The following is a 57,854-nucleotide window of genomic DNA, read 5'->3' on the forward strand; positions in this document are numbered from 1 at the left end:
AATTTGAGAGAAGAATCAAATTGTGTAATTCTCTTATAGGGGTTGGGATCTCTTAGGCAAAATTTGTGTAAGTGTTGGGCCACTTAGAGAACAGTTTTGTACTCTTGTAATTGTTGAGTAATACAAGCTGGGATGGATCAAGAATTTTGTTGGGTTGCCTATATTACGTTGCTTTTGCTATGGCTTTCAAGAAGGTTGGCTAAAGTTGGTTCCTTAACATTGCATACTTAGAACTCATGTTGAATGAACTCTAAAATAGCTCACTGTGATTGCCAAAGGAGAACTAGTGAAGTTTGTTAAACCATAGGAAACGAACTAAAACAACTTTAGACCCAACGACCTTAACCCTGTCAAAAACTCCATAGCTCAGTTGTTGAGGTGGAGTGAAAAAATAATTAATTATTAAACACTAAAAAAAAAAAAGGGAACAATAATGAAGCCGGTTCTCATATCAAGCGTATAATCATTTTCAATACATTCCTAGTTCTTTTTAATTGTATTTGTCTAACCTACATAGGTGTATTGACCAGACACTCAAATTGACCACAGGAAGAACAAAGAAAAAAAATATATAAAATAAATACACCCTAATATTTTCTCCAACCCTACCTTTTGCAATTTTATTTCTCATTCATATAAAAGCCCTTCAACAAAAGCATAACACACCTTCAGCTTCCAGTCTTCAAACCTCTTCAGCATGTATTTTAGATTAGGCAACCAAACATGAACCACAGACCAAACTCTCGGCTCCAGATCATGAGATAAAGGAGAAGGCTGTGAGGGTGATCGTCTCCAAGCCTGTCAAGTTACGATATGCTGTAAAATCCAAGACACAGCTAATTGAAGTAATTTAAGGTATGATTATTCCAGACATGGACATCCAAACCCAGTAATTGCACCCATACAATATCAGGCCTTAATTAACTGCATACATCCGAAAAAAAATTTAAAATTTCTTTCAACAATCTCTTGATTGCCTCAATTAAAAGCAGATTGATAAATGCTGGATTTCCAAGTCCTATATGTTTTAGCAACAAGACAGAACCCTGCAGTTTGGTGTAGAAACAATGGGCTAATTCTTTCCTTTCATTTGCAAATGGTTGGAGGAATCGGACCTGTTGGTTGTCATTCCTACTGGTGCATGGAAGTTTGAACACCAGAATTCAATCAAGATAGGGAATTGAGGCACGCCATCAAGGCGTCTGTGTGTTCAGGCTTCCCAACAGAGACACGAACATATCCCTTCAATTCTTTGTTACTGTAGTGACGGATCATCACGCCCTTTTTTGCAAGATCATCCTACATTAAATATCAATTGTCAAAATGGATCATCATAACATATAGAGAATTAGTCTGTATGTAAAAAGTTAAGTATGTGTTTCGGTTGTAACAGGAAGGGTATACAAATGAACATTTCATGAGAAGCTTCATCCTCTGGGCTCAGGTCTAGATTATTTCTTATGAGTGGCACACTTTTAGCCAACACTCAGGAAATTTTAAAAACATGCAGAGAACATTAAATAATTACATTACTGCCCATCTTTTTAGAATTATGAGATTTTGATTCTACATGACCAGTACAAAATGTTCATGGAGAAAACAATTGCACCATGCAATTTTATTTTTGCACTAGTTTTGGAGGCTTCCTAGACGCCTCTAACCTTGGAGTCTCTTAAAGACAAGGGCTTCCTACTTCCCAGCACAAGCTCGCTTCAGTAGCAATTTCTGCTTCAGTCTTAAAAAATTTATGTTAAAGAGGTACATAACATGGTTTTCTACATTTTAACAGAAATTCGGGACTCAATGTTTATAGGCCAGTAAAGATGAATGCCAAATAATAATTATTCATTTTATAATGACATGTGGCAAGGAATCTCTTGGTTTCTCTGATAAAAGATAAACATCATTTTAACAAAGACATGTATCTGTCCTATAAATAGGTTTTTGCCATCCAAGAGAGGAATTCTGAAATTTTAGCAAGACTCTAGCAAAGATGTTTCACAAAATGAAAGCTCTAGAGCCTTTACAAAGAAAATTACAAGGGGATCCAAAGCCAGTTCCATGAAAATAAATATTAGAAAAAAGGTGTCCAAAACTTTTTCTGACTCTTCACAATAGGGATATGAGATACTTGGATAATGTTCCCGATAGCTCTTCATGATGTTTGAAATCAAAGCTACATAAGACTTGAAACATAGTTCAGGTAGCTTCTCTTACCCTATCACTACAGCCACCCTCAAGCATGCTCCCTAGTTCCCTCCCTCCTCCCTGAAGCTGAGGACCTCTTGTTCTCCTGTCACCTCAGCACTCATCTCAGTATTGACAATCTACACCAACTTCCTATCTAAAACATTAGAATTGAGAAGTGAGCTCCATGGGGAAGCTTCAGATATAGTGCTATAGCTTGTTATCCTACAAATGGTTGCATAGAATAAAAATGGATCTTCAACAACTAAGGGATTTTGGTAGAGCTCCGTTTGCCTATGTTGCTATTCACCTATTCATTTGGGCCTCATATTTCAATGGCACTGTCAAATAAGACTCTTAACATCTAGTCCTCAAGTATTCAGAAAAGAAATGAAATGAAGCTAATCCGCAACAACCATCTATTACAGTATCCTATACCAACACAACAAACCTGGTATGTTTGGACAAAGGAAACATAGCATCTTCCACTTGTCTCCATAACCTAGGTCGCTCTAAGTAGCCCGGAATTGTAAATCAACTATGGGGAAACAAAAAATTTATATAAATAATTAAAATTAGAAGAAGAAGAAATGTCTGAAATGTAGTTCTTTGGCATTGGTTCAGTATAAAGACTGACAGGTACACATTATAGGATTGAACCCTTCAGAAATATGTTCTTAATCCATGCATAATAAGTAACAAGATATAGGATCTATGGACCACCATCTTCATTATCATTATTCTATGCCAGCCTATACGATCTATTGTGCAACAAACATACACACACACATCCACACATCATACAGTTGGCATATATCCCAATTACAATGTGTGATTGGTGAACCCTTTACTGCCAAAAATTCTTTCACAAAATAATCCATCTTTTTCCAGTTAATTAATTTTGTAATGAAAAGTAAAGGGTCATTGGCAAAGAGCAAAGAAATAGATTCACCATTCCATTCCAATCAATTCACAGAGAGAAAGAACTAATGCCCCCTTCAAGTATCTTGATTGAAATACCTATAAATGGTATTTATCCAATGCAAACCATTACTATGTTAAACTAGATCAGTAGAAGAATAATCATGAACTGATTCTCTAATTATAACACGTGCAATTCATGAATTCCTTCCAGATCCCAATTCTAACAATTACTATATTAGACTACAGCCTAATCATGAACTCTGGGAGCAAAAAGTTAATTTACCTTTAGCTTCTTAGCATCCATACCAGATGTAACTTCACAAAGAATGAAATTAGAATAGCTTGGAAATGGGTTGAGAAATGGCACTTCTTTCAGAAGCTTATACAGCCTACCCCGCTCTTGTACCAAAGCTTCTTTCACCTTCTGGAAGATACAGTGAACTAGCATTAGAAATGATGTTCAAGATAAAGGGATACCGATTTATCCCTTATCTTGAAATTTTTCGGAACTAGTACTAGAAGTGGCATTCAAGATAAACGGATACTCATTATCCCCTATTTTGAAATGTTTGGTCCTATAAATGCAAGGGATAAAACCAGATACAACAAAAATAATACTAAAATAAAAGAAAAAAAGTACCTCCAAATAGGCGGGATTCTGCAATGCTGCACATGCAGAAACTTCAGCAGCAACAGAAACATTATATGGTTGCTTTGCTCTCCAAAGATACTCAATAATGCTCAAAGGAAATGCTCCATACCCCACACGGAGTCCAGCTAATCCTGCATCAGTGTTCATTTGAAATGTAAGAAGCTATTTAACATGAAAGGAAAGCTAACAAAAGAAGTTGTTTCCAAAAGTGGAATATAAAATTAATATGAGAGATGAACTATAAGACCAACATCTTCCATCTTCATGACCTCCAACTAGGCATGAATCATTAGACCTCAATCCATTTATTTACAATTAGGAAAGATCATATTTTAACTTTGAAGGACAAAAGCCCTTTCATCATGTTACTGCCATTATATTTATAGCCATCCAAGTCCTATATTTCCAAAGACAAATATTTGGGTCACAAGTTTCAAGGTTATTCTCCTACAGGTGACTACTTAGCAGGCCAATAGATCAATTAGTTGGAAGGCACATATGGGACCAGTGACAAGGATGACATGATTCAGGAAGCAAAACAAATGCACATCAGAAGAAAATGTCAAATTTTGTTGTTCACATGAAAAAATCTACATCCAGTCTACTCATGAAAATTGAGACACTAAAGATACTAGTCTTCAGAAATAATCTTCAGCTACATGCAACAAAGAAAAACAAATTTAGGGGAATTGTTAGAAGTCTGCCATTGAACCATGGGAGCTCGAATTATATATCAGCATAGATGAATTTTAATTGAATACCTTACAGAGATCCATGAATATAGGCTTTATAATTGCAGAAATTAAAATTATTATTTGCATATAATTTTTCTTTAATATATTCGGTTTCACAAAAAATAACTAAGTAGAAAAGGGAAAGGATTCGTCCAATATCAGTGAATGACCAAATTACAATACCCACTATTCATAAACATCCATCTCATATTTGCATCTCAAACTTTACTGTTAAATTAAGGTTTGGTTAATCTTGATTTTGATAAAATGATTTATTCTAAGAGTGTTTAGACAAGAAGATTTTCAAAGTGACAATTACAAAAATAAATCAAGCCAAAGGAAAATTAAGAAGAAAGAGAAAACCTTAAAGAGAAGATCAATCAAGACCATTTCTCTAGGATCTCTTTGTAAGGTTGTTGCATTAGAATCATTCATGTCATTTTTTACTTAAGCACCTAAAATCATCCAAGTGCCTAAATCAGTTTTATTTTTTTATAGATTAGATGAATAATCATTTTAAATAAAACCCATCTTTGTTTAATGCTATTATAGTTAAAAAGATTTTCACAATGCCAAGAAGTTATTTAGCCGAGTTTCCTTAAGGATCTTATGTTAAAGATGCAAAAATTGCAAAAACTATAAAGTTCATTTATGCATCTTTCAAGAATTTTTATAAAATTTGAGATTGATTGTTTCAAGGATAAAAACCAAATGTTTTGACATGCATCTAACAATCCAAGTCGTTGAAGGTTATTTGTGCATCATCTTCTCCCTTTTAAGCTTGTTTGACCAATGGTTGATCAATAGGTCGACCAATTGAACCAATAGGTTGGCTAGTCAAACCAAGAGGTCGATCAAGTCAACCAAGAGGTCAAACAGGTGGACCAAGAAGTCAACTAGTTGAACCAAGTAGCCAACCGACTCAAGAAAAGTTTCAAAGTGGCAAAAGCTTGTCTCAACCAGTTAAGGTGTAACCTTGACCAGTTGAGGACCGGTCGAATCGATGATCAACTAGTCGAGCTCCTATGACTTAATGGTCACTTTGTGTATCTTCTACCATCCAACGACTAGTAGCTGATTCGGCTGGTTGGTCAACTGATCAACCAATCAAACCTAAACTATGTTTAACAAATAGTTTGAGCTTTCAACTCCTATTTAAAGGCTCCAATCCAAACTTCTTGTATTGATGGGGGAAGAAATCTAAATCATTCTTAAATATTACTTTAAGTCTTAGGGGAGTGTTTTTAGAGCGCACTTGCTTTTAAACTTGCATTTCATCTTAATGCACCGTTCAACCCTAATTTCCTTGTATTCCATTGTGTCAAATTGTAAACTAGGAGTTTTATTCTTATCAAATATTTTCTTGTATACCTTGTAAGGTGGGTTAAGTATGGGGTATCACTTAAAGGAAAAATCTAAGTGTGAGATATCACTTAGGGTTTTCTATTTGCCAAATGTGAGATATCACTTAGGGTTTGCTAAGTGTGGGATATTACTTGGAGTTCAAGCGTGAGGCATCTCTTAAGGAAAATTACAAGTGTCCATTAGAGCCGATTAGTCTAAGTGTAAAGCTAGAAAGCTTGGTTTGAAAGTCTTGGTATAGTGGAACCTCAAGCTTGAGATTGAAGCTAGAGAAGAGTGGATACAAGTCAAGATTTTTTCGAACCATCATAAATCTTGAGTTTGCATCTCTCTCTTTCCTACTCTATTTATCTACAATTGCTTTTATATAGATTTTTATCATATTATTGCTTATAATATTACTTGAATTCTATAATTGTTAAATTTCTAAAAAGCAACCATCACCTTATTTGCCCCCCTTGTAGGATGATTAATTTAGATTGGTATAGCTAGAATCCTAACAATTGGTATCAGAGTTTAACCACTAGTTTAGGACTTAACCAACTTAGAGGTATTACTATCCAATCTTGCTTAACACTCATGGAAGGGTTTTCCATCTATAGACCCTCATTCATTATGGGTGAGAATTATTCCTATTGGAAAACAAAAAATGACTTAATTTTTGAAGTCCATTAATTATGGTTTGTGGGAAGCCATTCAAAATGGTTATCATGTTCCTGCAAAATTTGAAAATGGAATGACTTTTCCAAAGCCAAACTATGAGTGGGATGGGCTAGAAAAGAGAAATGCACAACTAAATGTTAATGTTATATGTTATCTTCATTGTGCATTAGACAAAAATGAATAAAATAAGATCTCTCAATGTGAAACAACAAAAGATATTTGGAGACTCCTAAAGATAACCCATGAAAGCACTAATCAAGTAAAAGAATCTAAGATAAACATTCTTATATATAATTTTTTATAAGTAAAGAAGAGTATTTATATTAAAAAGAGGCGCTAAAATAATGGTCCGTGATATAGAAAAAAGATACACTCACCCCCTTCCAACTGAAACAAAAAACTATCCAAAATGATATACAAGAAACAACCTCTCCCTCAATGGGAGCCCACCCAATCAATGAAATCAATTAATGTCGAAGGACCATCTTTTATAAACATCTTAGTCTCCAACCAAAGTAAGTACACAAAAGAACCTTTTAGCCTTTGGATGGACAACATGTTGTCTTTAAAGGCAATTTTGTTCCTTGCTTTCCAAACTGTCCAAAAAATGCATTAGGGGCCCACTCTCCAAACTTTCTTATGCTTTTTACCCACAAAAGACTCATTCCAACTCAAAAGGGTTTCCTTAACCGAAGAAGGAAACACCCATGAAACTCCAAAAAGAGTAAAAACATCTCCTACAAACCCCTTGTCTTTACACAATGGAGAAGTGATCTATGGATTCTTCATTCATTTGACAAAGACAACACCTATTTGCTAAAGCCCATCCCCTCTTTTGAGTTGGTCCAAAGTCAAAGTTTTTCCCCATGAGATTTCTCATCCTTCTTTGCTAACTCCTTTTTCTATATATGATAGCATTCTTGTTTCTTGTAAAAAAATTTCAACATTGGGGTTAATTTACGGACAAAAAATACTATATACATGTAAATGCACATGTTAGCATATATATATGGCTCATTGGTATAAGAAAAATAATGTATGAAACACACCAACTCTTTTTCTAAACACCCCAAGGACAATTGGGGTACATTTGAGAATGTTTTCAAAAACATTTCTCTAATATTTTTTAAAACAAAAGTTTGTTTGGGAACTTAGAATATTCTCAACTTGCTTTTGTATTTCCAAATATTTCATAAAAATAACTTTTAGCTATAATGTTTTATCTTCAATCATTCTTCATATTTGTACAATTAATTCTTAAAACAATTCCCATAAAACAAGAGAAAACAACTTAAAAATAAAATAAAATATGTTCTCAAAAAACACTGCTTTCATAACAATCCCCAAAAACCTGTCTTGGGAACAACCAACAACCAAACACGTTTTTATGTTTTTTTGTTCTCAAAAACAAAAAAAAAAAAAAAGTTCCCAAACATAGCCTTAAACTCTTAAACTTTTCCACCCATCCTATTCTATACATACATTTCCACATACAATTGCCTCATTAGTGTAAGAGAAAGATTATGAACATACCAGCTCTTTTGCTAAATGTCCTCAGGACAATTAAATTCTCAAACTTCTTCACCCATCCCATCCTAGACTTAATTCCTGAAAATTCAATGTATGCTTCATCCAGCACGACCAAAATAGGCAGTTCAAGGATCTTCAAGAGAATTTCATCATTGATAATACTGCAAAGTAAGAAGCAAGATGGCAATAAAATATTTCAGGACAGAATCTGAAGAAAGTTTGCAAAACAATGGCATAGAGTGTTAAACATGATATGTTCAAAGCATGTAGTTTGTTGACTCCCTGGATCAGCATAACCACAATATAATTATAGTAACAATCTAAATTTGAACTATTGATCAGTTATATTATTCCAGAGGGTTTTGACCTTTTGGGTTGGGAATTCATGAGATGTAAGTTGAAGAAGTTAGCTAAAATTGGTGAGGTCTCTAAGAGTGGAACAGAGGCTTCTCGGCCATTGGGAGGAGGGCATGGACGGCATGGACTTTCTCTTGTTAGACCTGATTTAAGCTATGTGAATGCAACTAAGAGATTGGCAACAGGGGAAAGAAACAGGAGTGAAGAAGTGTGGATTGAAGTTGGAAATGAGGCCTACACCTCGAAGCTGAAAGATCTCAACCGTTTTTTGGTGGGAAGATGGGATGCGGAGGATGAGAAGGGACCCGACTTAAGGGTGGTGGAGATTTGGGCTAACACCCAGTGGAGCTTCTGTGGTAAAGTGAGGGTAGCTGCATTAAGAGATGCATTGTTCCTTTTTGAATTTTCCAATAGGGGTGATGCTCAAAGAGTCGCCTGCTCAAGGGGGTTCGCTTATCCCTAGACTGGTGGGCTCCAACTATGGGGTGTTCAAGAGTGGAGTTTCAGAGGGATGTTTCCTGGGTGAGAATCCCAGGGCTACCTCTTCAGTTTTGGTGCATGGAGTTCTTCAGAAGAGTGGGGGATGCCTGTGGGGGTTTTGTTGATGTGGATGAGGAGACCAAAAAGTCTCGCTACAGAAGGGGAGCTAGAATTTTAGTTAAAAACAATGGGAAGGAGGTGCCTGGAAGATTAGAGGTGATAGCTGGACTCGCCTCATTCTCTATTCCGTTGTGGTGGGAGGACTCGGTATGGTTCTCAGCACTTCAGGTTGCAGATGAACCAGTGAGCAAGACGAGTAACGATCCATCTGAACAGGGAGAAGGAGGGTGTGACCCATGTTCTAAGAAGCGAGTGAAAGAGATGCACTATGGAGGAGGAAATCCCGCTGCAGGTGTTGGCGATAGAGTGACAGGCTGGGAGATCCAGATTCCCGAGGATAAAGCTAGGAAAAAAGACGGGGGAGGTCTTGTTTCCCTGCAAGAGGTGATCGGGCTGGTGAAGGAGACGCCTGACGCAGCAAAAGGTGGGGCGGCTGAAGTGATAAGGAAGGACAAAATGAAGCTTTTTGAAAAAGGTAGATCTGTTGAGGCAGGAAAGGCTGGAAAGGATGGGCCAAGCTCCAAGCGGGCTGAATTGGAGAACCAGCTAGGAGGGCCTGCCTGCTCTAGGATGCCCAGCTCCCACAGGACCAAAAATCCTTTGAAGAAAGTGGTCTTGGGCCGCCTTAAAAGGGAGGGGAGATGGGCTGGGTCATTTAAGCCCAATAGTTCTTGGGAGCCCAGCACCCACAAGGCCCAAAGTCTTTTTAAGAGAATGGGTATGGGCTGCTTTAAAAAGGAGGGGAGATGGGTTGGGTCAACTAGGCCCAATAGATTAAAAGAAGGTATAAAAGGGTCAGCCCATGTATCAGTCCTAGGGCTCCCTTTCTCTGCTGCTGGGGAGAACAAGGAGGAGCTCCAGACGCCGCCAAGGTGTACCAGGGATTTCTCGATGCAGGAGGCGCCGGCGCTGGGTCAAGATCGAAACGCCCCGCCGTGGAAGAGTTGTACATCAGGTATGTACCCCATCTCGACTATTCTTGGGGGGGTCTCAGGGGAATCGTCTGGCCCTTCTTCTTCTTCTTCTTCTCTTCCCGGGATGGGGGATTCCATGGGGATCTCGCAGTCAAGGCAGCTTGAGGAGACGATTGAAGACCCCCTGGAGACCGAACTGCCGCTTTGCATGGTCCTCAAGGATGGACGTTCCTTCTCTCTGCCAGGTAATGAAGGGGCCAGTTGCCAAGAGGGAGGGATAGGGGCCGTATCCCTTCGGTCTCGAGAAGGTGAGGTCCAGACGCCACATCTTCAGATTATTGGAGTAGGAGAAAAGGAAAACAATAAATCCCCTTGGATAAATAAGAAATTCCTAGGCTTCTGCAAGTCGGTGGGGGTCTCGATTGAAGGTTTTGAGGAGGATATTTTGAGAATTCTCAAGAAGATTGAGAATAGGAGATGCTTCATCAGGAAGTCTAATGAGAAAAAAAGAGGCACATTGTCGGGTTCAAGGAAGGAAAGAGAGTTGAAGAAGCTCGTCAGCACCATTAACTATGATGGAGTGGCTGGAAGAGAGACAGAGGAAGGGGAGCTAGGAAGGCAAATGATCGTGGTTCCTTATGAATGGTGGCAGTCTTACATTTTTAGGGGGAGTCCAAGCTTTGTGATAGCAAAGAAGCTTCAGGATCTGAAACACGACCTGAAGTTGTGGAATAAAGAATCCCTTGGCGATGTTTCAGTTAAGAAGAATGCAGCCTGGGAGAAGTTAAAATATTGGGACAATTTAGAAAGTCTTGGCTCTCTCTCTGAGGAAGATAGGAGGAGTCAAGGGACAGCCAGAGATGAATTTAATCATTGTGCCATCCTCGAAGAAATCTCTTGGAGGTAGAAGTCAAGGGCCCTTTGGCTGAAGGAGGGAGATAACAACACCAAGTTTTTCCATCGGATGGCTAATGCTAGGAGAAGGGGAAACTTTATCAGTAGCCTAACAGTTAGGGGTATTAGGCTGAGTAAAGAGGAGGAGCTTAAAGAAGGGATTGGGTCTTACTTTAAGTCTATGTTTGAGGACCCCATAGTGAGAAGACCAGAAGTGGAGTCTGGTCTATTTAATACTCTTGATTCCTTGGATAATGATATTTTGGAGAGGCAATTCTCGAACGAGGAGGTGCTCAGAGCTCTCTCTGATCTGGGGGGAGACAAGGCGCTAGGGTCGGATGGCTTTACGCTGGCTTTCTGGAAGACCTGCTGGCCTATTGTTGGGGGGGAAGTGATACAGGTCTTTGAGGAGCTCCACTCGCAGAATGTGATCTTTCGAAGCCATAATGCAACCTTCTTAGTGTTGATCCCGAAGAAAGAGGGGGCTAGTGATGTGCAGGATTATAGACCAATCAGTCTAGTGGGGAGTCTTTATAAAATTATTGCTAAAGTTCTAGCAAATAGATTGAAAGGAGTAATGGGAAAATTGGTTTCGAATAGTCAGAATGCTTTTGTAGAAGGGAGGCAGATTTTGGACGCTGTTTTGGTGGCTAATGAGGCGATAGACTCAAGGAAGAGAAGTGTTGGGACAGGCTTAGTGTGCAAATTGGACATTGAGAAGGCTTATGACCACGTAAACTGGAGGTTCCTCATGTCAGTCTTGGAGAAGATGGGTTTTGGTCCAAAATGGCGTAAATGGATTTTTTGTTGCATATCGACTGTGAGAATGGCAGTGTTAGTGAATGGTACTCCCACAGATTTCTTCTCAACGTTTAGGGGCCTAAGGCAAGGTGATCCACTCTCACCTTATTTGTTTGTGTTGATCATGGAAGCGCTCAGTAGTTTAATTTCAAGAGCTGAAGAGAATGGTTTTATTAGGGGCTTCAAGGCAACGGGAAGACGGGGAGAAGGGGTGTCAGTCTCCCACCTATTGTTTGCTGATGATACTCTCCTTTTTTGTGAGGATGATAGGGATCAACTGATTTTTTGGAAGTGGGTTGTTATCTGCTTTGAAGTAGTTTCAGGTCTAAAAATTAATTTGCAGAAAAGCGAAATTATTCCAATTGGGGGAGTGGAAGAGGTGGATAGAGCTGCTGCAGTTTTCGGGTGTAAAGTGGGGAATCTCCCTACGAATTATCTAGGCCTACCTCTTGGAGCATCCCACAAGTCGTGTAGAGTTTGGGATGGGGTAGAAGAAAGATTCAAGAGAAAGTTGGCTATGTGGAAAAAACAATATCTCTCTAAGGGAGGTCGTCTTACCCTCATAAAGAGCACACTCTCAAATCTCCCTATCTACTTCATGTCTCTTTTTGTCATCCCAAGGAAAGTGAGACTTAGATTGGAAAAAATTCAAAGGGAGTTCTTGTGGGGAGATATGGAGGAAAGAAGGAAGATCCACTTGGTGAGATGGGAGGTTATTTGTAAAGATATGAGGCATGGAGGGTTGGGGTTAAGGTACTTGAAGGATTTCAATCATGCTTTGCTCGGGAAATGACTATGGAGATTTCCTATAGAAAGGGAGAGTTTTTGGAGAAGAGTCATTGTTGGTAAATTTGGGGAGGTACAAGGTGGGTGGACCACTAGAGAGGTGAGAGAGTCTTACGGGACGGGCCTTTGGAAAGACATTAGGAAGGGTTGGGAGGAATTCTTTCTCAGAACTAGGATTCATATTGGAAATGGGAGACGAACCAGATTTTGGTGGGACATGTGGGTAGGAGATTCTAAGCTAAAGGATCTCTTCCCTTTGCTGTTTAGAATTGCAGCTAATAATTCTGCAATAGTGGCTGATCTGTGGGGAAGACAAGAAGGTGGAGGTGGGGGTTGGGAGGTGCACTTTAGAAGACCCTTTCAAGATTGGGAGTTAGAGGAGGTGAACCGCTTTTTGGGTTACATTTCTACAGTAAGGGTGCAAGAAGGGGAGGATTTTTTGGTTTGGAAAATTGAGAGAAAAGGAACGTTTAAGGTAAACTCTTATTATAGGTCTTTGAAGGAAGACAATAGCCCTTTATTTCCAGAAAAGGAGGTTTGGGGTTCGTATGCCCCTTTAAGAACTCGTTTTTTTGCTTGGGAAGCAGTTTGGGGTAAAATTTCCACTATAGATATGCTAATGAGGAGGGGTTGGTCTATGGCTAATAGATGCAACCTGTGCAAAGAAAATGAGAAAACGGCAAACCACATCCTAATTCATTGTGGTAAGACAAGGGATCTTTGGAACTTATTGTTTTCTTCGTTTGGGTTGGGGTGGTGTGGGTGCTCCCGGATTCCGTGAGAAATTTGCTTCTTGAGTGGAAAATGAAAGGCATGGGGAAGAAAAGGAGTGTAGTTTGGAAAATGGCGCCTATTTGTCTGTTTTGGTGTATTTGGGGAGAGCGAAATCGAAGAACCTTCCTAGAGGAAGAGATGACAAATACGAGCTTGAGGAAACTTTTTCTTCGATCCCTGCTTGAATGGTCTCAACAATTTGTGGACTTGGACTTGGACTATCTATCTTTTCGGAATTTGATGGGTGATAGGGTTGTTGCTTAGCTTATCCTTTTTAGACTTTATTTTTCTCTTGTTGCCTTGTTTTGGGCCTTCTTTGTATACAGCTTGTGTACTTAGGGAGTGCCCCCTGTTTTCTGGCCTTTTTTTTAATCTAATGGTTCTCTTTGTCTATCAAAAAAAATAAACAAGAAGAAAATATGTCACCATTTTGGTACTTTGTATCCTAAAAAATAACGTTTGTGAAACAGTAACAATTGAGAATTACCTTCCATCTGGGTTGTTGGGAGAAGTTAGGAATATGCATTTTGGTTTCTCCTTCTCAACAACATCAGCAATGGCCTCTAAATTCAGACTGAAGTCTGAATTCCTCGGTACTGCAGTGTCATATGAAAATTTATGACATCATAAATGTCTGACATGATTTGACAAAGAAAAATAAGGCAACTAAAGAACATAAATGGCAGATTTTTAGCAAATAAATGTAGATGACAACTAACAGGTTAGGAAACCATGTTTAAGAAGAGGGACCATAAAGTAGAAATCTTCAAAATAGAAAGAATTATAATATTTAAAGCAAGAAAGTGTAAACTTTACCTTTGAGAACAAGTGCCCCATTAACAGCAGCATCAAATTCATACATTGTGAAAGTTGGCGGACAATCCACAATCTTGTCACCAGGATCCAGTACACATCTGTAATAGAGGTCAATGCAATAATAAACAAAATAAACAATTGGGAATTGGTAGAATTAAATAGAAACTACAAACCAAAGATCAATATAATTTTAAAGCTCAAGTAAACACAAAATCTTCCATTTCTAACCGCATAATCAAATCAATGAGCTCATCTGCACCACATCCGGCAAGAATATAATCAGACTCAATGCCTGAATCTTCTGCAAGTGCACCTCGTAATCGACGGCTTTCAGGGTCAGGATAAACATATGGGAATTTCAATGACCCCAAAGCTTCAAATACCTAATAACATTTGGAAAGCAATACATAATTGTATACTTCACAGTCAAAAGTGCCTAACAGCTTCAAAAATTAAGTCTTGAAACTCATTTAAAAGGTTATGAAGTCCGGAACATCTTTGGTACCAAAACTAAGTTTTCAATCATGTGTCTCACTTGCCTCTGGGGGTGGACCGTAAGGGTTTTCATTTGCATCTAGCTTGACAATATCTTCAGGCTTCCTGCCAAGACGTGATGACAAAACCTGTATTAATAATAAACACATTTCATTCAATTTGAAAGCTGAATTATTAATTAACATGACTATTTATTCAAGTGCCTCATTAACCATGCATAATTACTAAGTGCCCTATACCCCACTCATCCAAAACTTGAAAATCTGTAGGAAACTTCAATATTACCATAAGAACCCATCAAACACAAACGGCACACCTGAAAGAATATGAATAATGAACAAATACTCCAATGTATTATTTATACATTCAATCCATTTAAAAACCCAAAGTAGTAAACAAAACATTTCTATCAAAACAAATATACAAAACATCCAAAAACCCAAAGTAGTAAAGACATTTCTATCAAGCCAAGGCCAACATCAAAAAAAAATTATTGTATGCCAGCATTGTTCATCCAAAAATAAAAATAAAAATAATAATGATCATCAGCAAGCATGAACTTTTGGACTGATATATGACTAGCAACTGACCAAGATTATGCAACCAAAGTTTGAATTACCCAACAGAATCAGCAATAAAAATAAATAAACAAATAAACGTCAAATGGATTAATTTTAATTACCTCAAAAGGCAAAATGGGTTGATAAGGTGACAAATTCTTGAGATGGGGTCGGATGAATGAGTCTCCAGTTAGGCGTTCCTGGACCTCGCTGGCCTGTTTTACAGGCATGGCGGAGGTCATACAAGTAACCCCCTTGCGCCTTCCCTCAAATGAACAAATGGGTGCTCGGGGTTCCAATAAGTGAATATCAGTATTGTGTTTGACCACACAAAGAGAGGAAATATCGTAGATATTAATCACACCCATCAAAATCTGCACATTTTTAACTCAAAAGACTCAGGAAATTTTTAACATTATTTAGCAATACCCAAACACAAATTTCACATATTAAAAGAGTGCTCTTTCAACCTATACAAATGGGAATTCAAAGAAAAGTAACAAATAGAAACAGAACTGGTGTGCGTGTGAAGACCTACTCAATGGGTGGTGGCAGCAAGAGAGCAGTGAGAAATGAAAATCGTATAAACCCTAGTGATTAGATATTATCTCTTTTTCCTTTCTGGAATTACCCTCCATAAATGATGTCTGAAAACCCTAATCTAACAATTTTCATTCTGGGTCAAATTTGGAGGCTTGTTCGGGCTAAAGGTCAACCCCAGTCCAACCCGATTCCAAGACCATCCAACAGAAGCCCACCTACCCAACGAGTTCGGCCCCAGCTCAATTTTCTAAACGTGGGTTTACAACTTTTTTTCTTGGGAACCAAGCAGTTGCCGAGTTGTTTAATTTTCAGATTCCGCCTTGACCTTCTTGACCATTTCCTTTAATCTATAACTATAACAAAGTGGGATAGGCCCAAACTTTTGTTTCTTCCCCTTTTTCTTCATTTCTCGACAACCAAACGGGACCCAAATCCTTGGATTTTTGGGAATAAACCCACGCCTTTGCTCACGTCCTTCAGTGTAAATTTGTACAGACTTGAACGTATTTTATTCCTGCCCTTACCCAACAAAGCTATTTGAAGAGTACACTTCTATTTTCATTGGTTCTTTTAATATGTTTGGTTTCCAAAATTATTATAAAAAATACATGTTAAATTAAATAATTTTTTTGTTTGATTTATTAAAATATTAAAAAAAAAGTTAAAATTAATTAAAAAATTTATGTAATTTTTAATTATTTAAGTTTTATATTAAAAAAAATAAGGTTTTATTTTATATCATTTTTTAAAATAGTTCTGAAAAATAATTTTTTGAAATTGTTTTTTGATGTTTTGTAAAATAAATATCTATTTTGGAATTGAAATGTTTTTAACATATTTTCTAATTTTTACTTATATTTTAAAAATAACTTTTATATATAATGTTTTATATTTAATTATTATTCATGTTTATATATGATTATTTTTTAAAGTAGTACTTTGAAAATAATTGAAATTTAAAAATAAAAAATAAAAAAATAAAAAAAGTCCTCTAAAACACTCAATTTTTCATTTTTAAGAATAGAAAAAAAAAAATTCTTCTAATTAGTAAACGTGTTTTTCTGTTGTTTCTTTCTAAATAACAAAAAATTGTTTTTCAAAAATATAAAATTAATTAATTAACTTTCAATTATTATTTTTTCTTTTTTTTCTTTTTTTTCTTTTTTTTGTCTGCATCTTTCCTCAAAATTTTCAAGAATTTCATCCTTCTTTAAAAATCCACCCTCACCCTCCTACCCCATTCATCATCGGTTTGTTAACAAACACGCTGTATATTCAAAAAAAAATTTGCAAAGTCCCTCAAATATTTTCTAATTTCTATCATATGACCGGCTAATTTTGCAACATATGTCGAGTGAAGCTTCAAAAGAAAGTCATTCACATTGACTTTTACCGGTTTTAGATTGATTTATACCCATAAAATCATATTTTAATAAATTTTACAAATTTGACCTTAGCTGCTTTTTGTTACAATTGATTTTTTCTAATACAATTAAAAGTAAATTTGTAAATAAATAAATATGTAAGTAAAGAAGCTAAAATTCTTCAAGAAAAAATGAAGATTTTATTCCACCATCTTTTAGATATAGAGATGGATTTTTTGCAATTTTATTATAGATTTAGAGAGTGATCTCGTTGATTTAGGTGTATTAGAATTATACGAAAGATCTAAGTCATGAATTTCATGCAATTAAATAAAATGTTCACCATTTGTTTATAAACTTAGGCAATGCATTTGAAGTTGTAGTATACTACCTCTTGGTCAAAGGGATGATTTATCTTAGTTATCAGAATGAGTTTCCATGGTGAGTGTTATTAATGTGTATGGTTACACATTGAATAAGACTTATGGTGAGTTATAAACATTAGCTATTAGGTAGTCATGACTTCTCCAAGCTACTATGTAGAACGAGTTCTTCTCACCTTGAGAGGATACTAAGTTTGTGTTAAAGTTTTTAATGACTTTGACCTAAGTGAGATCCTAAGTTAGTCATATATCCCATATGAACTGAGTCACTATTTATTGAGGTTAGTAACATATAAGTATTTTCAAAATAGACATCATAATATCTCATTAGTAGAGACAACATGACCCTTGTGTGATTTTTGTTCCGATAAAGCCCTTAAAAACATGACATGATGTAAAGAATTTAGAATGCATTATTTATTTAATAATATTCTAGTTTCACTTTTATCTATCATATTTCATAATGGTACTTTATGAACATTTTTGTCTAGTATCTCTTGCATTATACATAACTTAGGTGCATTAAGAATTGCATGAAAGATTCAAGTTATGGGTTTCTTGCAAGTAAATGACTTGTTCACGGTTTGGTTTGGAGGGATGGTTTATCTTGACAATTGGAATGGGATTCCCATGGTGAATGCACTAGTATGTATAGTTGTGCATTGGACAAAACCTACGGTGAGTCATGACTTAAAATTATCAAGTAGTCATGATTTCACCAAGTTGCTTCATTGTGTGTCTTTCAACCTTGAAAGAATATTGAGTTTGTGTTAAAGTTAGCAATGACTTTGATCTATGGATAAGATCCTAAGCTGATATAGATTCAGTCACTATTAATAGAAGTCGATAATAATAGAAACTTTCAATAAAGACACTATGATATCTCATAAGATTGAGACATAGTGTCTTCTTGAGTGATCCTTAAGAGGTACATTCATATAAATTATGGTCATAATAGTTCTTTAAGTAGAATTCGACATAAGTTTTTTGTAAGTTAAGATATGTTAGTTGAATACATAATAAGAGAATTTATAACTTAAGGATAATAAAGGTAATCTTGAAAGGCTGGTAGTTTTCACATTGTTAGACTATGGACACTAGTTCAAGGGGAGACTAAACCTAATAGATAAGTAGGTCATAAACCCGAGTACATAGTGTCTCATTGTTATTTACATAAGGTATTGCAATACAATTAATTCTCTTTAGTGAGATGTTAAATCAACTTCAGAATTAAATTCTGAGGGAGCTAATACTCCTATTGATCCCAGTGGTCCCCGCTATAAAATCATATACCATGATGGCATGGGTAATGAGGATTGGATTGACTCTAGATTTATTTTTATACATAAGAACATTTTGATAATTATACAAAGTTGTATAAGGGTTTGTGAACATAGTCTCTAAATTGAGCTAATTGATTAATTAGTAGGCTTTGTTGGGTTAATTAATCAATTATAATATATTTTGGACTAAATTAAGTGACCCAAGCTATTGGTAGGCTTGAGTTACTTAAGCCTAATGAGAACCTTATAAATACTTCCCTTAAGGGTTAGGGTTTTGAGAGCCATTTTAGAAAGTTGTCTTGCACCTTTAGAGAGAAAGAGAGTCATATTCGCTCATTGATTGTCATTTGTAAATAATTGACTAATAATATGTTGACATGTGTTGGATGGGTCTCACAAAAAAAAACTTATAAATTAAAAAGATGATAAATCAATTAATTGTAACAATGCAAATAAATATTATAATTATCATAATAAATGAGATAATTACATCTAGAAAATCAAGATAAAATATTAAAAGTAAAATTTCTAACCTTATAAATAGAAGGTTTTTTTTCATTTCAAAGCACACTTTGAAGACCAAAAAAAATTTTAAGAGCTCTTGAATTCCTTGAAGATTCAAGATTTCTTGAAGAGATAAGAATATTCCAAGATTTTTCGATAAAATTGAAGACTTGAAGATTGATTTTCTCATTGGAAGACTTCATTGACCCAAAATTAAGCATTAAATTGTTTAAAAGGTGGGTTTTGTTTTTTAAGAAGAATAAGAGGGAATATTATAAATCATCCCCTCAAATTATAAATAAATTAAATTTACAATTTTATCCACAATTTTCTTATTTAAGAATTTTTGTGTGTATAGTGTCTTCTATATATCGTCCATAAACCTAAATCATGTTCAATTTACTTGGTCAGGTAGAATATTTATATAAACAATATTCAATTAAATTAAACATCTATAAATATATGTGCAAAATAAATCTAATTAATATAATTAATGATATTATTTGTTTCAAAAGTTCTACTTTCTAGGACTAACTCTTACAAAGGAAGCCTTATACCCTGACGCTCCGGTCAGCTTTCTTAGATTCACCTATCTTACTCTTAGAACTATCGTATACCCATCTTAGTGATAAACCAGTATATCTTTGATGAACACGGAATTAGCCTTAGAAAATCAAGTTATTTTGAGAAAAATAAATAAAATCAATTATTTTGTTCAATTTGTTTTATACACATTTTATGAACGTTTAATTATTTTGAGTATCACTTTTATAAGCCTTTAATCTAATTATGCACATTGTATACGGTTTTGTTTTATGTGGATATACAAATAACACAAACCATGAGATCTTTGTGACTTGATAAATCAATTTACAATTGTTCATAAATTTCAACAATTCAACAAAAGTTATAGTGCATCACCTTCTGTGAAAAAGGATGGCTTATATTAGTCATTAAAATAAGTTTTTGTGGTGGTGCTAGTGTGCATATGTTCCACATTGAACAAGACCTATTGAGATGTATGGCATGAAAATTATCAATTGGATATGGGTTATCTCCAAGATACCATCTTATATGTGTTATCAATCTTGAGAAGTTACCAAACTAATGTTTAGATTGGTGATTACCTTGAGTTATATATGAGTGAGATCTTAAAATAATGATATATCCTTGTTGACATGAGTAATTATTTAATTCAGTATATAGCAAGATGGATGTTTAATACAGACAACATAATATCTCTTATGAAATTGTTATATCCTTTTAAGTAATTATAACATTAATGATCAAATTTAACCCATGACTATAATAATTCCATTGATTTGAATTTAACATTTATCCCTAGGGATAAAAACATTTCAGTTGATTATGGAAAAAGATAGGTTTATAACTCAAAGAAACTAAGATATAATTTGATTGGTCAATAGCAAAATTTTGATTGAATTATGAATACAAGTTCATAAGAAACATTATGCAATGGCATGATACGTCATGGATACAACAACTGGTATTTAATTGCTTCAATTTAATTTTCATAGAATGTTAAGAGTGCAATTAATCTTTTTTAGTGGAGTGAATATTAATTATGGAATTATATAAAATCAATTCTATAGGAACTAGTTATTTTATGAGTTCTAGTGGTCCCTACTCAAAACTACTTACTATGTGTATGCATTTATTTTATTGAGCAATTGAAAAAATGAGGCACACCATGTGGTCTTGGATGAACAATCAAGGTTAAGGCAAGGCTTAAGTAAGATGGTCATTTTATCCTTACCCTAAGATTATATAAAGCACTCTTATCCCTAGTAACGTCCCTTCCTCATATCTTTCACGGCCTTACTCAACATGGTTGCCTATGCCACTACCCTCTCATTGTCTTTCTTGCCCTTGCTCAAGATGGTAGACCACACTATAGGGATTATCCAAACTACTTATAGGAATACCTAAATATCATATCTCATGTTATAACCTATTCAAGATCTCATATTAATAGTTCAATTACAACAAGATCAAGTTATAACCTAAAATCAGGATCATGTGTTTCAACCCAAAATCAAGATCATGTTAAATTATCAAGAAAAATAAATTGAAAGCGTACTTAGATCCATTATGATGCAGTGAAATGAAGTTTTAGTTTTCCACGTCTAAACTTTTCTTCTCTGGAGAGAAAAAACCTCATTGCACTCAACGATGGGATATGAGTAAAATCTCTCATTTGTTTAGACTGGGGACCTCAACTTATTTATATTATTTTATTTTATTTTTGGTCCATCATAAAAATAAAATAAAATCAAGTGATCTCTACCAATGATTAAAATATCCTTTTTCAATGGATCTCGACACGACCAGCCAAAACGTTCACCAAGCCACTAAACCAGCCACTAAACCAACCACTAAAGCAAGCTTGCCCCTAGTTGTATGTTTGGCACTAAATATATATATGTATATATATACTAAAACTCATTATATAAATATAATATTAAAAGAATATTTTAAAGAATAAATTAATTATAATTATTTCATAATTAAATAAAAAAATTTCATTTAATTAATTACCAAAAATTTAAAATTTATTGTGATAATTTTCTTCATAGTGTTTTTAGTATAATTAATGTATTAATTAAATATTAAAAATTATACATATATCATTATTTATTTTATATCATTTAATACAAATGAATTAAATGGATTATAAATTTAATTTTAATATTAAATATATTTTTTAATTAAACATATTATAATCGAATATCACAATATTATGTCAAATAATATTTGACATAATTTAATAATAAATGTACACTTATAAAATACATATTTTTTATTCGTGTATATAATATTATTATCTAATATGATAAATTATATCATACATGTATAAATTTATTGAACAAAACAATTTTAAAATATCTATTATACTTTTAATTTTATTTTTAAGAGTTTTTTCTTACATTTTTATAAGTTCTGATCAATTTTAGGTTCATCGACATTTTGTGTTAAAATATATGTCGATATATCCATAAAATGGAAGTACCAATATATCTATAATTATCAATATTTTTATTCTTGATCTCTACACATTAAAGTTCACAATGTCCAAACCTAACAAATAAATAAAAACTTATCTGATCACTTGAATGGACAAATAAAAAAAAAAGAAGAAGATAATAATTTACAATTAATCAACACATATGGACCACTTTAATAATTTCCCAACACACACAACCCAATATACACGAGAGTAGAATCGTGGTGGAAGACAACTTGGTTTTTGAAGCACATCCCATCATCAAATAAAAAAAAAGGGTGTGATTTTTGAAACCTATGATCTATGGGTTGTATGATATACTTCTATTTAGCTATGTATATTATTAAGGTAGATTTGTAATACCACCAATTTTACTATTGCTCTACAAATCATTTGGTACAAAATAAAAAATGTGTGAAAGTTATGTTTAAAGAATGTTTTATCAAAGAAATAATGAGTTGATTAATTAGCAAATCTTCATTTATAAGTGTCCCTTCATATAAGGTATCCTGTCATCATTTAAAAAATAATAGTCGAATCACGACAAACAAGTAATTATAAGTTTACAATTAATAAATATCACTTATTTGTTATTTTTAGAACAATCCTAACTTTTTTTTCATTAAATTTCAATATTTTTGGCATGGGTATCCTAACTTTGTATCCTTATATGATGAAATATAGACCAACAAAGTTGAATATTATCAATTTCATTGTATATTCCAAAACCATAGCAATTAAATTGATTTATTAATAAGTAATAAAAATAGTTACATTTTTAGTTTTTATGGTTTTGAAGTATATACGGTTAATAAACTTATATGGATCATGTAAGTAAAGAATAAAAAATGTAGTCCAAAATAAATACCGCAACAGTTTCTAATGGTTAATAACTTTTTTCTTCAAAGAAATTGCTAAAGTTTCTTATTCTAGGTGTAGATGGACACTAGAAAGAACTTGATAGGGAGAAAATAAAATAGAGATAGAGAAACTCAAACCTTACGAAAAAATTAAAGATTGTTAGACTCACTAATGGGCCTATTATTTATAGGCAACCTTATTGGTGAAAGATAAGGATTTCAAACTAAATGAATAATTATTTTCATTATGTTTTTAACCAATTTAATTCAAAAACAAATTTTGAATTTCTTATAATCGTATCTACTTATTTATCCTCATTTTTATTTAACCCCCAGGTGAATTATGAGGATACTTAATTTCTAATGGATCATAATTGTATTATTTTGGTACAATTAACTTATCGAATCAAACATGCTAAATAGATTAAAGAGGTTGAACTTTCAAATTCAAATACAACTCATTTATCAAATACATCATATAAAAAACAATTTATAACTATTCTCGAATCTCCCTCAATCTCTAGCCTCTAGGTTTAAGAACTTATTGCTCCTAACAACTAATATGTCATCTATTAAACCATACATTCTATAATAATTATTGTAATGTTACCTATATACCTACTTGCAAAAAATTTCATTCATGTACATCGTTATTTACATCGTGATAACATATCCTATACACATAAATTTTTACATAGTTACATATTGGATGATATCAAACTAACAAAGGGAAATTAAAAATAATAGCAACTTCCCTGCTAATATTTACAAAAAAAACTAAAAAATATAATCCTATGTCACTCCAATTCCAATCAAATTGCTTGATATTCATAATTTTGTACAAAATTAAAATAAAATACAATTGAAGCTAATGGATGAAATCAAAAGAAAATCATTTTTTATACAAAATTTATGATTTAAAACATCACGGTGAAATTGCAAGAGCATTCTTGCATGGCTGGAGTCAGCCCAAATTTGACAAAATATGGGAGAAATTAATCAAATTTAAATCCATAAAGATTTCAATAGGAGAGTTTGTTCGAAATTACTAGTATAAAAAATAATATATAAATAAATTAATTAAAGAAAAAGAAAAAGAGAGAGAGAGAGAAAATGGGGGGTGGGTGTGGGTGTGGGTGTGGGTGTGGGGGAAGAATTACTGTAGTCACAAAGCATGGGCCTTACGGGTAGAATGAGAATTATGGAGCTGGAAGAGCTTCCTCAACATCTTCACAAGCACCAGCAAACTTGCAGCCCTCCTAGCAGCCACCACTGCGCCGCCAGTTCTCGGTGCCGCCACCCCCTGAACGCACCCCACTTTCACCATCTCCTCAGAACCCGACCTCGGACCACACCTGTTATGCAGTTCTTCATTGAAGTCCTCCCACAACATGTCCATCCTATCCTCCTCATCGTCCTCAATCTCATCCCCTCCACCCGCCATCCTCCCGCCTCTCTCTACACACGAAAAGCTCTTCCGTCGGGGGTGATCGACTGGCTTTGATGTTGATGCAAAACAACCACCTTCTTCATCATCTTCTTGTTGCCCACTTGTGTTGCTGGTGGTTGGTCCTTCATGGCAAAGGGTTGCGGAAGAAGCGTGCCAGAGAGGGGGCGAGTCGATAAAGCGAGGGAAGGCGTCGGAGACAATCGGAAAACTGAAGTCTTCAGTGGCCATGGGTTGGGGAGGAGGAATGAGAATGGTGGGGTGTTGGCGTTGAGAAGGTTGGGGGGTAGTTGTCCTCGAAAATTTTAGTTCAACTGCTCCTACTCTAGTTTACAATTTTTCTTGCTTATGAGAAGAAGCTAGACTGGGGTCCCACCGGGTTACGACTTCACTCCTAGACTTGGCCAGGTACGCACTTCATATACAAAAATTCTTCTCCATTTTGTAATTACGTCTTAATTGGGCATGTGTATAACAATGTATGAAAAGTTCTCTCATTCCCACCCTCTATCTTAATTGAATTTTCAATGCTCCAACTCATTGCGTGCTGGTTAAATTTGGACCATTGTATGACTATACTATATACAACAAAAACGAAGAAATAAGAATATCATAAAAACAAATTTAGATATAACCGTATCTTTATTTATTTTTTTTTTAATTAATTGTCAGATCTTTGGTATGACATCAAAAAGTGGATTTTTTTTTGTAACATTTTATAAAAAAAAAAATCTCCATGTGACATACACTTTTCCTTTTGATAGTGAGAACCACATGTATGAAATATAAATGACGAAGTTTGATAATCATAAAGGAAAATAATGAATTTCTACACATTTATGTAAAAGTAATTATAAAAGAACAATCTTTTAAAAATAATTCAAATTTCATGTACTCATTTCTAAAAAATAATACTTAAAATAATTAAAAGTAATATCTATATTATTAAAATATAACATCTAAAATAATATATATATATATATATATATATATATTAATTATTTGTAAATAATTATTTAAAATTTATATTTTATAAACTTAAATTTTTATTTTTATAATTTTTTTCATATAAGTATATGGGAGGCACTTCCCTTTTTAAGATTAAAATATAAAAGTAGCTCAAAGTGACAGCATATATAAATGTTGTGTCAAATGTATTTCAATATTTTTCTTCACCAACCTTTTACAATTAAGAACAGCAAAATTATATCTTTTTCTTTGATCCAAAATTAAATGCACGAACCAGACGGAGTATAAGAAAATGCAGGGAGTGCTAAAGAAATGGGGATGAAAACAAATGGAGTATTAAGATATTGAAAACAATTGGTTGGTTGGTTGGTTGGTTGGTTGGTTTTTGGCGTCAACACCAGTCATGAGAAAAGTTAAAAAAAGGTTTGGGAGGGTAACTCATCAACCGCCGGATTGAACGGGGGAGAAACGTGTGTTGTTACCTCCAAATTGAAAGGGAGAGGCAGGGCGGGCTCTTTCGGTATCTGTGCGTAGAAAGAGACCGGCATACAAATGCATTTAATGTAAGTCACCCGCATCAACACTCTCTCTCATGTTTCCTCAACCAAACTCATGAACACAAGAAAGAAAAAGGAAAGAAAAGCCTTCAAAGGCTGCTTGGATGTGATGTGGATGCATCCAGCATTAAGATTTTTCCAGAGTTGAGATTAGGCCACCGACAGTCTTGGCTCCCCAAATTCTAGACCTTAAAACATCTCTCTGCAATTAAGATACATCACCCATGTTAGCTTTTTCCTTTCCCCCTTCCTTCAGCCATACCAAATTACCTCTTTCTCAATTTCATAGCCTGTAACGGGCAAGCACCTACATTTCTGGGAAAATTTGAATGTGAAAGAAAGAAAAGACAGAAAGAAGAAAGAATACATGGTTTTCTGAAGATGGATGGAGTATACATGACAGCAGCTAAAGCAAAATTTAATTTCTTTTCGTTCTGATCCAATACAAGAACTCATTCTATCTTGAGTGATTATAGTTGGCTGTTGGCGGTTGGCTCGATATGTTGATAAAATACAGGTTGGCTGCAATGTCCCTCCCCCAAAATGGTATGCAAGTATGTGAACAATGGCAGACGAATGAATCAAAGAATAGGTTTATGGCAATCACAAAGAATCTTGACACTGGAAAGGGATATCTTCTTCAAGCTCAAATCCATCCTCATCTGTGTGCTTGGGGAGCCGCACAGCAAAAGACGGTGAGGAACCTGCAAACATATGACAAATGTCCTAAGAATTGGATCAACAATGATACAGCATGTGATAGTACAGCGATGTAAAAACACACCCTCAACCATGTCCTTTGTTTTGTGAAGAAGAAAAGTCCCAGAAAGGATTGTCACAAATCCACACATCTCTGTCACAATTTGAGTTGGATTTTGCCTATCCCAATCCTGTATAGAAATAACAAGTTATTCATTTAATTCCAAATCAATTCATGAAACTCTAAATGAGTTGGTGAATCTAGATTAACATATAGCTGGGAAAAAGAAATGAAATTATATGAACAAAAATGTAGTTATGAAAATTGTTCAGATTGGAATTCACTCTTTCTTGGCATGACAGGTCAATGGAGACCCATTCTAACTACACGAGTTAGAATACAACATTTTTTCATCAGTAGCAGTAAATTTGTATTGCCAATTTAGATTAATAATAATAATAATAATAGCTATTCCCATAGAATTTTCAAAACCTAACCATGTCCAACCAAAGACACTCACCTTGTCTCCTTACCTTACCAATCAATCATCGATCGCTAAGAATGTAGTCTAGAAAAAGAAGGAAAAGATCAAGTGAAAAACTAATGCCATGTATGGTTTCAAGAAACTACTAAGGAAAGAAAAAAAATGTTAAGGAAAATGATTTTCTCATGTTTGGTTTTACAATAGAAGACACAAAAGAAAATCAAGTATAACTAAAATCAGTTAGAAACTTATATAATTTCAAATTATTTAATCTTAATATAGAAGTGATAAAATAAGATAAATGAGTTTGAAGTACCATATAAAAATAATTTATTTTTAAATCATTTTTTAATTTTCCTTCACATTTTCCCTTCAATTTTCTAGGAGCTAAACATGTCCTATGAATGTAGCTCAAAAGTCCCACGACGTTACTCAATTATTAAGGATATTTTGGTTACGTCATAGACATAGCTTACATCACTTAAAAAGGTTGGCAATCAGTTGAGGCTGTTTCTCATACTAATTTTTTTAGGTGAAAACATAAAAAAGACAAGTCACCATAGTACACAGGACGCATATAATGAGCATCAAAAGGCACATCTAAAAAGAAAGAAAACAAAAAACAACCCCCTTTTACCAAAAACCCGACCAATCAAAAAAATCATTTAAAGACATAGAACCTATATCGTAGGTACATCTTCACCCACAAAAAAAGATTTCTAAGAAAAGAACTTTTCAAGGCTTGATCTGATTGCTCCTCATTGTCAAAAGACCTTCAATTCCTTTCTTTCCATATGGTCCAAAAGATGGACAATGGAGCCAGTCTCCAAGCCTTCATGTGTTTTTTACCCACAAACAATCCATGCCACCCTAAGAGAGTCTTTTTAACCATGGCAGCTTGCACCCAATGAACACCAAACAGATAAAAAAGCAACTACCAAATGACCCTTGTCTTGGTACAATGAAGAAAGACATGATCTATGGAGTCTTCTTTCAACTTCACAGAGAAAATATCTATTGACCAAAAACCACCCTCTCCTCTGAAGCTTATCTAGGGTCAGCACCTTTCCCGACTAACTTCCTATGTGTAAAAACTCACTTTAGAAGGCACCATGAATTCCAAATCATGCTCTTTGAAAAAGAAATCGATCCCCTCGATTCTAAGGTAGTGTATAAAGACTTAATTGAGAACATATCATTTCTTCAATCCATCCACACAACCTTGTCCTCCCCCTCACTATCTACGGCCACTCCTTGCAACCTTGAAAAGAATTCCTCTACATTGTCCAACTTTCAATCATTCAGAAATCTAGAAAACTAAGGGTTTCAATGACCCCTCTCACCTATCTAATCCCATAAATCCACTACCCTAATCTCTTTTGAAATGGTTAAGACATAAAGAAGGGAAAAATACACACAAAGATTCATCTCCTCACTATTTATTCTTCCAAAACTTTACCCTCCCTCCATTACCTACCATTAAGGAAGATCTACTACAAAAGGTGTCCTAATCCTTCCAAATGGTTTTCCATAGCCCAACTCCATACCCGTCTCTCACTTAACAAAACAACCAACCTTCACTTCCTCCCTATATTTGCCACTAATGACCTATTCCCAAAATGCTCCTCTTTTCAATTGCGTATTGCCAACTCCACTTACACGAAAGCACCTTATTAAGCTAAGAAAGGTGTTTAATGCCCAACCCCTCTTTACTCTTCTCCAAACACACTATTGGCCACTTCACAAGATGCCTCTTTTTGTTTATCGCCTCACCTCCCAAAAGGAAATTCCTTTGAATTTTCTCTAGTCTCAATCTAACTTTCCTCGAAATACTAAACAACAACACAACTCATTTTCTTCACTAACAGCTAAAATTTTCATTATCACAAAAAAGAAACCCCCACAAACAAGGTATACACACAAAAACAAAGACAAAGGAATCCAATTTACAAGCAACCAAAAGATCTCCAAAAAGGACATGATCTAAGGCCCTTGGAGGCTCCCCAACCCAAAACCTTTCCAGGCTATAATCAAGTTCACAATAAAATTTTAACATCAAAAAGGTTTCTTCTTCCAGTAATTTTTTTCCCTGCTAGTCCTCAAAATTACAAACAAAACTACCTTGCAAAGCACTTTCAATTATTACTTATCTCCAGACTTGATCAACCAATCCAACATCAAGCAAGAGCACACATAATGGATCTCAAAATGACAAGACAGAAACCAAAAAGCATCAAAACCACTCTACAATTTAGCTTCCTAAATGTTGTTGCCAGTGGTTTTCACTCCATCTTTAGCTTCCCACGGTTCCAAACATGAGAAAATTTATGAATACATGGGAGGAGCGCACGCATAATAAGTAGAGCATGATCAAATGCCACCCAAGATTAAAATAACACATACTAGAAACAGCCCAATTTCCAGGATTAACTGGTTGAATCATGTGATCTAACCTGTCAGAAACATAAAGAAATAGAGCATGATCAAGTAACCCACAGATTAAAACAACCCACATTAGAAACAGCTGAATTTCCTGGATTAACTAGCCTAATGAGATATTGACCATTGGTTCAATCAATAAGAAATAGAAAAAGCCTCCACTTGTCTGAAACATCATAATTTCAAAACCTTGGTTGATTTGTTCAACCATTCAAGTGAATTATACAGAAAAGAAAAAAGGAAAAAAAATTATATATATAACATAATGTTTATATCAATTTGTGAACTTAAAGAAGGGGTACATGCTAAAGAAAAAATCAGAACAGATGCTGAAAGAGCAACCCAAGAACCTTCCATGGTCCATAAACCTCTGCATCCAATGATTTGGTTACATCCAAAACCCTCTATGACCAATAGTCAACTAAGACAAAACTATCACCAATTGCCCCTCCACCAATTAATTGGTTACATCCAACCCTAAAATTTGAGATCCTTAAGTGAAGCAAGTAATCCATCAAAATTAAGTTTCAGTCTTTCGGAATATCAAAATTAAGTTCAAGTCTTTCTGAATACAAATTGCCATATGGCCAATAGAACTCCTCAATAACCAACATTCAATGGGAAGTGAGCAAGCAAATGTTTTCTCACGATTCAGGCATGGACTGCTTCCAACCCTCAAAGATCCTACATTCATCTCTAGCCTTGGCCTCAACCTCTTCTTTGAGACATCTTCGAATTCTGTGTAAGATTTGTTTTCGGATTCTTTTTTCAGGACTACAACCAGGGTCTGACTCCAAGATTCCTACCACAGCCCCAAAAAGAAATAATCATCATATCATGAACACCTTGAGAAGCTGCCCAGCGTGAAACCCAATATGGCTTGAGTTAAATATTATGGGGCATCCTAAAGCAATGGAGAGGGAAGGGGTGGGGAAAGATTGAGTGTGGATGTGATAATGTTGTCATTTAGTTCAAAATTCTTCCATGAAATGTGAGGGGGCTTCATTATGTGGTCTAATATACAGTAGTTAGATCCCTACAAGAAGCCAAGATGAATATAAACCAAGGAAGTTGTGAGTAGCCCTGGAGAAGTAAACAGTCATAAATTGAAAAAAAGGGGTGGTGTCTCTCATTTTGGGTGATCAGAAGGTTCTGGACATACTGCAACTGCAAGTGGAGGCTTTTTCTATTTCTTATTGAGTGAAAAATAATAGATAACCACATGTTCTCATCAGAGGTTTCAGAGGAGGCTCTACTTTCAGCTGAACCTAGCTTCTTACTGTTTCAGAAAAACAGCCTAAAATAAAAAATACTTCAAGCAAGAGTAGAATGGGATCAAGTATCAGATATCGGCATTACTTGTCATGATATGCAAATTAAATAGCAACTACTCAAAGGAAAAAAGTATCTCAAGGTCAGCTGAAGTATTACCTTAAACATGATTACACTAGCCAAAATGGTTAATGATGTAAACATCGCGTAGTATATAGGTGATACAACAGCTGTGTTGAATGTATCGAGAGCCTGCAATTGGAAACCAGCACATTTCAAAGTAGACAATAATCAACAACCAGGACATCAAAATAAAAGAAAAGGTTTGAAGTAGAAAATACTCAACAATCACGGCATGAAAATAAAACAAAAAAGGTCCTCGTAACATTGCATGTGTCTACTTGCCTATCAAAAAAAAAAAAAATCATTGCATGTGTCTGCTTGTGTGTGTATTTACACAATCATTTACTAGTTTAGAATTCTTGGATTTCAATGGATGTGGAGTTCTTCATTTAGGAAGCAACTTGGAGGAGGATTTTGACTTTGAACCAGCTATAAAACATTGGATGGACTTTGGTGAATAAGTGCTGTTTGTGCAAAGACAGAAGAAGAATCAGTGGTTGGCATTCTTCTTCACTTTGCTAAAGGTTAATGTTTCATGAAAGTTAGTTTTCTCCTTGTTTGGCATTGCATGAGTGCTGCTTTCATGTATCTATAAGGCTCTCCTAGGTTGGAAAGCATCATTTTTGGGGGAAAAGCAAAAGAAGGTTTGAAAGGCTGCCTCTTTATGCATTTTTTTCAACTATTTAAAAGGAGAAAATTGGAGATCATTAGAAAATGGTGGAGTTAACGGATCAAGCACTCAAATCTTCATTTCGTTGTACTCTCTTGATGTGGGTTAGGAGAATCATGGATAGGATGCCAATGTCTATGGTAGATTTTGTAGATTGACCAACTTTTTCTTAAGGGGAGGAAGTTGTTTCTTGCTTTTATTTTATTTAATTTTTGCCCTTTGGCTTCCTTTGTATATGCCCTATGTACTTTGGTGCTCTTTTACACTATGTGCTATGTTAATATTGTTTTTACTTGACTATCAAAAAAAATTATTGGTAATGAAATGAATATATGAAATAAAAAAATTCATAGCCAACTTTAACCACTGGAATCCTGAAGAGCTAGAGCTACCTGCATGGTTTATGATAATTAATAAAGATGTGTGTGATATGGATCAGAACCTGCATATCTGTTTGTAATCTCAAGTTACAAAGACTCCAGAAAAACCAGAAGCATTCATAAGCTCAAAAAAACTGACATTAAATTCATAGGTTCAGCAGCAGCATAGTTATGAGATAATATTAGGACATTCTAACCATTCCAAGGAAAACGATGGTTACATTGTTTTTTATATCAGATTATATGATGCAAATCCATCACGTAGTGTGGAAGCATCAATATAACTTGCAGCATCAGCTCAAATTTAAGTTAGCCAAGCTTCATTTTCTTTACTATCATTATATCATATGTAATGATGGCTGCAATTTTCAAGTTCTTGGATGTTCTAGAATAAGTCATTAATGAATAACAATTCCTACTACAAGCTGAGGTATTGAACATCTGTGGGACCATGGTTTGCTGGAACATGGTAAAGTCTACCACTTTCAGGGAAACTATTAGAACACTATCATCATAAATTGATTATTTTGAATGAGGACAATTTACAAAAGGAGAAAGGGTGTGACAAAATTACCTTGTTTAAATAGTTCATTTGAGTAATCACACAAGTAATTACAACAATAGTAAAGGCCCACGTTTGGGGATATATCAACTGATTCATTCCCGAGAATGTCAACTTCAATGCAATTCCAAGGGCTTTAACACTCATGACCTGTCCAGAGTATATGGCATTGTGTTGTTAAAAGTAAATAAAATAACTAATAAAATGCATGCAAAGAGAAAAGGAAAAACAAATTGGAGTGGGCAACTAGTGACTACATACCGACAGTGAGCCTACAAGTGAACAAACACCGATGTAGACCATTATGTGTGTCTGGCCATACAGCGGAATAAAATGGACTATAAGTATGAATACTGCTGCTATCACCAAAGCAGCATAAAAAAGAAAAGCTGTCATAGGCATTAAAAACGACTAAAGTCATTACTTAGGGTAAAAAAACCTCAAATATGGAGTCTAAAATATCAAAATTTAAACTATGGATGACCTCTCGTAATGGGAGTACTTTCTCTACATAGAAATATTCCAAGTGCATACCTGGCTCTGTTGCAAGATCCCACACTTCTTTGACAGACTCAATCCCACGTTCTTGAGGAGCATGTAAAACAATTGTTGTTGACCCCACAACACACAGAACACAACCAAGAATTCCAAAAATGTGCAGCTTCTCCCGCAAAATAATATATGCAAGTACAGCACTACAACATAGCATCGCAATTAACATTAAAAATCAGAAAAGAAAATCATAAACAATGATCATTTAAGACTTTCCCTCATGCCTGATAATGATACTGAGAGCACCAAGAGGAGTGACCAGAATAGCTGGTGCGAATGCATAGGCAGCAAAATTAGCTATTTCCCCAACAATCACTGTCACAATGGCAATAATCCAAATAAGAATTCACATACAGCAATAATAATGTCCCACCTAATTACGAGATATACACTCAAGTTTAAATTTTAAAATAAAATAAGAAACAACAAGTTTGAAAATTTGCAAGGAGAAAAAAGATGAAAAAAAAAATGAAACAAAGAAAGTAAAACCAATAGCAATAAATATTACATCCATACAACTTTTCACCACTTGAAAATAAGGACAAAAATCACTGCTTTACTGGAGGCAAAAAATTTGAATAGAAAATTTTAATCACATTTTCGGATGATGCAAAGTGGCCAGCATTGAACTTTATTTAATTGGAAATGGAAACAATAATTCATTGCTAATGAACACATTCAACTCATCCACATATCAAATTAGATATTGTTTTATTTTAATTAACATGCCATAGACAATGAACAAGGAAAAAAGAGGTGGAATCCATCCTGAGAAAGACATCATATGCTGTAGTATCTCAAAACTACATAATAGATCATCTGCATACCTCATCAGCTTGGCTGCCCTCTATAAATGAAATCTTCTAAGCATAAGCTCTCATTAAATGAACCAACAAGGACTGCCAGTAAAATTCCACCTTCCTACGACTCATTAAATGAATCATAAGAATTAGAATATTTTCTCCTGAGATATAGCCTAGTTATCTCTATCACCAAAAACTGACTTGCAGCAGCAATCAATTTGAATAGTTATAGCTAATTAGTTATGCAACACTAAAATTGGGCTACTACTTCTCCAAGAGGTGCATTGCAAACAGAAAACATCACAAAAGGTACCAAAAATGGGAAATGAATTGATCCATATTACTGCTATTGGTGAAATATCCCAAAATTCCCTAGAACCAATAATCAAACACATGGAACCTAATCAAACCAATAAAACATCGATGGACAGAGTACTAGTGTATACTAGTATAAAAATGTGCACAATGGAGGAGTCCAGAAATCATCTTGTAATCCACTGCTGGACTTGGAACTTGGTCTGTGAGGCTAATGCTCTTTGGCTCGGCTTAGGTAATGCCAAGGTCATTTAGAGTCTTGACTACAGAGACCAATTTCATAATTCTTTGTTTGGTGCCTTAGTAGAGAGAGAAATAGCAGGGCCTTCAAAACAGTGAAGATGTGTAAGGTTCTACAACCTTAAGGCAATTATAATTTTTTTTTTCATTTAACTACCAATAAAAAACAATTCAACCATGTTTTAAAACTCTCTAACTATTTTGGAATCCAAAGAATTTGAAGAAAATTGACATATGTGCAGCAATAGTGCAACAAACATACTATATGATCCATTTGAGCCCAAAGAATAAAGCAAGACTCACTTGTTATCATTCCAGCCCACCAAAGAGGCTCGTACAAGTAAGAATAACCTCCAACACCTGTCATAGGTAATAAGAAAATTTAAATAGAATAAAAAATTGTGCCACTTTATTATCGTAAATAGAATCACTAAACATGCAAAAAAGTAAGAGCTATCCCAAGCCATAACAAATATTTAAGACTCATTAGCCAATACAGAATCTACAGATCAAGAAAAGCTTAAAGAACTTCAAAAGAAAGAAACTTGGTATATGTGCAAAAGATTCACCATTGCCATATTCCAAATATCATTCCTAAGAATTGTCTCACTCATGCATGACCAAAAAGATTTGCATAGAACAATATAACGGCATAAATGCATATCAATTCCACTGAAGTGTTTGGATCAAGAAAGAGTCGATTATTTGTGATGATATTCATTCCGTTCAATTTTTTTTTTTTTTTTTTTAATTTTAATAACTGTTTTTTCTTTGTTGATTTCTCTTCTCTCTTGAGTGTAACTTTGCATAACACCATGCATTCAGGTTATTTGCCTTTGCATCTCTCTTCACGTGTGTGTGTGTGTGTATCACTTAATGATATCTATGTAAATTCACTAATATCTCAATAGCTAAATCTCAACTAGAAAATTTTACAGCAAGTAAGAAAATCCCCAGCATGTTTCTGATTATAGTTTTCCAACTTAAGTATTAGCAAGCATAATACATACATGCAGTAACTAACATATCTTAATAGCTAAAAGCTAACCAAAATATCTCTTTCTTTTTTTTCTTTTTCTTTTTTATTTTGGTAGGCAAACAAAAAATATATTAACAGCACCTAACAAGGGAAAAAAGAAAAAATGCAAGCAAATGAACAAAAACAGCACAAAAGTACACCAATGACTAGACATGAAAAGGATGCTAAAAGCTAACTCAAATTATCACATGGCAAGTAAAACAAACCCATAGATCTCATAATCAACAAACACAAAACACATATAACAATTAATTTTTTTCATGTTAACACAGACCAAACTATACTACAATCCCAAATTTCATTTGTAGTTATACAAACAACTAAATTTAGACAAAATTCTCACTATTCCACCCATCATCCCTATTGCCACACCAAAAACCCCAATATCCACTGTACTATTTGTAAAACTAAAGCAACAGATGTCTTAGTATACTTGATCCCCTTAACTATTAGTAAACATACATATACACTCACCCACATATCTCAGTAGTTAAAATCTCATCACAAAAACATGTAGCAAGTGAAACAAATCTGTATATCCAAGAACTCATTCTCACAAATCTAGCAATTACGACTGTAAATTTTAACTCTTAGTTCTACAAAAATCAGTTGCAGGCAAAATTTTCGTCATTTTTCCCCGATTCTTTCATTGCTACACAAAAAACACCCAAAACCCACTATACAGATTTGGAAATCAAACTAGAGTGCACCATCTTAAATTATGTAGTAAGTAAAAACATATTTTTAAATCTCATAACCAACAAACATAAAGCCCAAATAGCAATTATTTTTTAACATGTCAACAGAAACTAACTAGTCCAAGATTCCAAAATATCAGGTTCTTAGTTCCACAAACAACTAATTCCCCAAAATTTTCACATCACCCAGAAGTCACATTACCACGCCCAAAAACCCCAAATCCACTCTACAGATTTGGAAATGGAAAATAGAATTACCGCCATAATGCCAGAAGCATATATATACACTTACACATCTCAGTGGCTAAAATCTAACACAAAATCATATAGCAAGCAAAACAAATCTGCAAATCTCATAGCCAACAAAAAGAAAACGCAAATAGCAATTAATTTTGTACACGTCAACGGAGACTAAAAAATTCCACAATTACAAAATTCAATGTCAGTTCTACAGACAACTAATTCTAAGCTAAGCCACTCCACATTCATACCAAAAACCCCCCAGAATCCACGGCACAGATTTGAAAAGAAACCAAAAATGGAATTACCAGCCCTAACGCCGGATGCGCCGGCTTTCTTCAAGCCCTTTTTCTTGACAATGAAACTGGCGCCAATGAAGAAACTGGAGGAGAGGGCCAAGACCAAGCCCTTGATGTTGTCAGAGGACATGCCCTGGGCCCAGCTCCGCGAGACCGCGACCTCCGCCATGGCCGGAACCCTAAAGCCTGGTCGTTTTGACAAAGCAACCTCAGAAAACCCTCCGGGTCCATTCCATACGATCCATTCAATTGTACTGGTTCGTCATCCCTGATGCGGATGGGTGGAAACTGAGATCAGAAGAGAGGAAGGCAGTTACAGAGGGGAAGAAAAAACACGAAAGGCAATGAGATTTGTGTATCGGAAAATGGGTTCAGGGAAATACCCAGAAACATACAACGAGAAGCGGTGATTTGATTACTGTATTTTTGTTTAAACAATTTATAAAGTTCGATTCGTCTTAAATGCGCTTACCTGGATCCCTTGGATTTTGTCGGCCTCGCCTTCTATTCGTTTTTATTCTGCTTTTTATCTGGATTTATATATATATATATATAAATAAAAATAAATTTAAATTTAATAAATTATTTTTATTTTTAATTCTTTTATATTAATATTAAATAAATTTAAAATGCTAATTTTTTTATTAATTTTAAATATATTTAATTATTTTTTATATTTTTTACATTTCGATCATATCATAAATATGAGGAAATTTTTTTTTTAATATTTTTTTCCTTTTTTAATACTTTTGGGATCCAAACATAACCTTAATTCATTCTCAACTTCTCACCCCAAAATATATATATATTAATTAAATTTAAAAATAAATAAGCAACTACATCGAAATGTACTTTAAAGCATTTAATTCCCAAAAATTTTCAAAAAAAAATGTGAAAGAAAAAAATAGACAAAAAAATAAAAATAAATTTAAAATAGATAAATTATTTTTAGGATTATTTGATTAAAAAAATTGTATAAAAATATCTTTTTTTTATTATTACTATTCAAACAAAAACATGAACAAAATTAAATTCACAAATAGATGATTATTTCATCTTTTTAATCAATTAATTTTTATTTTTATTTCCTATTTCAAATTGATTTTTTTTATTTTAAACCATCAGTATAAAGATTAAATAATTTAAAAATATATAATTTTTTTTAAATATTTTTTATAAAACAATTAAATATGAGGAAATTATTACCTTTAAAATCATAGTAGTTCACACTAGACAAGAAACTAGTTAGTGCTTAATAATATAAATACATATGAAGGAAAACTGAAAAGACAATTAAGGACGTAAACTTGCACATGAATGCAATATAAGACAGCAGATTGATAGAGAAAGCCAAAGAATAGCCCTATTCTTGTAAGTTGTAACTCATTGACATGAAATATGAGTAGTACAATGCTGATCCGGGTTGTCCTCCTGTAACCATATCAATTCTGTCTATGTCTTTTAATTTTATTACTTTTGTTTATTAAAGAGACAAAGTTGTTCAATCATATGTTCTATCTGATAAGATTATTTTATTTTCATATAGTATATTAAGGGTATGTTTGATTCCCGAAAAGTAAAAAAAAAAAATATTAGAGAAAATTGTTTTCTTATATTTGATTTTATCATACACAAAATATGAAAAAAAAAAAAATCAAATGTAATTAAAAATTATTAAAATTTTATTCATTTTAAAATTATTTAATATTAAAAAAATAAATAAAATGACTTTCAAGAATAATTTATTGATTTTAAATCTATTTTTTATTTTTTGAGTTATATTTTTTTTCTCTATTTTCTTTACCTCAAAATTTTCAATAAGTAAACATAACCTAAATAATTGTTTTTTTTCCTCCTTAAAATTCAAAATTTTCCTTAAAAAAAGGAGTCTTTTATTCTTGGTTTAGGATCTTGAAAAAAAAAAATTGTTTTTTTATTTAAAATTATATTTGGGAAACTTTGACATAAAATAATTTTTTTTTAAAAAAAAATTGTTCTAAAAACATAAAAACATATTAATTTTTAAAATAAATTTTAGATTTTAATTAATTTTTATAGAGTATTTTAAGTAAGAATTAAAATGTTTAAAAATATTTTTAAACATTTTAATTCTTACTTATTCAAATAAGTGTACAACAATTTCATGAAGAATAATTTTTTAAAAAAAATATTTTTTATATTTAAATTTTTAAATAGAATTTTATTAAAATAATTGGAAAATATTCGTAGGGATTATTTTTTAATGAATTTTTTTGAAATGTTGGTTCAAAATTTTCATTAAGAGAAAAAGGAAAAGATGCTTGAAATTGATGGATTTTTTTTTCCATGGGGTAGTTTAATTTTACCTAACTTTTAGGTTTGCCAACCATAGTGGGCGACTAGTTACTAATAATTAAAGGATTTCTTTTATTAGAAAAAAAATGGGTAGTGTCGAAACCAAAACTTATTCATATAGCATCTAGTGCATTTGTCATTGTCAACACATGGTCATCTAGTGTTTTATAACTTTTATTGTGATTTGTGGGTTGAATGTTGGTGTAAAGCTTAAAGAGCTTGAAACAATAAAAGACATAGGTTGAAATGTTCCCAACTTTACTTTCTGTTTTTTAACTAATCTTCCTAACTTTCTTCTTTTCGTTGTTCCCAACTTTACTTTCTTTTCTTTAACTAATCTTCCTAACTTTCTTCTTTCCATTGTTTGGTTCCAACCTTTTTCTTGGCTTTTTTTGGATCATGGGTGTTGGCATGGAATGTAGATTTGTTATTTAAATTCCAACTATAGAATAAATGTATAAGAATGGATAGATTGCTTACCAGAAAGTTATACCATTCATATAAATCAATTAACCAAACTTGAATATTTGATGAGACTCGAATTATAATTGCTCCCAATTTTCTAAAAAACTTATTCATTACGAAAATGATTTTAATGAAGCAATCGAAGATAAGTTTTAGAATTATTAGATAAACTAATTACACATATAATATGGGTTTATGCAATATAGTAACTTGGTGAATTATGACAACCAATAATCTTATGTCATAATTTGTCGTAGGTCCTATCCATTGTGTAACCATGCACATTAGTGTACTTATCATAGAAAACCTATTTAGAAAACAAGACAAGTCATCCCCTTAATTAGGAGTTAGTGTATTATAGTCTCTATCAAACTGCCTAATCTATGAACTAATTGTAACCAACTTATCATCTTATAAGGAACTCATATGAGTTATATTATTTGTGCAACTCCTAATACATTCAAGTCATATATAATGCAAGTGGTATGAGTGTGAATGCTCAAATCAATATCAATGTAAAAACATATGGTAAGTGAAAGTTTAAGTCTAACTTTGTTATATTATGTCCTAGTTTTAAGAGCTTTATCCCAATAACTCCCATAATAACATAAAAGACTATGAGTCCAAAGGTTTTTGCACTTATCATTCCTAGCAATTTTAGTATATGAGAGCCTCATCATAATGAGAGAGTTGTTATACAACCAAATAAGTTCATGAATTTCGGAGTCTTTCAAGGTCATTTGAAGGAACATAAAACTAATTCCATTAATTACAATGAAGCAATGAGCAATGTAGATGCTCATCTATGACAAGGAGCTACAAAGGCAAAGTTAGAATCTATGTATTCAAATGATCTTTTGGATCTTGTAGAAGTGCCTAAAGGGGTAAAACCCATAAGATGTAAGTGGGTCTACAAGAGGATGAGAGTGGTAGATGGAAAGGTTGAAACATGCAATATTAGGCTTGTAGTGAACGTTTATAAACAGAAACCTAGTTTCAAATATGAGGAAACCTTCTCATTGATGGTCATGCTCAAATTATCAAAATACTCCTATTCGTTGTGGCACATATCGATTATGAGATATTGCAAATGGATGTCAAGAAAGCATTCTTGAACAACTATCTTGATGACATCTACATGATGCAATCAAATAGTTGTTGGCATTTTAGATTTATGCACAATAGAACCAATACCAATTTTTTTAAAATGATTTTTAAGGTTAAAATATTAACCTTTAGGTTGGGATGTTCCTAAATTTTAAGTTCTAAGTGTTGAAAACGACCTTGAATAATTAAAGATCTTCCACTTAATGACTTGTCCTTGAACTTTGGCATAGAGATGATGGAAATCTTTGAAGATGGAGACTAAGGCTCCTCCTGGAACATAAAAGAGAACAGTGGAAAACTAAAATCCTAACCTCATAAAGGGTATTTATATGATTTCTAGTGAGCTTTAGTGACTTGAACATATCTTGGCTTGAGTCACTTAATCTAACCCAAAAATGGTCCTAATTGATTAATTAATCCAATAAAGCTCTAATTAATCAATTATTCCAATCTAAAGATGGTGTCCACTAATTATTGTGCAACCTTATTTAATTACCAAAAAACCTTTATGCACATAAGTGAACCAAAGTATATAAACTTTATAATTCTAAAGAGTATTAAGACTTATAGCACAGTGTTGGCCAATAAGGTATATAAGCTTAAATAGAGACTATTAGGACCTATAGCACAATATTAGCTCTATCAAAATCTAATTCTGAAGTTAACTCATCATCCCACTATAGAAAGTCAATTACATTATAGTACTTTATATATATTGCAACGAAACACTAAGTGTTTGGGCCCGTGATTTGTTATCCATTGTATATAGTCTCCTCATGAATTGGTGTTCATAATCTAACAAGGTAAAAACTATCAATCTCTCCAGATTACCTCTACAAAACTTAAGGATTATTATGACCATCGTTTACATAAACACGCATCCTTAGGATTACCTAAGAGGGACACACTATCTGAATCCCATGAAATATCATAGTGTTTCTATTGAGAATCTTATTATTACTAGTTTCCATTAATAATGACCCAATTTGTAGGGAATATAGATCATTTTAAGATCTCACTTGTAAGTTAAAATCATTACTAACTTTGACATAAGTTCAATATTCTCTCAAGGTTGACAAAAATACAATATAGCAACTTGGTGAAGTCATGACAACCCAATTATTAAATGGTGGAACTATCTATGATGTGCTTATTTGATAGATGAGAGAACACACTTTATTATTTAGGGATGTGCACTACTTTATTAAACAAAATTGTACACTTAGGGTTGTTGGTTGCACGCTAACTTTATTGCTCAATAATGCACTTATCAATGATGCACGTTGTGATTTTGTGTAGGTTGAAGCAGTGAGGTATGCTTCTTTTTTCACACAATGGTTAAGTTGCCTAATAGGAGGTTTGTTATTCACTCCAGTACACTTAAGTGAGCAATTTGAATGAAGACTTTTTAGTCCGTAATAAGGAGTACACAATGTAGATTGAGTCTCTAAGTGCGCAGTTCAAGTCGCCACTTAAAGGTGTGTAATACTAAGTGTGCTTCTTTAAGTGTGTCTATTGGATTAGTGCTTTCAGAGTATGCAATCTATAAAGGGCTCTAATTAGTGCACTATTGTGGGTTATGATCAAATTAAAGTGTGTTCTTGGTGGTAGTGTCCTTAGTTGCTTCATTCTCTATGAAGTGCTAGAAGTGTGCTAAACATGCTTTTACTATATAAAAATGTCACAAAACCTATTAAAAGAATTTTCCTAAGATATTAACAACAAATTGAAGAAGTGAGGTTGCTATGAGTGCTTTAAACACACAAAAATAGGGTTTTAAAAGGCCATCCTAGTGTGTAATTTGAGTTTTCATCAATTATACTCAATTATCCTATGAAATTACTACAAAACAAAGCTTGAGTCCACAACCTACTATTCATTACATGCAAACTCCCCATAAACTTGTGTCTATAATCTACAAGAGTAGTGTTATTGATCCATCAAGATTATCTTTTTAGTTATTGAGTTACAAATCCTTCTATTATATAATTAAATAATAGATTTTAGCTCCAAGAAGAATATGTCAAATTTCACTAAACGAATTACTACAATAACAAATTTTATGATCACGTGTCCTTAGAATCACCCAAAGGGACACTGTTTCAATGCTACGAGATATCATAATATCTCTATTGAGGATACTTGTTACCACTAGCCTCCATCAACAGTGACCTAATCCATAGGGATATATGATCATTTTAGGGTATTGCCCATAAGTCAAAGCTTCTTGTTGATTTCATCATAGATTCAATATTTTCTTAAGGTTGAGAATCCATATAATATAGTAGTTTGGTGAATCATGACACGATAGCCTTACACCATGATTCATTATAGGTCCTATATAATATGTAACTATACATACTAGTTCACTTACTATGAGAAATTTGTTTTAACGGTCAAGACAAGTCATTCCTTCAATTAGAAGGTAGTGGACCACAGTCTTTACTAGATTACCCAAATCTATGAACCCATTATGAACAACTTATCATCTTGTAAGGAACGTATGACTTGCATCCTCTATGCAACTCCTAATATACCTAAGTCATGTATAATACAAGTGATATGGACCGAATACTCAAAACAATGTTAATGCATCAAAGGGATAGTAAAGGGACAATGAAGTATAACTTTGTCATATCATGTCTTGATTTTAAGGGTTCTATCCTAACACTAACGATGTCCAAAAGAGTTCAATTTCTTTTTTTTGCTACTCCATTTTACTATGAAGTTCTAAGGACACTTAATTGGGATATAATCCCATTCTCCTTAAGGAAAGAATCGAACTTGCCTAATATGTGCTCTTCACCTCGATCAAATCAAAGTATCTCAAGGTGTTTATCCATTTGGTTCTTCAATTCCACCTTAAATTCCTTGGATTGATCCAAAGCATCAAATTTTCTATGCATGAGGTAAACATAACTATATCGAGAGTAATCATTAGTGAAAGTGATAAAATACTCATACTCTCCACATGCTTGGGCATTAAAAGGTCTAAACATATCAATATGAACTAACTCCAAACATTGTGGGACTTTAACCCCTATAAAATTAAAAGGTCTCTTGGTCGTTTTACCTTTTATACATGATTCACAAACTAGAAAGTATTATGGAATTAATGAGTGCAATTTTCTAAACTTAATTAGTCTTTAGATCCTATTTAAATTAATATGACCTAGCATGTATGTCATATGTTTGATTAGTGCTAGTTATTTTCCTCTTTAATAAGCTATGATGATTTTCAACAATAGATAAAACAAAAATAGGAGTGATACGAAAGAGATTGTCAACCAAAGGAACTAAGCAAATTAATGAATTATTCTTTCTAATAAAAACACTTTTATTGAAATAAATTGAATAATTCAATTCATTTAAACTAGAAATTGAAACCAAGTTCTTTCTAGACTTAGGTATAAAAAGAAAATCGTTAAGTTCTGCATGTTTAATATTTTCTAATACTAGGGTAATGTCTCCCACTGTTTTCATCGCTATTCTCATAGCAGATGCTAGAGTCAGGTACATCTATCATTCATTCAACCTTTTCCTTAATTGAAACCTTTATAAAGAATTACAAATATGATCAATGGTCTCAAAATCTATCCACTATGAATTGGTGAAATCCATCACTAAACATGATTCAATTAAAAGTGAATGAAACGTACCTTTTTTTCTTTAGATAGATAGGCCATTCTTTTTTTTTTTCTAGTGACCCTTATTGCTACAAAGGAAACACTTATCCTTTCATTAGCTATTACTTTTCCTAACCTTGGTCTTTCATTTCTTGGTTTTCTTTGAAGTATTCTTCTTCTTTTTCTTATTATAGAAAGAACTTGAATCTTTCACTACCATATGAACACCTCTAACACTCTTGAGAATCCCTTTGACCATTTGGAGTTCCCTCATCAATTCAGGTAAGCTCATCATTAACTTATTGATAGTGTAATTGAGCTTAAATTGCTTGAAGAAATCTAGTAAGGTCTTAGGATTATATCTATCTGGATTTTCCCATCAATTTCATTTCTAAGGATCTCCATTTCGTTAAAGATTGCAATCATATGAATCATATGATCTCTAACATGAGTTCTTTTTATCATCCTGGTGTTTATAATGGACCTTAGGGTAGCTTGCCTAGTTGGCTTGTTCTTATCACCAAACATCTATTACAAGCTTAAGAGAATCTCATAGGTAGTGTCAATGCCCATGTGTTGTTGTTGTAACATAATATTGAGAGACCTAAGTATAATAGAAAGGGTCTTCTCATATGTTCTTTGCCACTACAAATGAGCATATTTCTTTTCTTGCATGAAAAACTCATTAGGAATGAGTGGAGTAAGCTTTTTAGCCGCCCATTTCAAATGTTTTGTTGTGAGCACCATGTCCATATTTCTTTTCCAATCAACATAGGTAGGTTCAGTCAATTTATTATCCATGAGAATAAGAGTGATAGGGTTATAAGTCATGATTCCTATAACAAAGAAAACATTTCATGCATTAATAAAAAAAATTGACCATTCAAGGCAAGATGATAATAAATTTAGCAAAAATATAATGCTCTCAAACTATATATATATATATATATATATATATATATATAAATGCAAGATATTGTAGTATTATAAGAATCAAGCCTACTTTAGGCAAGTCATGTTCCTTATCCTTGATCTTTCTTTATCAAAACATAATTCTTCTTCTCTTAAGGGAGGAGCCTGAATAACTTGGTACTATACTCCTTCCTCAAAGTATGAGAGCTTGAAGGATCACCTTTGGCGTTATTTTCCTTTTCTTAGGATGGGAGAGCTTGGAAAACCACCTATACTAAAATAATACGAAAAACTCCAAAAATGAATGTCAATATAAAATAGCAGCAACCAATCTTAAATAAATCATATTAGAAATAATCCTTATCAAAATTTATTTTCCATAAGAAAATCCAAAATTACCATTTTTGAAAATATTTTAAATAAATATTTCTCATCACATGTAGTATGATTAATATGCATAAAAAGAGTTCCCATGTCCTAAGGATCCTACGGTTAAAATTTTTGGTAGATTTCTTTTGAATAAAAAAACCAAAACTTTGCAAAAAAAAATGGCCTCGAAATTTGTTGTTAAAGATGTCCTCAATTGAAGCTAAAATTTGAAAAATTTTAGTCTACTAGAATTCAATAATTTGAGTCAAGATTCATTCTGATTTTCAATCAACTTCATAACCCAAATACAACCCATATGGAAGCCTGATAATATGCTGAATATTCAACCATATGGTAGCTTGTAGATGCACCTAGATTCATCCCATGTACAACCCATAGAAGCACTCAAATTCAGCCCATGTGTAGTCCATGAGTGTACCAAGAAACAACCACACAAAAACAGCTCGTATATGCAACCATTAGTGCACCCAAAATTAGCCCGTAATGGAAACCATGAGTGTGCTCAAACTTAATCTTAGGTGTGATTAAAAAACAACAACAAATTGCAACCGTAAACACTTCAATTCAAGTCGGTAGTGGCAAGCCATATTCAATCTTTAGGTGATTAAAAAATAATAACAAATTGCAAACACAAACACTTCGATTCAAGTTAGTAATGGCAACCCTTATTCATGTTGAGATTGAGTCCCTAAAAGCAAAACATAATGATGTAACAAAGTCATAATTGATTGTCCCCTTTGTTATTATTTGTATGCATTGACATTGATTTGAGCATTCAACCCATATTTCTTACATTGTACATCACTTAAGTGTATTAAGAGGTGCATAGAGGATACAAGTCACAGGTTCCTTGTAAGTAGATAAGTTGTTCATAATCAGTTCATGAATTTTGGTAATTCGGTATAGACTATAGCGTACTACCTCTTAATTGGAGGGATGACTTGTCTTAACTGTCAGAATGAGTTTCTCATGGTGAATGTACTAGTGTATGTGATGAACACTGGATAGGACTTACGATAAATTATGATGTAAGGCTATTGATTATTATAATTAAAAAAGTTACTATACTGCATGAACTCTCAACTTTGAGAGCATATTAAGTCTATGCCAAAATCAATAGGAGACTTTAATATATAGGTGAGGTCATAAAGTGGGCATATATCCCTAAGGATCGAGTCACTATTGATTGAGATTGCTAGCAACAAGTATTCTTGATAGAGGCATCATGATATATATCTCATACGTTTAAGATAAAGTGTTCTCTTAGGTGATCCAAAAGGCATGTGATCATGAAATTCATAGTGGTAATAATTCCTTTAGTGAAATTTGATATATGCTACTTGAAGTTAGAGTATGTTAGTTGATTACATAATAAGTGAGATTTGTAACTCAAAGATTGGAGAAGTAATCTTAATATGTGATATCACTACTTTGTTAGATTATGAACACTAGTTCATAGGGAGTTTGTATGCAGTGGATAGTAGGTTATGGGTTTGAACTTTGTCTTGTTGTTATTTACATAAGGTGTTGGAATACAATTGATTCTTTGTAGTGAGATGCAAAATCAACTTCAGAATTGGATCCTAAAGAAGCCAGTACTCCTATGGGTCCTAATGATCCTTTCTATGAGCTTATATATCGTGATAACACAGTTTAAGAGAGTTGGATTAGTTTTAATTCACTTTTATGCAAAAGGGCATTTTGGAAATTACATAAGCTTTCATAGGGGATAGTGAATAAGGTCTTTGAATTAGGATAATTGATTAATTAGATGACTCTATGTAGTTAATTAATTGATTAGGACCTAATTTGGGCTAAATTAAGTGACTTAAGCCCATATAGGCTCAAGTCAATTAAACTTAATAGGGGAACCTTGTAAATACCCTTTTAAAGGTTGATGTTTCTAATTAGTCGTCTTCCATCTTTAGAAAAAGAGAGCCAAAGCTTCATTTCTTCTAAAACTTACCATTTGGAGTGCCAAAGTCGTGGTTAAAGTCATCAAGCGAAAGACTTTGGGTGTACGAAACCTCCACAGACTATAGACTTGTTCACCACACGGATTTAACCTAGTAACATTTATATCTAGGTATGAGTCTCTTGATCTCTAGATTTGTATTATATAGTTTTTTGATAGTGTATTTTTCCACTGTGTTAAACTTAGAAAACCTTAGAGATAGATGGATGCATCCTACAAGATCCAAAATCATAGTCTCCTTGATGCTTCAATAAAAGATCAAATTTTTATTGGCATCCATGAGAAACTCTTTTCTTGTAGCATTCTATAGATGATAAAAAAATTAAATCCTAAGCTCCTATAATAGAACTTACATCTCAATCTATGGAAACAATTAAAATTTTATAAGAAAGCTTGAAAGACTACACTTCTTATATGTTTAATGAATGTTAATCCACTTTGATGCTAGTTTAGCGATCTTTGATCCTTGATTTTGGTTTTATATGTCTTTTACATATTGGTTGATATTTACTTTGGTGTTAGATCACTTATCATACTTTTAAACTAATCAATTCTTTTTCTTATGTAAGCATGTTGTCCTATTTTTGGACATTTTTGAACCACACTTTTTTCCCTTGATTTGTTTGATTTCTTTATTATTGCATACTATGTTTTGATCTTTATCATCATACCTTGTTTTCCTTGTTTTATTTTTACTATTGTGTCTTGGTATCCATGGTTTATTAGTCAATTGTCTTAATTCCCTTTACTCTTTAAAGCTTAAAGGAGTCCTACCTCGTGGTACCTTTCCAATAAGTAATTTGGACTTAGACTCAATTTTCACAAACTTTGCTTTTCCTTGAAAAATGAGTTACTTAAAGGTTTTATTTCTTATTTTTTTTTGTCTTAAAAAATAAATTAAAATAAGTTGTGATTCCAACTTTTTAAAAAATTAGTTTTTCATGATAAAAAACAAGTATTGTTATCGAGTATAACACACTTGAAAAAATGTTGGTCCATAGTATTTGCTATTGAGTTTAGGCCAAAATTTCATTTACCTATTTCTCTATGTCATGTATTATTGACAATTTCTTCAATCACCCAAGATCATTTCTTTCTTGTTGGGCAAATTAACTATTCATAAATAAATAAATAATCACGTAAGCTCTATTCAATTATTTTTTTTAGCACTTTTTTCTTTCAGTTTTTTTATCTATTGGATAAAAAGTGATTTGTATTGAACTAGATTTTTTGCCAAGGCAAGTTCTAGAGGCAAATTCTTATAATTAATCTAAGGGTGAAATCTTTGTTAGGCATTATGTAAAGTCTTATTAAAAATCATATTTTGGAAATGTAATTTTAAGGTATATTTAGAAATTATATTTTAAAATTGTGGTTTTTATTTTTATTTTTAGAAATCATATTTTCAAAATACATTTTAAACTAATTTAAAGAGATGAATAAAGTTTGAAAAAAAAAATACTTATAAATAATTCAAGCTAAAAATCATAAACTATGTTTGGGAAATATTTTAAAAAACAATTATTAAAACAGTTTTGCAAAAAATTTCTTTGATATTTAATAAAATAAAAGTTGTTTAAAAATCTGAAATATTTTTAACTTATTTTCTATAGGTCTCTTTGTCAAAATATTGTGTGAATGGTTGAATACCTTGACCTTGAGTTTTTTATATTATATATAGACTTTACAAGGACGCTATACATGGAAAACAAATAAATTCCTACATGATTCTAGTCCTATACATGTAAACTATAATCTGTCAAATAATATATGCTAATTGTACAGAATAATAAATGGAGAAATAAGGAAACAATTGTGGGCTAAAATAAGGAAAGAAGTGTGGACAACAAAGCTGTCATTTGACAAATTCCACTTCCTTTATGCCCCCTTCCAATCTTGGCCCGACGCCTGAACCTGCTCCTGCTTCTACCATTCTTCGTTTGTCTACTTGTCTTTCTCGACCCCCTGATTGGTATGGATTCTTCTCTCCTGTCTCTCTTGTTGCTACTTTATCCACTATTTTTATTCCTTCTTGCTACAAACAGGCCATGAAACATGAGTGTTGGCAAAATGCAATGCAAGCAGAACTTCAAGCACTTGAGGAGAATCATACTTGGGATATTGTTCCTTGTCCTCCTATAGTCAAACCTATTGGGAGTAAATGGGTTTTCTCTGTAAAACTTCGTTCTAATGGCTCTTTAGACCGGTACAAAGCTCGCCTCGTAGCTTTGGGTAACAAGCAGGAATATGGGATTGATTATGAGGAGACATTTGCTTTTGTTGCCAAAATGACCACGGTTCAAACCATCTTAGCTATTGCCGCTTCACAGTCATGGCAACTACATTAGATGGATATGAAGAATGCTTTTCATCATGGTGATCTCCAAGAAGAGATTTACATGAAGCTTCCCTCTGGTATGACTAATTCTTCTCCTCATGATGTTTGTAAGCTAAAACGTTCTTTGTATGGGCTCAAGCAGGCGCCCCGGGCTTGGTTTGAGAAGTTTCGCAGTACAATTCTTTCTTTCAACTTTACCCAAAGTCAATATGATCATTCCCTCTTCTTCCACATGTCTGCGTCAGGTATAGTCCTTCTCTTGGTTTATGTGGATGATATTATCATTACTGGCATTGACTATAGTTTGATTACTAAGCTTCAGCAGTTGTTACATACAACTTTCCATATAAAAGATCTTGGACAACTCACATACTTCTTAGGATTGGAAGTTCATCATTGGGCTAGTGGTATTTTCGTGAACCAGCATAAGTATATTCAAGATCTTATCACTTTGGCTGGTTTGGAGGACACTTCTTCTGTTGATACTCCTATAGAGGTAAATGTCAAATACAGGAAAGATGAAGGGGACCTTCTGGATGATCCTACTCTCTATCGGCGCCTGGTTGGGAGTCTTATTTACTTGACCACTACTCGACCTGATATTTCCTATGTTGTTCATCAAGTTAGTCAGTTTATGACTTCTCCTCGGCATCTCCATCTTGCTGTAGTTCGATGCATCATCCGCTATCTTCGAGGTTCACCTACTCATGGGTTGTTCTTTCCTACCGGCTCCTTTCTTCAACTTGTTGCCTATAGTGATGCTGATTGGGGTGGGTGTACAGATACACATCGATCTACTACGGGTTGGTGTATGTTTTTAGGTGATGACTTAATTTCTTGGAGATGTAAGAAACAAGATCGTGTTTCTAAATCCTCTACTGAGGCCGAGTATCGTGCCATGTCTACTGCTTGTTTTGAAATTATATGGTTATGCGGTCTTCTTGAGGAGCTTGGGTTTCCTCATACTACTTCTACACCTCTTCATGCTGATAACACTAGTGCTATTCAAATTGCCACCAATCTTGTTTTTCATGAACGTACCAAGCACATTGAGGTTGATTGTCATTCGATTCGAGACACCTTGAAAAGTCGGGTGATATCTCTTCCTCACATCTCTTCTGATCTCCAAGTGGCTGATATCTTCACCAAAGCTTTGACTCGACAACGACATCAATTTCTTATTGGCAAATTGTTGCTGGTTGACTTACCAACATCAATTTGAGGGGGGATGTTAATGTTACCATATACAAATTAGGAATGAAATTGGTTGTACATATAGGAAATGTTAATGTTACCATATACAAATTAGGAATCAAATTGGCTGTACATATAGGAAAAGATTGACAAATTGGCTTACCATGTATTTGTTAATGTTACCATATACAATTAAGGAATTTAGACTCCGTCTATAGGATATATATATATATGGATGCAGAAGATAGTAAATTGATCAAAGTTCTCGGTTTCTATGGAGTTTTTTTTTTAGTATTTCGACATGGTATCAGAGCAAGGTTTCGACACCTTCTGAGTGGAGTTCGTGATCTTCTATCAATCAAACGCTTGGCATCGAAAATAGTGTTGATCGGGTTCATCGCGACCTGGTTCTTGGCCGTTTCTATTCCAATTTTCTAGTGGGCTATTTCCTTTGTTTCTTGGTTGTATTATGTCATCAGATAAGTTGGAATCATTTCCTATTAGATTTACTGGTAAAAATTATTGTGCTTGGGAGTTTCAATTTAAATTATTTGTCAAAGGAAAAGAATTATGAGGTCATATTGATGGGAGTAATCCTACACCTTGTGATGTCGAGGCTTTGTCTAAGTGGGAAATTAAGGATGCTCGGGTTATGACCTAGATCCTTAGCTCAGTTGGACCTCACATTGTTCTCAATCTGAGGCCTTTTAAAATTGCTGCTGCTATGTGGAATTATCTCCACACGGTTTACAATCAAGACAACTCTACTAGGCGTTTTCAATTAGAGTATGAGATGACTAATTTCACACAAGGAAGTCTCTCAATTGAGGATATTTTTCTAGTTTTCAAACTCTTTGGACTGATTATTCCAACATTGTTTATGCTAATGTTCCCGCTGCAACTCTCTCTACAGTCCAAGCAATGCATGCAACCAACAAGAGAGATCAATTCTTAATGAAGCTACGACCCGACTTTGAAATTGAACGTTCTAATATGATGAATTGTCATCCTGTACCATCTCTGGATGCCTACTTAAGTGAACTTTTGCGTGAGGAGCAGTATATCATAATTCAAGCTACCATGGAACATTGGGCTAATGTTAGTGCACCTGTTTCTATAGCTTATGCAGCACAGGGGCAGAATAAGGGTCGAGATATGCAGGCTATCTAGTGCTTTAGTTGTAAAGATTTTGGTCACATTGCCCGGGATTGTCCCAAGAAGTTCTGTAACTACTGCAAGAAACAAGGTCATATAATCTCTGCTTGTCCCATTCGGCTTGAAAGGAAGCAGGGTACTGTTTATCATGCCTCCACTGGTGCCTCTAGTTCTACTGCATTGCTTGTTGCCTCTTTGGTTGTTCTTATTCCTGCTCCTACAACCTTAGTAAACCCGAACACACTCACTCCTGAAATGGTACAACAAATGATCATTTCTGCTTTTTCTATTTTTGAGCTCTTAGGTAATCATACGATTTCTTCTAAGCCATGGTATTTTGACTCTGGAGCTTCTAACCATATGACGAATATTGTTATTTCTCTTTCCAATGTCAGAAATTATGATGGAAATCTGAAAATTAACACTGCTAATGGTAGTTCTCTGCCTATCAGTGCTGTTGGTGATCTTTCCTCTTCCTTAACTAATGTTTTTGTGTCTCCTAAGCTCTCCACAAATCTTCTTTCTGTTGGTCGATTGGTTGATGATAATTGTAATGTCAATTTCTCCCGTTCTGGTTGTGTTGTGCAGGATCAAGTTTCCGGGAAGATGATCGTGAAGGGGCCTAAAGTGGGACGACCCAAAGAAAACTCCAAGATCACAACACAGATGTATTGTCACAACCACCAGAAAAAAAAAAAAAAAAAAAACCCAAAAGCTGGGCTAGAGTCCGAGAGCTCCTAGGGCTACATCCGAGAACCCTTAGGGCTAAATCCGAGAAAACCCAAAGAAAAAACTAGAAAGCGTGTAAACTCTAGGTTCAGAACATGTCAAAAACCAACATGTTTTGATAATTATTCTTTGAATTTTGTATACAAAAATATGTTTGAAAACTCAAAATGCTTTTAATTTATTTTTAATATTTTTAATTATGTTTTAAAAATAATTTCATATCTAGTGTTTTATTTTTAATCATTCTAAATGTTTGCATAATTATTTCTTAAAACAACCCTTTGAAAATAAGTGAAAACAACATAAAACAACTAAAAAACATAATATTTTCTATTCTTAATAATATCAAATAGAAAATAGTTTTTGATTGTCAAATGTGTTTTCTGTATTTTTTGTCTTGAATAATAGAAAATATTTTAAAAAACAGTTTCCAAACAAGACCTATGTTTTTAAATATATTTTAAGAATAATTTTTATATGCATTACTTTATTTTTAATCATTTTTTATATCTATTTAATTATTTTTAAGAATAAAAAATTATTTTATGTTTTTTTATTGTTATATGCGTGTTTTTATTTTCATTTTTATCTAAAGAAGAGGAAATTATTTTCAATTAGCTAATAAGCTAACTGGTTAAAGATCGGAAAGTTGGGCCGTTTGGCAAGTTTTGGGTTAAAATGACCTTCTCCCCAAACTTAATACCAAAGTTGGGCTTCAGGGTCAAACTAATGTTCAAAATAGCCTCATCTGTCCTCATAAGTAGAGCCAACAATTTTTTTTTGTTATTTTTTTTAACTTTCTCATTTGCTTCATCCCATGGTTGGCATTTTTTTATGTTATTTTTTTTAACTTTCCTATTTGTTTCATCCCGTGGTTGGTTGTCTCCGGAGGTTCTCTTCAAACCCTAGCCCAACCAATGGGCCATCGTAAGAGACATTTTTGGAGCTGTAAAGTTGATGTTGGTTTTGAGTTTATGCGTGAGAAATGTTTTTGGGTTACAGGTTGTGCTCTGTGCATGAGAAGATTTTGTGAGAAACTTTTTAGGTTTGTTCCGTGCGTGAGAAGTTTTTTTGGGTTATAGGTTGAGAAAATTTTGTGAGAAAACTTTTTGCTTATAAGTTGTGTTCCATGTGTGAGAAAATATTTGTGAGATTTTTTTGGCTTACAAGTTCTGTTCCATTCATGAGCAATTTTTGTGAGAATTTTTTGTTAGAAATTTTTTTGGTTGTGTTCTGTACATGATAAAATTTTGTGAGAAATTTTTTTTGGCTTACAGGTTGTGTTCCATGTGTAAGAAATATTAAGAGAATATGAGCAACACTAGGGAGAACATGACACCAAGTTCTATTTGAATGGTCTCCCATTTTAATGTGAAGTAAACACTTGGTTAGACACAAACAATAAACTATTGTCTACCTAAATGTCACGGACTTAGTCGTTCACTAAGCTCGTGCGGCACTTAGACAAGCCAAGACGCTTGATCTTCTAAGTCAGCCTTGCTCCCCAATGCTTAGCTTGCTCGGCTAAGACACTTGCGACTCAAAAGCTTAAGAAGCTTGGTAGGCAACTCTTGAAAGAATGGAAGCTCTATTAACTCAAGAAGCCTTTACAAGTGCTTGGATGCTCACTTGCTTGGTGCCTTGGCCAAATGAGGCCCTCACCTATTTATAGGCACCAATGGAACTTTCTAGAACCTTGGAGGGTTCCTTACAATTCATGAATATTCTAGAATGTCCTACACTATTCTAGAATATTCAAGAGACTTCTAGAATGTCCTACACTATTCGAGAATATTCAAGAGACTTCTAGAATGTCCTACACTATTCTAGAATATTCAAGAGACTTCTAGATTTCTCTAGAAAGCTTTGGACCCTTCTCATGCCTTCTACCATAGTGTAGAGTTGTGTGGACTTCTCTAGGCATTTCTAGAACCTTCCACACTCTTCCCACTAGTGGCTAAGTGTGGATGTCTCCAAGGGTCTCTAGAAGCTTCTCTCCTCCTATATAAGCCCTTGGGGAGGGTCATTTGAAGCATCCTGTGACATAAAGCTACCTTATATGGTCATGGATATGGTTTAGATTGCAGTTTTGTCCCAGCAACAACAGACTTAAAAATCATATTAATAGAGCTACCACTGTTAATAATGAGTCTGCAAATTTTATCCTCACATTCAATATAAGTGTGAAAAATGCAAGTGCATTCCACTCATTGTAGACCCTCAATTTTGTTCCTTTAGCACATGTCTTTAAATTCATTTTTAATGCTCCATAGTAACTCCTTGGCGGCCCATTACTACTCGTACAACTTACCTTTTTCTGAGTCACCTCGGAGACTTCGGTCGAGGGATTATCTGACCCTTTATTGTGACATTTGGCAACCCTAATTTAGAATTAGGCTTTTCATTCATTTCTAGGATAGTTTTGAGATGCACTTGGCCCATTAAGCACCATCTTAGGTCCACTTAGGCCCATTTATGCACCCTAGGTCCATTTAGGCACCCTAGGCCTACCTAGATTCACCTTGACTCGCACCGAGACACCTCCTCATTTACACACATGTCACTTAGGTCACTTAGACACCTTTTTCAGAACAGGTCCATTTAGACATTTCATTGAGGCTCAACATTTCTTTTTTTATTTGTTTATTTTATTTTATTTTATTTATTTATTTTTTAATATTATTATTATTATGGCATGTATTTGGTAATTACATTTATTTTGTCTATTCATTTTTACTTTTACTTTTTATTATTTACTTATTCATGTATTTAATTGTCTTTATATATTTCATTTTATTTATTTTTATTTACTTATTTATTTACTTAATGAAAATTTGTTTGAATTGTTAGATTTAAAATACACATATAGCCCCTTTATCAAATGACATAATTGTACAATCTAATATTTGATTTTCTCTTTCATTCTCTTTTAATCATATTTCATTTTATTACCAATTTCATGACTTTCATCAATTTCTCATCTTTTCCTTTAATTTTAATTTTATCTTATTTTGTTTTGCATGAGGAGCACGCACATGGAGGGCAAGAGAGGGTGACTGCATCATTAATTCTCTAAGGAACAGCCACAGATTCTCTTCAAAGTGGGCTGCCACTTTCCATCACACTTGGAGCACACGCGCTGTCAGTCCACCAAGGAGAGATCCATGTTGCTGGTCTATAGGGGAAGAAACCAGCTGCCATGTTCACAAAGATCCATGCACAACACGCAGGGGACTTTTCTTTGACGAGGAGAGATCAACACACGACGGATTTTTTTTAGAGTTTAGCAAGGGAGATCCACACGAAGTGAGATTATTTTTCTGGGAACAAAGAGAGGTCTGAAGGAAGAGGAAGGAGGCAGCCACCACACACTCACCATTGAGCACTAGCAGTCGCACCACCATAGAGGAATTCTAGAGAAGGTAAGTTAGAATTTCTAAGGATTTTAGTTTTAATTTTTTATTGGATTGAAAGTTAGAATTTTTATACATTAATTTTGATTTTTCTTAATTGGATGAAAAAGTTAGAATGTAGTTAGTTTGATTTTGATTCATTGTCTTGGTTTCAAAAGTTAGGTTTTGTTTAGTTTAATTTTAATTCATTATGTTGTCTCGAAAAATTAGAATTTTTGTTTGATTCAATTTTTTATTCATTGAACTAGATTGAAAGGTTAAAATTTTATTTAATTTATTTTTTATTCTTTGTGTTATTTTGAAATGTTTGAATTTTGTTTAATCTAGTTTTGATTTTTTTTATATTAGATTGAAAAGTAAATTTTTGTTTGCTTAGTTTTGATTCATTACTTTGGTTTAAAAGGTGAGAATTTTTTGTTTTATTTTAATTTTGATTCATTATATTACATTGAAAAATTAGAATCTTTGTGTAGTTTGGATTTGATTCCTTGCTTAGTTCGAAAAGTTAGAATTTTGCTTAGATCGGTTTTAATAGATTTAATTTTAAAAGTCAGTTTTTTTATGAGTCAGCTTTTTATTTAGTTCAAGTGTTTTATAATTTTTAGTCTATTATTCTAATTGATCCTATGTAATAAAGTTTATGTTTTTAAGTTTATTTTGCTCACGTTCTAAAATTGATGATTCTAGTTTTTGATTAGTTAATATGTTTTAGAATTCTATGTGCTTGTGTTACTATATTCATATTATTATAATTACATGTTTAGGTGTTTGGTTGATTTTAAATTAGTTCTTGATTGTTTATCTCAATTTATGTATTTGATTGATCCTTATAAATTCCCGATTAATATTTCGTTAGTTTTATTTGATCTAAAGTCGTTTGGTTTGTTGCTTTGGTGAATATTTATTAAATTTGATTTTTAGAGGCCATTGGAAAATCATGAAGATTGGCCTCTACCATCACCATTATCATTTTTGTCAATTACTAAAAAAAATTTTACTTTGAGGTTTCATTTTTGTTTTGTTTATTATTTTATTTCTTATATTTTATTTTTTCCAAATTAATTCCTTTTATTTTAAAATAAAATATTTTTCTCAAAAAATCATTTTAAAAGTCTATTTCAAAAACTCATTTAGAGTCGTCAAGATCGAAATCTTTTTTTTATTTTAAAAAATAATATGCAACCATATTTTGTTCGGTTTGCATCTTTCTCGGTTTCCAACAAAAAGTTTGGTTTTGAACAAAAACACGAATCAAAGCTTGTGGTCCCACATAAATGGGATAATTCTGAGCTAAATTCGTGTATATCAATTGGGGAATTGGTGAAACCCCTACATAAGAAAATCTTTTCAAAAAATTATTTTTGTTGCCACCTTTGTCACTTGTTGAAATTATGCCTATCTTTTTTTAGGAATTGT

The 57,854-nt window shown here is 33.5% G+C and overlaps 4 protein-coding genes across 14 annotated transcripts; 1 reads left to right on the forward strand and 3 right to left on the reverse strand.

Annotated features, from left to right (window-relative positions):
• Positions 1-840: 840 nt before the first annotated feature.
• Positions 841-16,116, reverse strand: LOC100255576 (histidinol-phosphate aminotransferase, chloroplastic). 5 transcript variants are annotated; one of them, XM_010666811.3, is made up of 10 exons: positions 15,584-16,116; positions 15,172-15,423; positions 14,534-14,617; positions 14,223-14,377; positions 13,995-14,092; positions 13,666-13,774; positions 8,056-8,213; positions 3,752-3,894; positions 3,395-3,535; positions 841-1,299 (listed from the first exon to the last, which is right to left on the reverse strand). In XM_010666811.3, the coding sequence occupies exons 2-10, from the start codon at positions 15,415-15,417 to the stop codon at positions 1,168-1,170; spliced, it is 1,266 nt and encodes a 421-aa protein (XP_010665113.1). In that variant the 5' UTR covers positions 15,418-15,423; positions 15,584-16,116; the 3' UTR covers positions 841-1,167. The 5 variants fall into 5 exon arrangements, with proteins under 5 accessions (XP_010665113.1, XP_003634508.1, XP_010665115.1 ...); XM_003634460.4 differs by having other exon boundaries at positions 15,588-16,061; XM_010666813.3 differs by having other exon boundaries at positions 3,395-3,532; positions 15,588-16,050.
• A 7,510-nt stretch (positions 16,117-23,626) lies between these two features.
• LOC104882672 (uncharacterized) lies at positions 23,627-24,805 on the reverse strand. The gene has a single exon (XM_010666810.3). It carries the CDS (start codon positions 24,687-24,689, stop codon positions 24,177-24,179), a length of 513 nt encoding a protein of 170 aa, XP_010665112.1. The 5' UTR covers positions 24,690-24,805; the 3' UTR covers positions 23,627-24,176.
• A 1,438-nt stretch (positions 24,806-26,243) lies between these two features.
• On the reverse strand, positions 26,244-37,326 carry LOC100250391 (probable magnesium transporter NIPA4). Of its 7 annotated transcripts, none has more exons than XM_059734671.1 (10): positions 37,273-37,326; positions 36,810-37,088; positions 34,828-34,884; positions 33,391-33,481; positions 33,149-33,309; positions 32,876-33,003; positions 32,627-32,764; positions 31,039-31,131; positions 26,769-26,874; positions 26,244-26,688 (listed from the first exon to the last, which is right to left on the reverse strand). In XM_059734671.1, exons 2-10 carry the CDS (start codon positions 36,967-36,969, stop codon positions 26,588-26,590), a joined length of 1,035 nt encoding a protein of 344 aa, XP_059590654.1. In that variant the 5' UTR covers positions 36,970-37,088; positions 37,273-37,326; the 3' UTR covers positions 26,244-26,587. The 7 variants fall into 7 exon arrangements, with proteins under 7 accessions (XP_059590654.1, XP_059590655.1, XP_010665111.1 ...); XM_059734672.1 differs by having other exon boundaries at positions 37,184-37,283; XM_010666806.2 differs by lacking the exons at positions 26,244-26,688; positions 26,769-26,874 and adding an exon at positions 29,628-30,409 and having other exon boundaries at positions 36,810-37,068.
• A 12,631-nt stretch (positions 37,327-49,957) lies between these two features.
• LOC109121623 (uncharacterized mitochondrial protein AtMg00810-like) lies at positions 49,958-51,169 on the forward strand. Its single transcript, XM_019216351.1, has one exon. The coding sequence runs from the start codon at positions 49,958-49,960 to the stop codon at positions 51,167-51,169; it is 1,212 nt and encodes a 403-aa protein (XP_019071896.1).
• Positions 51,170-57,854: the final 6,685 nt, after the last annotated feature.

Source organism: Vitis vinifera, chromosome 18, assembly GCF_030704535.1.
Source record: "Vitis vinifera cultivar Pinot Noir 40024 chromosome 18, ASM3070453v1".
Taxonomy (NCBI): domain Eukaryota; kingdom Viridiplantae; phylum Streptophyta; class Magnoliopsida; order Vitales; family Vitaceae; genus Vitis; species Vitis vinifera.

Coding starts and splice junctions, on each gene's coding strand:
- LOC100250391 (XM_010666806.2), bottom strand. CDS start 36,969: ATGGCGGAGGTCGCGGTCTCGCGGAGCTGGGCCCAGGGCATGTCCTCT. Junction 31,132..32,626: donor AAATGAACTATTTAAACAAG/GTAATTTTGTCA, acceptor TTCCAATTGCAG/GCTCTCGATACATTCAACAC. Junction 30,410..31,038: donor CTAGTGTAATCATGTTTAAG/GTAATACTTCAG, acceptor GGGCTGTGGTAG/GAATCTTGGAGTCAGACCCT.
- LOC100255576 (XM_010666811.3), bottom strand. CDS start 15,417: ATGGGTGTGATTAATATCTACGATATTTCCTCTCTTTGTGTGGTCAAA. Junction 14,618..15,171: donor AACCCATTTTGCCTTTTGAG/GTAATTAAAATT, acceptor TTATTAATACAG/GTTTTGTCATCACGTCTTGG. Junction 14,378..14,533: donor CTTACGGTCCACCCCCAGAG/GCAAGTGAGACA, acceptor AAATGTTATTAG/GTATTTGAAGCTTTGGGGTC.
- LOC109121623 (XM_019216351.1), top strand. CDS start 49,958: ATGGATATGAAGAATGCTTTTCATCATGGTGATCTCCAAGAAGAGATT.
- LOC104882672 (XM_010666810.3), bottom strand. CDS start 24,689: ATGGCCACTGAAGACTTCAGTTTTCCGATTGTCTCCGACGCCTTCCCT.